Source organism: Amborella trichopoda, chromosome 3, assembly GCF_054954075.1.
Source record: "Amborella trichopoda isolate Santa Cruz 75 chromosome 3, AtrichopodaSantaCruz75HAP2 v2.0, whole genome shotgun sequence".
Classification (NCBI taxonomy): Eukaryota; Viridiplantae; Streptophyta; class Magnoliopsida; order Amborellales; family Amborellaceae; genus Amborella; species Amborella trichopoda.
Genome location: NC_142338.1, coordinates 26,654,445 through 26,726,533, shown reverse-complemented (window position 1 = coordinate 26,726,533; position 72,089 = coordinate 26,654,445). Strand labels below are relative to the sequence as shown.

At 36.4% G+C, this 72,089-nt stretch overlaps 2 protein-coding genes across 2 annotated transcripts; one reads left to right on the top strand and one right to left on the bottom strand.

Annotated features, from left to right (window-relative positions):
- The first annotated feature begins 25,926 nt into the window (after positions 1 to 25,926).
- Positions 25,927 to 28,034, top strand: LOC18437341 (aspartyl protease family protein 2). Its single transcript, XM_006847551.4, has 2 exons — positions 25,927 to 26,006; positions 26,205 to 28,034. Exons 1-2 carry the CDS (start codon positions 25,969 to 25,971, stop codon positions 27,886 to 27,888), a joined length of 1,722 nt encoding a protein of 573 aa, XP_006847614.3. The 5' UTR covers positions 25,927 to 25,968; the 3' UTR covers positions 27,889 to 28,034.
- A 1,189-nt stretch (positions 28,035 to 29,223) lies between these two features.
- GLY3 (glyoxalase II 3) lies at positions 29,224 to 52,744 on the bottom strand. Its single transcript, XM_006847550.4, has 9 exons — positions 52,440 to 52,744; positions 48,814 to 48,942; positions 48,525 to 48,632; positions 36,978 to 37,112; positions 33,038 to 33,079; positions 32,802 to 32,861; positions 32,551 to 32,604; positions 29,669 to 29,693; positions 29,224 to 29,583 (listed from the first exon to the last, which is right to left on the bottom strand). Exons 1-9 carry the CDS (start codon positions 52,671 to 52,673, stop codon positions 29,480 to 29,482), a joined length of 891 nt encoding a protein of 296 aa, XP_006847613.1. The 5' UTR covers positions 52,674 to 52,744; the 3' UTR covers positions 29,224 to 29,479.
- Positions 52,745 to 72,089: the final 19,345 nt, after the last annotated feature.

Below are 72,089 nucleotides of genomic sequence, written 5' to 3'. Positions count from 1 at the left end.
CTAAATTTGAATCACTGTCTTCTGATTCAATTTCTACTTCAAATATGATTGCATTATTGGATATTTTTTCTCCGAAACCAATGTCAACCCTTTTTAGGATTATTGCATTTTCTCTTAACAACAAATCATTTTTTATGATTAAAATGGTTTCTTTTATTCCATTTTCTCCATTTGAATTTTTTCTTTTTGAAAAATTTCTTTTCGCACCCAAATTCGAAATTATTTTTAAGAATTTGGTTACAGTCATTCAACCCAAGTCCTTTCTTGACTTATTTTGACACGCTTTTAGATTTAGATAATGTTTTTCGAAATTTTTAAAAACAAATCTTATTCTATTTTCAAGAGTGTCCTTTGAGGTAGTTTCACTAATATATTTTTCATAGTCAGCTCCAAAAATTCCATCCCAAGGAATTGGTAATTTATGGAAAAATTATTTTTTCCAAAAATCCCTTTTAACATCGTCTAATATTCGATACCACTTTTGGTATTCTTTGGAAAAAGACTCGAATTCTTGAATTTTGCAGAGTTTTAATTTTGACAATGTATAATCTGCATAAGTTTGCAAGCTATACTCATCGACATGTCCATAAAATTCCTCTTTTAGGATTTTTTTGAAATATTTTAGGATATCTTCCATATGTTTATCTATATCTAAGAGTAAGGTAGCTTTTCTACTTGTCCTCTAGTTGAATTCTCCCACTTTTTAAGAAATTGCAGGGTGTCTCCTTGCATCGTTCAAGCTAAATAATCCAATAATTTTGCTTCAGACCTAACGCTTTTATAATTAGCTATAACCAGGGACATTGATTGAGCCCAATCGTTAATAGCTTGATTATATTTTCCAAATGGTACATTCTTTAAATCAAGATACATACCATTCATTATTACATTCTGTTTATTTAAATCATCCCTTTTAATGTTAATATCTGGGATAGGATTCGAAAATAAAAGAGAAGCATTTTCTTCTTCATTTTGAAGAAATTCTTCTTGCTTCATATTTTGAAGATATTCTTCAAATTCTTTAAGTGTCTAGGATTTTTTTTCTAGATCTAATTCAAAATGATCTAGTTCTTCTATTTTTCGTTTTTCCTTTTTTCTTAGACAAGGGTTTCAATCTCTTTTTCCAATTTTGATTCTTTATCAGAATCTTATTTTACTTCACTTGTGGCGATTTGTTCATCACAATCATCGAGGCTGATGATAAGAAGATAATTATTCTTTATCGTGAGTTTTTTATGATTGGAAAATAATTGCTGCATATTTGAAATAAGATTGGTTCTTATTTCTGTCTTTTGCTTTTATCTATCGAGACTTCTGATATTCAATTATTTCTTTGATGGCTTCAATGTTTTTTGAGTCTTCATCTAAGGGTAATATTTCAGTTCCATAAAATAACCTTTTTCTAAGTTCAATGGATTTTTGGAATCAGATATTTTATCTTGTAGTGAGGAATTCACATTTGATAAAAGCATCTTTGACTCTTGATTTAGATCAATATTTTTTATTATTCCTAAGTTTTCCTATTTTTCTTCTATTTTTTGTTAATTTGCTCATTTGTTTATGATTATCTGTTTGATTTTTATTTTTTATTCGAAACCAACTATTACATATGTCCATCAAACCATTTAGACCTCCACTAACAATTGTAATGTCTTTTTATGAAGATATATCAATGTGATAATTATTCTCGTAATTACTTTCTTCCATATTATATCTTTAGACAAACAAGTTACTTTAGCCACAAAAGGTTTCTTTCAGGTACCTAAGACCTCCTGTGAAATTATTTCTCTTCTTTGTCTTGGCCTAACACGCTCTCTTGGCTAAAAATGGCTTGGACTACAAGGTACTGTTCACAGGTATGTGGGTTTTAAAAGAATCTTTAAAAAGTACTGAATAACAAGCAAATAAAGAGCTTAAAATGAAAAGAAAATTACTGACAAGGTATAATTCTTAGGATGGACTATCTTCAAATTCTTTTATTATCGAACACGTAACAGCTCTGATACTAATTACAGTAAAACCCAATGTCTTTTATTATCAAACACAAAACACCTCTAAGGACTCTGCCCCTAAAACTCTAAGACTCTAAGTGCGAAAAAAAATTCCAAAGGACTTTTAGATTAAAAAATAGTCTTCATGATGAATGAGGAAAATACATCTGAAGACTCTAATGATGAAGAACAATATGTTCTCAAACTAGAACATGTAATTCATGAAGAATTCACTATTGATGAAAATCTAAATTAGAAAAATTAAAGGTTCTCAAAAAAGAAGAAATATATAAACTGTCTAAATTCCAATTATGGAATACAAGACATTTCAAGCACTTTAGTGGTAATATATCTACTAAAGCCTTAGAAAATGGCTTTGTTGAAATAGTTATTTTTGACAAAGCTAAAGTTGCAATGATGATAAAACAATATCCAAAGCTCAGATATATGCATATTGATATAATCCTAATCGAAATAACTGCCTTATTTCGACAAAGAATACATACCCCAATATTAATTGTTACCTTGGATAAAAGATTTAATGATTCTATTAAAGCAATAATATGAGGACTACAATCTAATCTAGTTACTGGAAAAGTCTAGTCTAAAATAAAACCTATCTATTTTATTTCAATACAAGATAAAAATATCCCAGACACAGTTAAGATCATCATTCAAACGAAAAATGTTGGAATGAAAGAAGATGGATTTGATCTTGCAATTGAATGAAAAGCAATCCATGAATTGACAAGGACTACAAAAACATCTACAAAAGACATAGACAATCGATTTGTAGAAGTGATTGAACTGCGTAATTTTGATGATCAAAGACTTTTAAATAGAAGGTTGAGTCTTGATAAACCTACAAATATTTTTGAAGAAATGAGACTAAGCTTTGATCAAATGGATCAAAAGCAAAAATCTCTAATGATCCCAAAACTATTAAGCTTTAAAACTATTCAAATACATGTTTTTACCAGATCCTCTTCAGAAAATCTGAAATAAAAAAAGAATGAATAGGAAGAGGAAATTCAACAATCTTTAACTTTTCTAGAATACAACTTGGGAAAGATAAAGAAATTATTTTTTCCCATAACCAAAATCTAAAAAGATATTTATTTATTTTAGGGGAATTTAATTTTTCAGAATATAAACCATATTATCTAAATATTATGGTAGACACCGGAGCAACAACTTATACACGTAGTTCACCTGCGTTTCCATTAGAAAAATGGGAAAAAATGAATACCCCTATACATGCAACTGGAATTGATGGAAATAATACTCAGATAGAGTATAAAGCCAAAAATGTTTTAGTTTGTTTAGGAAATAAAAAAATTTCTTATGATAAATTGGTCCTTACTCAAAAAGGAGAAAATATATCAATTTCTATCTTTGTAGAACATAAGTATCGTTTGTCAAATAGGATTTTCACCACAAAGCGTGGCGATTCTATCAAAAAAAACAATGAATAAAAGAACTCAATGAAAATCACTAGGTATATAAAACCCTTGCACCAAATTTTAGAGATATTTTAGTTTAAAACTCTGTGACCTAACCATGAATATTAGAGATAAGCTCATGGTCTATACCAAAAAAGATATAGACGAATTTTCTATCCAAATAAAAGAACTATAAGAAAAAAGACTTATAGAACCAACTATAAGTCTACATTCGAGTCTTGCATTTATGTTAAGAACCATAATGAAGAAAAAAGTGGAAAAGCCAGAATGATCATAAACTATCAAAGACTAAATCAGAATCTGGAATTTGACAAATATTTTATACCAAGAAAAGATGTAGTAATCGATCAAACACAAAACTCAAAATATTACAATAAATTTAAATGTAAATAAGGTTTTTGACAATAATGCTAGTAGAAGAGTCAAATAAATTGACTGCTTTTAATGAACTCTACAGCCATTATCAATGGAAAATAATGCCTTTTGGATTATATAATGCTCCTCAAATATTTCAGAGATGAATAGACAAGATAATTTCAAACCTAAAAGATTTTTGTGTAGTATTCATTAATGATGTTCTAGTATTTTCTAAAACATTAGAAGATCATAAAAAACATCCACAAATAGTATGTGATAAATTCCTACACAATGGAATTATCCTAAGTCCTAAAAAAATTGAAAAAGAAAAAACATCAATTGAATTTTTAGGAATAATCTTAGACCAACAATGAACAAGATTACAAGAGTATATTATTGTAAAAATTAAAAATTTAACTGATAGACTTGTAGATAAAAAACATCTGCAAAGTTTCTTAGGAATTCTCAATTATGGAAGAAATTTTATCCCAAATCTCTCTAAAAAGGAAAAAATTTATTAAAAAAACTCAAAAAAGGATAAAGAATTCACTTGGGATAATAAAGACTCAGAAACGATCAGAAAAATTAAGGCAAATCGTGATAAAGTACCAACTGTTTACTTCTCTAAAGAAGGGCATAAACTTATTCTTAAAACTGATGCTTCAAATGAAAATTGGGACACAGTTTTGAAAGTGGCGGTAAACAAAGAAGAACTCATTGGTGGTGATTATTTAGAAAAATTCAAACCAAATGAGAAAAACTATATTACATATGAAAAAAAACTTATGTCAGTCTTAAAAAGATTTCATATTTATCTGGCATTAGATGAATTTATTATCAGAACAGATAATGAAGCAGTAAAAGATTTTCTTACAAATAAAAACGGGAAAGATAATCTTAGAAGAATTCAATGGTCCAATCAAATTCACCATTATAATTTTCTGGTTGAATTTATCAAAGATACTAATCATGTTCTTGCAGATTTTCTCAGCATGAATACAGATTGATCAGATGGACAAAGGGAAGAGGCCACTCCTAAAAAAGGAAAAAAAGGAGGATTTCCCTAAACAAGGGAAAGAAATCAATTTGCAATACAGGCGAATAGAGAAGACTAGAGAAATCCCTCTATATTCTCAATTTGCTCAATCTTATAATTTTGAACCGATCTCTTACAAAGACATTGCAAATATGCAAAAATTTATTAAGCAATCTCTTCCAGTTGATACTAAACAAGTTACCATCTTTTACTGAAATCCCAAAATACTCAATGAAATCTATGATGAACTGAACGAGGTATGGAAAAACCATATTCTCGAAAATAAGTCAAAATTTCGAAAACATATGGGAAAATTATCGGATCTGATAGCAAATCAGAGTCAAAAGTTTTAAAATTAAAAGAAAAAGTATTCGAGTCCTTTAAACAAATGGACTGGAATGATGAATTATCTTTTGATAAAATTAATTAATTTTTAGAAGTGGCTCATCTAATTGATAGTCAATCTAATGAGCCAATGTTTGAAAAGATAAAAGAATATGTTTATATGAAAAGGCAAAAACTATGAAAAGATTAAAAGAATACGTTTATATGAAAAGGAAAAAACTATTTACAGTTTGAAATATTGGAAAAAAATTTCTAAAATTGTTGACTCTGAACAAGTTTTTAAAATCCCGGATTTACTAAAACAATATTATCTTAGACTATATAAAGACTCCAGAAATAATATTAAAACCGTAATTTACATTGACCATGAAGAATGGTGTTTTGACGCCATTGATTGGGGAATTACAGGAAGATTGGTCTTCGAGCATCTAGACTGGATGCGAATAAGACACTTTTCGAAATTTTATAAAAAGTATGCTTTATAAAGTCTCCAAGTCATTGAAATTTAGTAAATATCATGCTTTCTATATTACAAGAACAATTGGTTGGAGATCTAGGAAAAGATTTCATCAGCCGTATCGAATTGGTATTTAAAAGAAACCACTAACAATGATTTCACTTTTGCCGAAGAAACTTCTATAACAGAAGAATAAATTTCCTGATTGGATATCAAAAAATATTATCTCATTCAGCCAGGAAATTTTTTCTGAAAAATAATCATTCATTCAAAATAAGTGATGAGAGAAGATTGTTTGTAACATCTTTACAAACAAGTCATTGTCTTATAACTAGCTAAGGCAAAGAGACAAAAGAGTTTATAGCCTAATGTGAAAGACCAGAAAAGTTAGATCGGCCATTCGAATTTATTATGGAAGCAGAAGATATTTTGAAAAATAAGCTAAAAGTGCCTATCGTGACTAGGAAGCACAAGGCAATCTAAGCGACTACAGTTTTAACACTATTGGAGAAGTCAATATACAAAACATGATGGAAAACTAGAGACGTTGTGGGATCACAACAGCAAACTTACTAAACAAGTAAGAAAAACTTAAAAAAAAAGTAATTGGACGGATTGACTGCAAACCTATCTAGCACACTTGTCCAAAAAAGTGGTGCAAGAATCTACTTTTCTAGTACGAAAAACTTACCGACAGTACTTTTACTATTAAAGCTGCCCACTTTTACTATTGATGATACAATTATTGTCGACGTGAATCTACTTTTACTGTTGATGGTACAATCATTGATGACAGGATTTGTCCATTTGTTGCCTTTAAGACTTGATTATGAGGGTCCAATATTTTTCTGGGAGGATATCATGGTTCAATATTGTTACTGCTGCTCCCATATCAAAAAAGACTATGATTGTTATTGGTTCTTATTGTTCTTTGGAGATTATTTGAACAGGTGCTAAGCGTGCAGTAATTGATACGGAATTCATTTCTAATATTTGTTCTATTTTGTAAACTTCTGATTTGAAGGATCTGAGTCAATATCTGAGTCATTTTTCATTAATAGAATAGATTCAGGGTTCATCTCATCATCTAATTAAAATACCGATTCTATATCATAATCATCATCTGTCAGGTATTTATAGATTTGATGCATAAGGTCTTCACTTTTCTTTTTTTTGGGGCATTTTTTGGCGAAATGACGTTTTTTATTGCAAATGAAACATCTATTAATGGATTTTTTGCGATATATTTTCTTTCTATAGAAGTTCCATTTTTTTTTTTTCTTGTTGAAGTGTTTGAATTTCGATTTTTTCTTACGACTTTTATGGTTGGGCTCTTTTACATATTTAAGATGACAATCACATCTATTTCCGAGTGGACATTTGATTTTAAGATTTAGTAAATTGCAAGATGTTACAAGGTTTGAGGCTGTTTTGTCAAATTTTTCTATGAATTGTTTGTGAGCACTTGGTTTAGAGCCTCGATGGCTGATTGGTATAGATTTCTTATTTTAGTGTTTTTTAGGGTAGAGTTATGGGATTTTATTATGTTAGGTACAGCTATGAGTCTTATAAATGTTTGTTCAACATTTGTATTGTCAAATTCACCTATTTTGGAGAAATTTTTTAAGCATTCGTTTGAAATGGATTTTAATATCATTTTTATTAAATGAGCAATATTTTGAAGCATTATATTCTTTTCTGGCTTGTTCAACCTGATGTTTTGGTCCTAAAATTGAGAGTGAATATTTCCTGTAAATGTTTCAAGATCTTGGGCTTGGTATAGAATTTGTTGTCTGAATGGCCCAAATGCTACGATCCAATCTTTTAATAAACCACTACATCTTGCTAGGTATTTTTTTATAACAATTTCAAGGGGTTGGCACCAAGCATACATATCATCAAAGCGTTCTTTATATTGGATTAGGAGAATATCATCGATTGTACATATTTTCTTTTTATCTGAGATAGGATGCACTCTCTCATCAAAAAAAATTTATTTGTCCTGGTTTTAGGGATTTTGTCGTTGTTGCTGGTTTGGAATTGGGAATTTTGGATTTGGATCTACAAATTGAGGATTTGGTTGTTGTTTGTCCATTAGGAAAATGTTGCTTGTTGGTGATTCTGTTGGTGATTCTGTTGATGATTCTGTTATAACATTATCTATCGATTCTCTTGAATAGCTATCTAAAGATACTTCCACATCTGATTCATCATAAATGGGTTAATCAACAATTTTTATTTCTGGTTGGTTTTCTTGGGTGACTTGGCTTTTTGGAAAGACTGAAATGGGATTTGCATATTCCATTGTGTTGACTACAGATTTATTTGGGTTACTAAATGATGGGAGTTGTTCTTCTTTTATTTCTTGCTTTTGTTTGCTGTCACTTTTTTGTGTTTTAGATCGGGTTCTTAGTCTTCTAGGTGGTGATAACGTTTTGTAAAATGAAGGATCAGAACGAGTATATGATGATGAGGGTTTTAAAGGTTTTAAGGGTTGCATATAATTGGTTTTAAGACTATTTAGTGTTAGCAATACAGGTGTGAGACCATTAAAGAAGGTTTTATAGCAGCTTAATTCCTCTTGTGGCAGAGGGATAAGACATTTTTCTATTGTTCTTAGTTGAGCTTCTTAGTTTCTTTTTTTTCTTCTTTTTGCACTAGTAGTCTGTTTACTCTCTGGAGGTCTTCATGATATTTAGCAGGTGATATTTCAAGTAATTGTTTATGAAGATTTTGGATTCTTATTTTTAATTTGAGGACAAGTTTTTGTACTAAATCTATCTTTGTAGTTTGTGAATTTTGATTCTTTAGGATCTATGCTAATGCTTGGTTTTGGACATAGACGTTTTTATATTGCGAATTTAAAGCTGCTTCAGCTGCTAAAGGTTATTTTTGACCTTGGACATTGACATTGGGATTGTTCCTAATTTTCCAAGTATGGTTATACACTCCTACTGCGTTTTCAAGGGTTATTAATGGAGAGAATTGCTCAACGTAGTTTGAAGAAGAGGGGTCAAACATTCTACGAGCTTCTGAGCTTCAAATTTTTGTTGGGGCTCTATAAATTTTAATGTCTTTTGATAGTATGATATTAAAGGTGGGATAGGTGGTGATGGCGGTCTTGGTGGTTCGTAGGGTGGGAGGTATTTTTTTATAGTGGGATTTGGTTGAACTAGAATGGGGTTTCCATATTCAACTAAAAACTCATAACTTCCTAGTGGTTCACCAAGGGTTCCTACTGTGGGATCTCCATTTTCATATCTCCCTCAAAGTTTTTGTTCTCAATATTTCTTTTTGCTATTTTTATTTAGCGGATTGTTCATATCTTCATCCATTAAGTCAAATTGATCTTGAATACAACCAAGGCATTCGCAAAAGGGGTCAAAAGTTTTGTGACCGTCTTTTGTTTTTCTTCATAGATGGGCGTTCCATCATTTTTGAAGGCTATGATCAGTAGTATCATCATTTGAGTTTGGAATAGGGGTTGTGCAGGGTTTATTGGAAGATTGGTTGGGAATCTGATTTCTATAGTTCCATCTTACATAGCAACGTAAACGGGGTATTTTGCTTGAATAGGTTTTTCAGCTAGTTCTCTCAATTTTTCAAAACAAGTAATCCACTTGTTAGGGAGAAGCTGTATCAGTTCCTCTCTAGGAATTTGTTTTGGATCATAAGTGTGACAGGGTGCTCCTGTTTCACTAACATTGATAAATAGAGCTCTGTCTGGATTTGGTTGTGAGGCATGATTTTGGACCCTATTGGTCATCTGGTAGTAAAAGGTCACAATATGTGAGTCTAAGACCATTGGGGTTCTAGCCATCTATATTTGGACTCTTAAGGCTTAGCATATTTAGATTTCTAAGGGTCATTGTGAAGTTTGGGAAAAGGGTTATAAAAATTATTCCACAATTAAGGTGATTGAAATAGCGACAATGCAAGCATGCTCATATTTCAAAAACCTTGTGTCTTATAGTAATGCTATTTTGGATGAGGCTAGGAGGCCATCTCTTCCATAAAATGTTAATGCAAGTCATACTGCTCCAAAATGGATAGAGGCATAAATTTCCTTTTTAAGGCTTAGGAGATGTTCGGGTAAGGCTAAGGTAAAAAGTTGTTCTTCACCTGTTGCAGGTATTAGATATTGGTCAAAAGTAGAGGTTTGGAAAAGTTGTTTTATAGATTTTGGGGTTTGTTCTTTGGAATAATTTATGTAGTGTATTAGTGACTGATGGTGACAATTCCCTAAAACTATGGTAGGGATTTAAAAGGAGTAGCTCTAGACGGGTATTGGTTGAGGCTTCAGGGATATAATCTAGTTAGTATAAACTTTGCTTCAGGGATATAATCTAGTTAGTATAAACTTTCTAATTCAAAGACTAAGCTAATTCTTATGAATGAACATGAGATTAGGGAATCAAAAGAATTGGATAATCTAAGCCTTTTAGATTCCCGGCGTACTCTCTCACGGCATATGGGATTTAAACTTATTTGACTCTGATACCAAGAAGAAGAAGAGGAAGAAGAAGAAGAGGAAGCCACTAGTTGATTCGACAGCCTTTTGTCGCCACTTCCCCTACGAGGTATCAATGGTGGCACAAAAAAAGTATCAGACCGATATCAGAATGCCTGGAGGATTCTAAAAATGCCATGTTAAAGGACGAACCCATTGGACCATGCACCTCAGAAGAGCCTTCTAAAGAACAGTAAAATAAGAATGATATGAAGAAAAAAGGAAGAAAGACAAAAGAAAAGAACAGAAGAAGGAAGAAAGAAGAAGAGGAAGAGGAACGGGTTGAGAGAGAAAGAGGAGGTTGTTAAGAAGAGGAAAGGAGAGAAGAAGAAGTAGAAGAAAGAAAAGAAGTACAAGAGGAAGAAGGAGAAGGAGAAGGAGCCACCTGTTAATTCAGCAGCCTTTCGTTGCCACCTCCCATAGGAGGTATCAACGGTAGTACAGAAAAGGTATTAGACCAAAGTCTAAATTCCTCGGAGGATTCTTAAGATGCTATGTTAGGGGACGAACCCATTGCACCATGCACCTCAAAGAGCAGTAGAGTGAGAACGATATGAAGAGGAAAGGAAGAAAGATAATAGAAAGAAGAGAAGAAGAAAGGGTAAGGAGAAAAGAAGTGGAAATGAGAAAAGAAGAAGTAGAAGAAAGAAAAGAAGAACAAGAATAGGAGGAAGGAGAAGGAGCCACCCGTTAATCCGGCAGCCTTTCGGCTACCTTCCCTAGGAGGCATCAATGGTAGCACGGAAAAAGTACTCTTTCCCATTTATCGAAAAGATCATTAAAAGAGATTACCAGAAAGGATTTGTATAGTGCGACGTCAAATCCATGAAGAAAAATGAAACACAATAGTAGAGGAGTCTCGCCTGTAGTTAAAAGGGGGGTGAGCGACATCCATAAACAGATGTCTTTAGGGTTGCTCTTGAGTGAGCATATATACTAGAAAACATAATGGTACAAACTTTGGGACAAGAATATTCTGGATAATGCCTAATGTTATTGGCAATAAATCATTAGTAGGATATGCCAAAATGAAGAAATAGACATGTCATATGAAACTAATCATGGAAAATGAATTTCCGACAACTTTTTCTCTCTAAGTTCATATTACCTATCAAGTTCATATTCTTTCTGAAGTTCGTGTTATCTAGCAAGTTTTGGACCATTATAGGCATGTGTCATGCTATTAAGAAGTCAAAAAGTTCAACTAGCATAATATATAAAGACAACTATCCTCAATAAAAAACATATATAAAGACAATCACTATTTCATTCAATATATGCCAGACATAATGACATACCTCACGAACGCCTGAACTGGAAATGTTTTCTTATCCCCCCAGGTCCACAAGATCAAGCTTTCCATATTTAATAAGCTCCTCCTCCATTCACGAGGCTTCTTTTACATTGTAAGTTCTAGAAAACATGGAATGGGAACAGCTGCATTAAAAATCAAGCGTATTTAATCATGCATCTTTTCTTAAAGGGATTGAAAACCAGAAGTCAACATACAACAATATATTCCTTGTATTTATAATGCTCTGTATTTATAATGAAATATGTTATTATAAATACTATACCACTACCTGTTGTGTTTGATTAGTAACATTTCAGCAATATGACTTTTTACTGACCCTCCTCCTAGAGGTTATAGATCTCATTGGCACTATAGACAAACTCTTCCTCCAAACCTCTCACTACAATGCCGCCATGTCCATCCTCTATAAGAGAAATTAATTTCCTTGATTTATATTTGAGAGATCTAGGATACTTCTTGGGTGTTAATAAATAAGTTATTTCTCCAAGAAGGTTATTATCATACTGTAATGTGCCTTCTGTTCTTTAAAAGTGTCGAAAATCTGGTGAACTGCTCTTGGAATCACATCAGACAGGTAATTCACCTCAATATAATGAACGAAATCAACTTATAATGTGCATATGATTGATAATGCAAGAAATTCTTTTGATGTAAGTCTGAGCTTTAGATCCCCCTTCCATGGGGTATGTTTTTCCTGTGCCAATTTTCCAGTATGCAAATATAGTGCAGTTAAAACCTTCAAGGACTACATTGCGTTATTGGCATGATCATATATTGCTCTTGAGATTTGTTGCCAAAAACCTGCCATTAATTTTGTAAAATGAGATCAATAAAACTCTGATTCTTAGGGTAACTGTGTGATCAGAAACTCAGAATTCAAGGACAGACAAATTAAAAGTCATTATAATAGAAAGAAGCCCCTGTATCTTGTAGTGTACCTTATAGAAGGTGAAGGTCCTATCGATACTATTACTTTACATAATAATCACTTGCCTTCTTTGCTCATTGCAAGAAAGAACTTTAGGTATGTTTGGTCTAAGTTCATCATCACTTAAAGATCTACACAAGATCAACAAAAAGTAATTTTAGTATCCATAATCACTTTCTACAATAGCCCAATTAAGAATATTTGAATTAAAGTCAAAATTCGCACCATTATAGGAAATAAACTTGCAGACTAATTTCTTAAAACCATAGACAAATCTAAACCGTAATAAAACAATCAGATCATTAATATTTATTTTACAAACAGGACCAACCACAAGAAAAAAATGATAAAAGATTGAGAAAGCAAGTGTGGATTACAGTCCACAGTAGAAGGTAGAGTACTTCAACAAATTCATACTTCTTATACCTTGTCAGATTCCCATCAAAATTATTAAGATTTAATTATTTTGATATTATATGATTTTAAAATTAATTATTTGAAGGTGGCATGAATCATGTTAGTGTATACACAAGGTGCAAGATGCTCATTCACTTTCCTTAATTGGATCGTAGATTTGGGAGCATCAGATCATAACAAGGTAAGAAGACATAGTCATTTAGTTTCCCTTGTTCCAGTGGGAGGCCTAAGCATTAGATGAGGAACAATATTGCTAAGGGTGATGTGTATATAGGGTGGTCATCTGGATCATCGCATGTTATAGATTGGACCATGTCGCTTCATTGTATACTCCACGATCTTGGGATGAGGAGTAGGCCACTTTTTAGTGTCTAGACCCTCTACAAGACAATTAGTTTCTTTTTTAAGGGAATTATGTTAGAAACCGTGTGGTTGATTACTTATTTCTATTAGGTTTTCTCACAAATCAATTGTCAACAAATTTGAACCTTCCCATTCCAGAACCTTGTTTAATGGTAGTATCTACTAGAAAATCCATTTTCCAAGGTATACAGATCTATGAATATTGCTTAATCTCACTTGAATCAGATGGCACTTATTGCTTCTGTTGATTTAAGTTGGAAGATAAGAATTAGTCAAGTAGGAGCAATGATACTCAGAACTGAAAGGGAAACAAGTTCATAGTTGAATTGTCTGGGACAGTTCTCTCTAGATCATAGGATTAGTCAACATGAAACGATGTCGTGGGTTGTGAATCTAAAGACATTGAGGACAGTGGGAAGGAATACATTGTTTCTTGAGCCTTATAGGAGTTTATGCAGTAGAGTTCATCAGAGATTCAATATTGAAGAGGAAAGGTTTGGCTTGCATCTCCATTGATGAGAATGAACCAGTTCATATCAAGAAACACTTGCAAGTGGATTACCACAATGGACTAAGAGATAAGAGTTCCATGGAGCAGAATCAAGTATAGAAACTCATGGATGTTCCACCTGATAGAAAGGTTGATGGGACCATAAACAAAGCACAAAACCTTAAAAGTGGCAAAAAGGATTCACCCAATTGAGTGTGTGGACTACATTAACACTTTCTCTTTGGTGGTGAGAATAATACTAGTTCGCCTCACAATTGTTGTTATAGTGAGTTAGGTTATGGAACTTGATTACATGGTTATTCATATGATATTTCTTGGAAGGATCCATCGTTGAGAATAAAGGGAGTTACATATCTCGTTATTATGGTTTGATGAGGTCCTAATGGTAATGAATGACAAGGAGAAGTTTGATACCACTGAAGAGAAGTTGTCCTCCAATTTTGATGTGTAAGACATGAGCAACGTGCATCACATGCCCGATGTTGAGATCAAGTGCAATTATTCTAAAAGGATCCTTTAGTTTGTCTTAATTGACTTGTATTAGAAAAATCTCATAAAGATTTAGGATGCATAATGGAGGGTCCAACAATACTCTAGCCAGGAAAGGTCTTGTGCTTTGTCTGAATCTCTGTGAACTTCACACCATGATATTTCCAGGGAACTATAGACTACTACTCATGGATCTTTCTGGAAAATTAGCCCCATTATAAGGATAGAAATAGTCTAATTAGATAGTTGCCATTAGAAAATATCTCCACTCTGGAAGTGGGATACAGCAAGTCAGAGGACGTATGTGACAACCCAAACTTTTACCGACCAGTTAGAAGGCATGACGGGATAAGGAGGAAGGTAGGATAGAGCGACGACTGAGTTGGCTATGAAGAGAAGAAGTACCAACGCTGGCTAAGTTGTGACCAACACCGGCTGTGAAGAGAAGAAGTGTCAGCGTCGGCTGAGTTGTGACCTGCGCCTGCTGTGAAGAGAAGAAGTGTCAGCGCCAGCTGAGTTGTGACCAGCGCCGGCTGTGAAAAGAAGAAGTGCCAGTGCCGGCTGAGTTGTGACCGGCACCGGCTGTGTTGTGAGACCATCGCCTACTATGTGGGAGAAGGAGACCAGCACCGGCTGTGTTGTGAGACCATCTCCAGCTGTGTAGGAGAAGGGGACCAGTGCCGGCTGCGTTACTGATATGCATGAATTTTGAGTGCCATTTGTTAAATTCTTGCTGATGTGAGTGCCACTTGTCCAAATTTTAAGTCTTTTGATGACACTTGGACCGCCACCACAAACATAAGAGTACTTAAGCCTCTCCTCTCACCCATGCCCCTTACTCTTCCCTCATTTTCTCCTCACTCTAAGACTCAAGGTGTGAAGAAGGGACTGTTGGAGGACAGCCATCGGTAGGCGAGTGAGAGTTGTGAGCAGAGGATTGAAGAAGGCGCCATTGTTGTTTAGGTAAGTAGATCCATTACCATTACATTGTAGCTATAAGGATGCATGGGAACTTATGCATGTGAAATGAACAATGAAAATGTATGTGATGTAGAAAATCCTTATGCCTTATTCGCTGAAATTGGGGCTTTTGTTCTATGGAAATGGTGGATGTTAAGAATGAATGTATGATTCTTAGTTTGTGTAAGAAATGCATGTTATATGTGAGAATGGTTGTTATCATGTTTCTCGCCACTAAATGAGGGCTATGGAATGTATTCTTGAGACATGTTATATGCCACTGTGAAATTCCAAAAATATGTGTGTTCTTGATAGACACTTTTGAACAGCCAAATGGGGTCCGATTGACCTCAAATTTCCACCATTTGAAAGATATACAAGTCTAGTAAAATGTTCCCACTATTGAAATTCTTTATGAAAATGAAGTTATGTTTCAAAATGAGAGAGTATATCATTGTTGATTGTTTTCCTGGATTTTGCACTAATAATGTTGTGGCCACTAATTTTAACTAACCAAACGAAGTCCATTTTTAGCCAAACCATAGCCATTTGAAAGATCTTTGAATGAGATAAAATTTGCATGCATAAATTATTTTGAAAAATTATTTTGAAATTCTTTGTAGATTGAAAGTTATACTTCAGCCCATGAAGGTATGTCACTATGGGCAGTATTGATAAAATTCAAAACTATCACCTTGTTTGGCATGAATCTTTGAATCACCAAATGGAATCCAAATGCTTTCAAATGTACCTTGTTGGAAAGATATATGTCTTGGCTTAAACTTTGATTTTGAAACCGTCAGAAGTTACTTCACAATTTGAAACTTATAGTGATATGAAGCAGGGTACGCCGCTGTCCACTGTACACAGCAAGGTGCAGCTAGTTAACCCTCACCTCTTAGAACCTTTAAAGGGTCAAACGGGGCCCAATTCTCTTCTACCACTCTCATTTAAAGAGTAGGGGTGCCTAGCGTAAAATTTGTTTTGGAACCGTCTTTAACTTCCAAAGGAATTGGGAAACCCTATTTTGATTAGATCTCACTGCCTAAGATTGCAGGAAATGTGACATCGACACTAAGATTCTGTGATTCTGATAATGTGATCATATCTTGTTGATACTGTTATAATATGAATCTGATATTGTTAACTATGTGACACTAATACTGTTTGATTCTATTATATGAATTCTGCTTTCCGGCCACTACGCAATGGGTCCTCTATTGATAGTGGATATTCTGATTCTGTGACCACTACGCAATGGATCCTCCATTGGTAGTGGATACTGTGATTTCTGTCATATTAATACTATTATACATGCCATGATCGCTACGTAATGGATCCTCCATTAGTAGTGAATATCCTAACTTTGTTATATGGAAAGTGATATTTTGGCCACTACACAATGCGTCCTCTATTGGTAATGGATATTCTGGTTCTGTTATATGAACTCTGATATATGTGATTTCTGGCCACTACGCAATGGGTCTTCCATTGGTAGTGGATATTCAGATTCTGTGACCGCTACGCAATGGGTCCTACATTGGTAGTTGGGTATTCTATACCTCAACTCCTATGATAGGACTGGAGTCGAGATGTAACTATAAATAACTGGGAGGTTGGCACCCCCTGAATTGTCATGGGCACTATGCATTGGGTCCTCCAATAGTAGTGTAACGCCCTCTTGCCTAGGCACAAGTGAGGGTCGTGTCTTGCAAGGCCTCAGCCTATCGAAAACCCTAAAGCACACTGGGGATGTGTGTGAGAGTTAGGATATTGTGAAGTGGGGCACCCACTTGTCATTATCCTCCCTCTTGAATGAAGGTAGAAGTGCCAAGTTACAGAATTGGCTTAGGTTGATCGATGTAGCTTCTACTTAGGGAGTAAACTAATATGTTCTGCTTATTTGAATTCTGTATTCTTTAAGAATATTTGACTGTAACTGTGATATGCATAAAGGCAAATGTTATCTTGAGAACAAGTAATGCTCCGTTAATTGATTCTTACCCTCTTTTTATAGCATTCATGTGTATTCTGATATGTGACCATAATCTATAAGACAATGAGATTCCTAATGAACTATGAGCATGTTATCATGTATATATGCTTACTAGGCTTTTAACTCATTTCATCTTAATATCATAACTGTAGAGTGAAGGGTGATGGCAGCTGTACCAAAGGTGGGTGGTAATTTGAGGGCTTGAAGCCTGAAATTAAGAAGTCTAAGTAGTCGTCTTTCGAAGACTTTCGTAGTATGTTTTGGTGATTTCTGCATTCTGATGTATACTTCATTTTGGGTGTTTTGGGCAAGTAGTGCCTTAAAGAAATGGTAAAGACTTTTGATATTGAATGAATGAAATGGTTGTACTTTTGGTTTGATTCTTGTTTGATGAATGAATTTATTCTAATTTTCTTTCGTGGTTTGCTCTCGATTCCATGTTTTTATGCGTTAAGCCACTCCCACCTGAGTGACGTTCGCGACCTCCGATCGCACTCTGTTGCCCTCCAGCAGGGGTCAGGGAGCCAGGTCGTGACAACATAGTTGGCATGTCCCATATGGATATATAGTATATGGATTGAAGTGCAACATTGTAGGAGAGTGAATGGCTCTTAAAGAACCTGCAAAGCTAGAGATAATAATGAGTGTTGGAGTCTGTGATTGTATTTTGGTCATAACACGACAGTGTAAGCTTTCACAAAGGATCCCAAGTATCACAGTAAGACATAGCATGTAGAGCCTGGATATCACCATGTGCGAGGTGTCACTGAGAGGAGAGAGGCAGTCATGATATGTTATCCCACTAGTAGATTTCATGACTAAGCATATAGCTTTAGAGAACTATAGGGCTCGTATCATGGGATCGGGACCTAGGAGTACCTAATTGGGTTTTTACACTATCTTCATTGTCTGACTCTTCCCATTCATGGATGTTATTTTTTATTCATCATTTGTGTGAGTGATTTATGATATTATAGTTTATTCATGACACACACATGATTTGATTGCACATTCACACTAGTGCACTAGGACGCCTGTTCAGTGTCAGATAATATCGTCGGTAGGCTTGATCCGCTCTCTTGTAAAGCATTGATCACCTTCAATGTTTGAAACATTGGAGCATGAGACACAAATGAGGTGTGTGAATATTGCCTCAATATGAAATCGAGATGATATTCCATAGTTAGGAATCGCCAAAATCTATTTGAGCATGTCTTCCCACTAGATCATATGGCTCAGGTGTGAGCATCGAAGATGCTCAGGTTTGTTGCTTGGGTGTAACCCATAGGCGTATTAGATGTTAACAAAATGCATAATTGCAACTGTACTAAGACCTGCATGGTGTAAATTCAACACAGATCCTAGTAGTATTTATCATTTACATCATGACAAGGGACTCATACCAAATGTGTTTAGCAATATCACAACTCCATACAGGTAAATGTGCACAGGATGATGTCTATTCCCTATTACACTATGCGAGATATAGTTGGTCACTTGGTGATCTTGAGTGCATGACCATATTAGAAAGTGAAGATTTTTTGTTCCTACTTTAGCATGCTCTCCTATAGTCATGTATGATTCAACCGGGTTAGGGGCAGAGCTAGAAATATAGTCAGGTCAAAACAAAATAATAGTAAGGATAGGGGATGACCATTGGCATCACACTCCGATTAGCACTTAGAGAGATATTTGTACTCTAATAAAACCCTCATCCACTGATCATCGACTTGAGGTTTTATATTGGGTGTTCTTTTGCAAAATGTTTCCAAAAAACTATTGCAAAATACTACAATATTTTTGCAATTGAATTTCTCATCTTGCATGAGAACGATGTTTTTATTATGAGCAAAAAGGGGTTGAGTAGGGATTAGTAGAAATACTCAATCCGGTGTGGTCAATTGACTCTAGAGTATGTTGGAGCGTTTTTTAATAAGAGAGAAGAGATGTTTCATTTTGATTTTATGGAGACTTAATGTGGTTCTATCTGTAAAGATGCATTGCTCCTTAAGGTCTCACGGCCCATTTCTCGATGGAGTATGAGAGCGCTCTTGTGTTGTGATGTTTCGCTAAATGATGACTATATGATCTGGCCTCTTTTAGTACACCAATTGTGGGAAGAGTGGAAGATATTGGATTTGAAATTCGTCCCTTTGTGGGTGTAGAGACATCCATGATATTTTCAGTATTCTTAGTAGCTAATTAAATAATAGGATGTTCATGAAATTCTTGACTTGTTAGTGGTGGATAGAGAAATAAAGAATCCCATATATTATGGGATTTTCAATTGGGGATAAGCTTGACTTGATAGAACATTACCCAAAAGAGGTAAGATAACTCATTTTTTGGATAAAATTCCCTCGATGTTTTTTATAAAGGTGTTAAAGAGAGAGAGGAAAAAATAAAAAATTTCACATTGGAATGTGCATATCTCTCCAAAAGGGTTTCTCTCTCTACAACAAAAAACGTTCTCATCTCTTTCTTGGTTTTCTCTCTCTGCCAATTCTAGTAATTTCTACTCGGCTTAAGGATACGGGCATCGAACTCTCAAACAGGGGCACGCTTGTAAAAGAAGATGGTAAGAACACATCGGCTGCACAGGAAGAATCAGATCTGAAGAAAGGTATGTGATTTTTATCTAATCTATTTATTTTTGTGTTTTCGCTGAGTTTGGGATTCCCTAAAACAGTGATTATCTTTTTTGAAATCAGTTACTATGAATGTTATTCACCTATGAACGATTACAAGGAGATTCAATAAGGAAAGGACGTAACCACCAACGATTGTTGCACCATTTGCTAAAGCATCGGCTTCCTTATTAACCTCTCTAAAACAATGAGACAATTCAAACGAACCACTACTTAAAGATTAAATAAACAAAAAAAAAGGTCAAACAAACTACATAATCTCTAAGGTCCTTCATTTCTCCTTTTGCCCAAGCAATGACATTGCATAAGTCTCTTTGGGCCCTTGAGATTCCTTATTATCTTTAAACCTTCCAAGAGAGCTCTAGCCTCAGCTTCGTTTATTGTTGTCTGTCCACATAGCCCCGAGTAGGTGAACTTGTAGGAACCGATATGACTTCAATAGTGCTACCATAACCTACAAGGCCTAGGTTTCCAATCAAGCTTCTGTCAAAGTTGAGTTCAAAACAATTTTCGTGAGAAAGCATCCAAATAGCACTTCATACCTGCCTGCCATTGTTAAGCGTAGCAACTTCTGATGGGTTCTCAAAAATATGTGATATTTGTATAAACTTACAAACCTTGTGAGTTGAACCACTCAATTGCTGTTGCTAAGTTGTTGGACGTCAAAATTTCTATCTCACGTTGTGTCCCTTCAAAATTTCTTGTATTCTCTTTCTCCAAAAATTGCAAATAGTGCTCACCCATAGATATCTCCATAGTACAATGTCAATCTTCAAAAGTCTAGGGTTCATCCATTGAGAAATGATCAACTCTGAACTTTGTGGGATTCAAATATTTAGGTTTAACAACTTTCTAACCAATCCCATAAACTTAGAGTAAAAGGACATTGTAAAATAATGTGATCCACATTTGTGTTATCCTTAAAGCAAAGCCTACAAACACTAACAATTCCGAAACCTCTTTTACGAAGGTTATCCACCATAGGCAATTTTTTTTTTAAATGCTGCCCACATAAATAATTGAACCTTCAGGGGTACCTGAAAATTTTATATTATTGCTAAACTATGATCAGTTACTCTGAAAGCCTCCTCAGATAGCTGATGATATACAAATTTAACTGAAAATTTCATCGAAACTGTGAGTTCTCACACCAATCAATTATCTTTCGTGGGAGTATAGAAAAAATTAGACAACAAATTCATCAGTAATTGGAACTCATGAATGAAAGAGTCTGTGACCCTCTTGTATCATATTGTCGATGGTTATCTGAAGTGGATTTTTTTTCTTTTGGGAGTAGATGACGAACTTGCTGCTCAGTGGGTGGGTAGCTAGATGGACTCCCTTCGTTTCTGTTGTACCCAACAATTTCCGTGGCCGAGCCAAATTTCTTAGAATAGCAAGGGTTTTGAGACAGTCAAAACTAAATCGACCATGGGGGGTCAAACTGGTTGGATTGATTTTCAAAATGAAAAATAAGAATCGTCTTTTAAAAATATGAAGTATATTAAACATAGCTAATTTTGTTTAAGCAGACAGATCATTCAAATCTACCCCATCTGATTGGTTCAGTGTAGGAAAAATTGAACCAGAACCGTACATGGGGCTGGAAGCGGTTCAACCAGCCTTACCGGTAAACCGGCCAGTTCAATCGGGCCAATTAGGCAAGTCTTGGGAGGTCAAAAAAGTGTTAAAAAAATACAATAAAATCTAATAAAATATGAAAAAAAATGTTTACAATATGATGAAACAAAGAACATCAAAATTTATGAAAAATTTGGATTTTAAAGGATCGATTTTTGACGAAGGATATTTTTTAAATTTTTGAAAAAAAGATAAGAAAATGTAAAAATAAGTATTAATGGCCGAAACAATTTTTAATTTTTACCAAAATGATGAAAAGTATTAAAAAATACATTACAAATAAAATCCTCTATTTTTTTTGAGATTTTATATAATTTGATATGAATTTTTTTTTAAATATTAGGCAGGTTCACCAAAACCAATTAAAACTAAAACCGGCTAGCGGCTAGTTTTGATCTGGGCGGTTAGAATTTAAAGATTTTTCCAACCGTGATCGGTCAAATATTGATTCTACCTTTTTTTTTTTTTTTTTTTTGCTAAACTCGATTTTAATTTTGTGAATTGGTTTCCTTATCGTCCATCCTCAATTTTTTTGCACCAATCTCTCAAAAAGTCAATGCAACCTTTCCGTGGAAGGGACCCACCTCCAAAAAAAATAAAAAAGAAAGTAATAACTTCCACGATATAATAGGGAATAATCTGGTTTGAGTTAAACCAAAGGTTTTGACAACGACCCTTTGAAGTTGTGGATTGGTAAGTTGGAATTTGAGCAGTAGACATCTTTAACCAATGTGATACCCAAGTCATGTAACATAAAACACATATGTAAATGGATGGCTATGATATGTTGAATCAAATGTGCCTAATTAAATATCAACCGTTCATTTGTTTGAAGAACAGTGGACCTGCCGGCCATCAACTCGTCGGCCACATGTGTGGTCAGGTCGTTTGGGCATTATTATTATATATTTATAACAATATCACAAAATTCATTTTATAATAAGAGGAGTTTAGAATGGAACACTTTATTTAGGATATTGAAAATAAATATTGACACCCACCAAACGATTTTGACTCTTGGAGGCTTATTCAAACATGTGGCGTGAAACAATAGCTCATAAAGCGTGGAAATCTCTCCATTGCTTTTATGAAAAGTATTTTGTGAGTCCGCCGACTCACAGTATTCTTGTGCAGTTTCCCTACAAAATATATCTCAAAGGTGTATTTTTAGGGTTTGATAATTTCAACCAGAAAATGATCTAAATTTAAAATTATTTATTTTCAAAATACATAAATATTTTGTTTTGAATTCCTTTCTTCATCATCTATCTTAACTTTTACAGAATGTAACATTTTATGACATCCATCTTAGTGATGAACGTTACATAGACAAGGAACCACATGGTAACATGTGAATCGGCCGACTCACCAAACCCGTGTCCTTGTTTTTAGGAGTCAACAATTCATGCCATGACTTTTAGGAGTACCAGATGGCTTTCATGAATAGAACGCTAAAGAAGAGAGCTTTTTTTCTTTTTCTTTTCTTAAGAAAAATTTATATAGAGCCCAGGCTCTAACAATCACATTAGACCCCACCTCAAAAACTTCATTAGAAGACGTTCTTTTGATACTCAAATATCTACAAATTGATCATCTCGACATCAATATGCATGGACATGAGAACAAAAAATGGATTTTAAGTTTTGGAAATAATACATCTTGTAATGTATTTTTGGACCATCTATTTTCAAGATGTATACGTTTTCATAGATCTATTCGATCTATATTATTTTTGAATATTTAAATTTTATAATTAAAGATAAAAAATATTTTGAGGCTATCACAAAATTTTTCAACATTAAAACCATATTTTTCAATACTATTTTGAAGGTGCGCTCTACTTTGATTGTTTAGAGTGTGGGCTCTATACAAACCGCACCTTTTTCTTCTTCTTCTTTTTTTTTTTTTTTTTTTTTTAGCATAAATCTCAATTAGGAGAAAGAGATGTACAAGTCAAAGGGGCCCGACTCCAAGATTTTCAAGGGAATTGGAGCCGTATTAATTTGAGATAATGGGTTTTGTGGGTCAATAATCAAGACCTTTTTCCCTTTCATGAGTGCAAACCTGGAAATTAAGAGATAGAGAGAGAGAGAGAGAGAGAGAGAGAGAGAAAATGAGAGGTTTATGGTGCATTGCGTGGGGTGGCCGGGATCCAACATTCCAATTTGAAATTAGGCAATGGCATTAGTTGGTCAGTAATCAAAGCAATTCCATTTTCCAGTTTTCCATAACTTTGTATCTTGAAAATGGAAGTGTTTTTGTGATGAGTGGGGATTAGAGACGCCGTAAGCGGGAGATGAGTTTAATGGCCGACAAGAAGGAATGTTTGCCGGAAATTTGTTTTTAACAAGAAGCGGGCCTGGGCATTGCCTTGACGCAAGAGCTCCGTTTCTTTATTTCAATTTTTTTTTCTTTCCTTCTTTTTTGGGGTTGGCAGCTATCCGAGCCGGGCTGACCCAATGCGGACCAGGACCTGGCTCTTCTCTCTCTCTCTCTCTCTCTCTGTAAGAGCGACCAAATCCTGGCCTGGTCCTTATTAGGTTGACCGGGCTGGCCCAGGCAAGAAAAAATTAAAAAGTTCAAATAAAAATAAAGAAAATTGACGGATAAGGCCGGCCTTGTCATGGCCCTGACCCAGGCAGCCCCATCCTCGGGCAACATTTTGTGGCCCGAGCCCTAGGTTTTCTGGGCGGGGCCTGGCCCATTTCCAGCCTTGTTAACTCTCTGTAGCCCATCAACAAGAACCGATTTATAGACGTTTTTTTGCCGATGTTTACCAAGCGTTCACAGTTATCTTTTTGTGGTTTGACCATATAAGCACGACGTCCACTGTTTGCATTACACATTTGAGCCGTCTCTTTTGTTCTATTGACTGGAATATCCCTTGAGGAAAGTCTAACACTATTTTTGAAATTTGGTTACTCGACCGTTGCACATGATTTGCATCTGATTTTTAAGGGTCTTCAAATATCGTCTAGAAATATGGTTTTAATACTGAAAATTTTTGTAACAGCCTTAAAATATATTTTTATTTTTATTTATAAAATTTTAAAAATAGTATATATCGAGCAGATATATGAAAATTTGAAAATTTTGATCAAAAAATGCATTACCAGATGTACTATTTCTAAAACTTGAAATCTATTTTTTTTTTCTCATGTCCATGCATCTTGATGTCGAGATAATCAATTTGATGATATTTGGGCATCAACACAACCTCTTCTAATGAACTTTTTGAGGTGGGCTCTAAATTGATTGTTTAGTGTCCAACCTCTATATAAACTTTTACCCGATTTTTAATAGATGAATACTTTGATTATAAATTAAAGGAAAAGACTACGCTATGTTTATGGGCGAAAATAAACAGTATTTTCGTCCATAAACTTTGCACCATCCGATTTTTTTTAGACGGCGTGGATTAAAAGACCACCACAAACATAGCATGTCTATTGTGGTTTTTTAGCATATCTATTGTGGTTTTTAAAGAAAAATCACTACGGACATAGCATGTCCATTGTGGTTTTTTTAGCATATCTATTGCGGTTTTTAGAAAAAAGTTACTACGATCATAGCATGTCCGTTGAAAGACAAAACACTTAAATTTCACCTATAGGCATTTTTAAGTGTTTTCCCAAATTAAAGTATTACAAATTCTATATGCTCTTAGAACTATTTATGGAGAAAGGGATCCGTGTAATGAAAAATTCATTACTGTCAATAAAGAGGGTACACCTGGGAGGTTTGGTGCTCATCTCGTCAAACTCAAAATGAGTGTTTCATAACCCTGACCGATGGGGCAGATCATTTACCCACGTATCTATATCAGATCATTGAAATAGTGATCCAAAATAGGTTTGAATATGTAATCTAAAAAATATTAAAAATAAATAAAATAATAATAATTAGTAGGGAACTTATGGGATGGGGATTTGAGGGGAATATGGTCAAAACTATCATGGACAATACGAAAAGTATTTCGTCTTAGAGTAATGTCTCTGTAAGACCCTCTCTTACCCATATGGGTAAAACTTCAAAAGATCAGTGTTAAAATTGATATGGACATCTAAAAAAAATTATAACATGAATATGAAATTTTTAAATATTTATGTCAACTTTAATAATGATTTTTCGAACGTCCAATACACTTGGGTTGGGTGGGAGATGGTTTTATATAATCATCTCCCCTTGTCTTTTTACGTCTATCTTTTTTGCGTGTTTACCTGTGAAAATGAAAGTGACCGCTATTTATTGGGGGAGGGGGGTATATTGGTCTTTCACTGCACCATCCGATGTTTTGCCGAGGAGTTGGTGAAGCAATAAATGCAGTCTTTCTTTTTACAAGAAGAAAAAAAAGCAAAAAACTGTAGGCAGTGGCCGATGGAAAACAGAAGAAGACCGATGACCCAAGAACCCAGTAACTTCTTGTTCACAAAGTTTTCCACTGATCTCTCTACATTACTCTCTCTTTCTCTCTCCACATGTTCTCTCTCAAGAGAGATACAAACTCGAGCTTTGTGGGGTCAAAAGAAAGAAATTCTCACATGGAGGAAACATGGAAGAAACCACTATTTCTGACCAGGTAAACCCACCAACTCTCTCTAAAACCGCGTTTTCCTCTCTCTACGCTCCACAACCCAGTTAATTCACTTCTGTTTTGGGTGCTCCCAACACCACCGTCTCTGTTGGTACTACTGATTCCATTGTTCTTTATCCGGACCTGCAACTACTGATTCTCTTCTGATTCATCTATTTCGGTTTTCTGGTTTTCCAAGTTCAGGGAAATAGAGATCATGGGTTTCTCTGTGATTGTGCTAGTGGTTTTGATCCTCTCCCTCTTCTACATAAGAAATGCTTCTGCAATATTTAACCAAAGCGATGGAGGTTCCCATCTCCATGGCATCGCTCTCCCGGAACATTTCCAACAACCTTCTCTCACAGAGGACTGTGAACTCAATCCTTCAGGAAAAGAGCTAGAGAAAGAAAAGAAGAAGAATTCAGCAGCGGATGAGGTAAGAAAGCCGACCTTAAAAGTTCAGCTCAATCACATAGATAAAAAAGTTCAGAAAACCAGGACTCAAGCTCTACTAGATTCATGTTACAGAGACATGACCAGAATAGAGAAACTCCACAAAAAGACCAGTATTCAACAGAGAGAAACAACCCAAAATCCCAAAACCCATTATGAACCGACACCCCCATCTTCTCTCTCTAGAAAACCACCAGGAACTGTTATTGCCACACTTGAATCTGGTGTGACCTTAGGATCAGGGGAATACTTCATGGATGTGTTCATAGGGACACCCCCAAAACACTATTCCCTAATTTTAGACACTGGAAGTGACCTCAATTGGCTGCAATGCCTGCCATGCCATCACTGTTTTGAACAGCATGGCCCATTCTATGACCCTCATGCATCATCATCATACACACCCATCTCTTGCCATGACTCAAGGTGTAGCTTGGTCCAGCCCCCCGAACCCATAAGACCATGCATGTCAAATAACCAGACATGTGAGTACTTCTACTGGTATGGTGATCAATCAAATACAACAGGGGACTTTGCCATGGAAACCTTCACTCTAAACATCACGTCCCCCATTGATCATGAGGAAAACCCATCTTTTTTTGGAGAGAGCCAAGCTCTTTCTGGTGAGAGAAACATGAGTTCTAGAGAGAGGAACAAATTTTCTGGGGAGAGGAGCCTGGAGGTGAAGGACATCATGTTTGGATGTGGGCATTGGAACAGGGGTCTCTTCCATGGAGCCGCCGGCCTTCTCGGATTAGGCCGAGGCCCTCTCTCCTTCTCTTCGCAATTACAATCAAAGTATGGGAGCTCATTCTCTTACTGTTTAGTCGATCGCAATAGTGAATTCACAGTTACGAGCAAGCTAATTTTCGGCGAAGATCCCAACCTCCTAAAACACCCCAACGTGCAATTCACTTCTCTGATTGTCTCTGCGAAAAATAGTACATCAGAGACCTTCTACTACGTAGAGATCGATCGAGTGAAAATCGGAGGGAAATTCGTGGAAATTCCTCCTGAAAGTTTCAAAATCACAGCCGAGGGCACCGGAGGAACAATTGTGGATTCAGGCACAACACTCAGCTACTTTGCCAAGCCCGCATATAAGAAGATCAAAGATGCTTTTGAGAAGTGGATTAAGTTTCCAAGAGTTGAGAATTATCCAGTGCTTGATCCCTGTTATAATGTCTCTGGTTTAGAGAGAGTGGAGCTGCCTGTGTTTGAGATTATTTTCAGGGATGGGGCAGTTTGGAGCTTTCCAGTGGAAAATTACTTTATTAGGTTTGAGCCTGAGGGGGTAGTTTGCTTGGCAATACTTGAAACTCCAAGGTCATACATGTCAATTTTGGGAAATTATCAGCAACAAAACTTTCATGTTTTGTATGATGTGGGGGGTTCCCGCCTTGGGTTTGCGCCAATGAAGTGTGCCGAGGTGTAAGAAAATAGACGTTGGTTGTTGAGGTGGTAGAGAGAATTGTATAGATTGTATGCCTTTTTTTTTGTCCCCCCTCCCCTTTTTTTTATATTGTAATATCCTTATTACTTTTTTGAAAGAGGAAATGAAAAATTGAATTGATTGGATTCTTTATTGGCTCATTTTTCTTTTTCTCCGTGTTAGTTTTGTGTTTTGGCAAAGGTGTGCAAACATATTTGCTTGAGATAATCAATAAGTTAGTAGTTGTATTTTGCAGAACAGAAATGCGCATACCTCGATTTGAAATAAGCAATATGACTATGTATGTTTTTCTTTGGATATTTGCAAAGAAGTAAATTTACTCTTAGCCCGAGTAACTGCTCGGTGAGAAATAATCCTATACTTCTCAAATAAGAAACGGGGTCAAGGCTTGGTGGTTCTGGTAGCGGAGCTCACATCTCGAATTCCATTCTTATTAAGAATTCTTATTAAGAGTAGGGGATCACTACTGAACAACCCAAAAAAAAAAAAAAAAAATCAGATTAAAAAAAAAAAAGAAAAAGAGCTCTCTCTCTCTCTCTCTCAAAGTGCCATTAGTACATACTACAGACAACAGAATCATGTATAATACAATATCCCCTCGCCACCCTTTCTCTACAGTACACTAAACACTTACGCGAATCTAAAACAAAGCAGCCGGCGGTCTGACAAAACTGCTTTTTCTTTGAAGGGAAATTTACCAAATCAAATCCGAAGCATAGCTATTGTTTGATAAATCTTAAAAACCATATTATTTGAAATTAGACAAAAGAATGATACGTTATCCGAAATTAGATTTCAAAAAGATATACACGAGATGTCAAACAATCTAAAGTTTGATTTCATAAATTTCATTCTTTTAGTTCTAAGTTTCTATCGAAGGGCTTGTCAAAAAGACATAGATGACATGTTAATAGTTTAACTATTATGTTTGATTTGATAAATTTCTTTCTTTGAGTTCTAAAGTTTGTCAAAAGGGTTGGGCTTATTGATCAGATCACAAATGTAAATTGATAAAAATAACGTCAAAAAATAAAATTTGCCATCCAATATTCTAAAAAAGTCGTTCCTTATTGAATTATTCATTTTGTGAGCCACCCCATAAAATTGTGTTGCTGAATGATCAAAATTGATAGCTGTCGTTAAATAAATATATTCTAAAAAGGGCCTCCCCTACTTTGTCCCATAAAAAATTTGTATGCGTGAACTACAATAATAGTATCCCAATAGATTATCACAAGGCAGATCAGATTTGGGATGGACGGTCCTTATCTTCTGGTAGCATCCATAACTCAAATTAGAACCGTCTGATCCTTCAAATGAACCAAACCCAAAGACACCATATATAATTGTTAAAGCATGACAGTGAAATCATATTAGATGACAAGCAATTAGGCAACAAATGGCATAAAACGCTATTATTCAATCAGAATAATAATGAGCTGAGATCTCTATACATTATTTCCCTTGCTTGTCACCTAAGAATATAGCCAACTTGAATGTTCCACAAGTTCCAAATGTGCATTGAGCGTGCACATTGATATTGGTAATTTTATATGACACAATTTCAACAGCCTTAGATATTAGAAGCCACCACTTTTGCTGTGGTATCTTGAAACCCACATACCATATTTGCAGGTACTGCAACATCCATCATCTTTGGATATGACAAACCTAAATCTGCATTGCATAATCTGGTATAAGCAGGCTACCGCAGTAAAAGTTCAATCAAAGAAATTCAATTTAAGCACTGAGCAATACTCACTTTCCATGATGCTGGTGAATGTCTCCTGAAACATGACAACAAGTTAGCGCAGTTCAATGATATGATGGAAAACGTTAAAATTTAAAATTAAAAATACTTTAATATTAGAGATAAGAAGGGTTAGTGTCCATTCAGTCTGGCAAGAAAATAAGAAAAAGTTTACAAAACCGATAAAGGGAAATAATCAAATAGCTGGCAATTTCCAAGAGGGCCCAAATGTCCTTGAATTCATGGAAGTTCACTTGATTTCAAATGTACCAAATTAGAATGGTTTTTTCAACAGTTCAAATTTGTATCATCAGAATGGAGTTGCTCCCTCTTCACCATTCAGCCCATTGAAATGGTAGTGACCCATATGACCGACCATGTTGTTACCAAGATCATATGAATCAATAACACTTTGCCATGTTGGCATTCATGAGATCTTACCAAGTAGTTTAGACTAATAGAACCATCAATTATTGTCATGCGAAATAGAAGACTTTTTCTAACTAAATGGCCATACAGTGCATTCACATTCAAGACAGTTAAAAACTAGGAGCTTGGATAAGCCAACGCCACTTGGATCACTGTCTAGTATCTGACAAGCAATAGGACTCCACCAAGTCTAGCTATTTGATAATATTTTCTGTTCTCACTCTGTGGAGCCTAAAAAAGATTCAGTTGAGTCTAAACAAGTCAATTCAGGACAATGTCGAGTCCTGAACAAGTGTGGTATTCTTCACTTTTAAGAGGGTGTAGAATTCCAGCTAACAATCTAAAATTTCTTAAAGTTTGAACTTCTCCATTTTGGCGAAATAGAATGTCGAAAGGGAACTCTCAAGGTTTCAGAAACTTAGGTGCCAGAAAATGATAAATGCCACCTAATCAATTAAACAACTTTAGCTTTCCCTAAATCACAGAGCCCTCATTCTTCAAAGCTCCATTGTGTTTCTCTTGTGGCATTTACCATGCACTTGTTTCAATATCCAACTAATACTATGGGCTCAGGTATTGAGCAGATATCAAACTCTCTCTAGGCAGGAAGACACAAATTTTGAGTAAGTACCGATACTAGAAATTTACATAATGATTAATTCTACTGCCAGCTCCTGAAAACAAGGAATGTGCCGATTGTAAACTAAAATATAGCATGGCTGCATCGAATTTATATCATATAAAATTTAACCATATTTCCAGAAATGGTGGTGTTTTCTCTTTTGTGCCATGAGAGGTGTGAGACTGAGAGTTCCATACTCCACAGCCTTCAATTCAAACAAACAACGATCATTTTCTACGTGCCTAATTTTCTATAGGCAAGCATGTTGAAACTAGTTATCTAGATAAAAAATTATCATAAAAACTTAAATAATCCCACATATGGTAAATGAAATAAGTTGATCTCCATGAACTTGTTTTTGTGGGAACCCTTCAAACCATAGAAAGTTAAGCTTCTGCCAGCAATGTTGCTTCATTATCTTGATAGAATCAACCTACCTACATGCATGCCATGTGAGGAACAGATCAATCCCAGAGTTTGAAGTAGACAGATTTAAGGATAAAACACCATAACTAATGTTTAAAAACTCGCGAAACTCACTCAGGAATAGCCCAATTCGGCTCAACTCGGGACCCTGGCGAGCCCTAAGCTAGTAACTCAGGACTTCTGGCCCTCCTTTGTTGAGTTTTAATGGACTTGGCTGAGTCTACTTGAAAGTCACCTGAGTCGAACGGGCTGACTCAGACAATGGACAATGGTGAATCCAGACGCAAGCCTGGCCAAGGCTGGCAATGGGTCAGAGCTGGCCCGAGCCCTGTCCAGGACCCGAGAGGGTCCCCTGGCCCTGTTAATAGGGCTGGCTGGGCCTTGCCAGGCTGGGACAGTAGATATTATTCTTTTCTAAATTCATGACAAAAAAAAGGCATCGGCCTGGCCAAGCCAAGTCATGGCCCCTGGCCTAATCCCAGCCCTTGCATCAGTACCCAGGTCTGGGCTGGGCCAACCAGCCCATTGCCACCCTAAGCCCGGTTTCTTAATCATTAATCGTAACAATTGAACATGACATTGAAGATGGACTAAGAGCAGGGTACTGAACAAATTATGGCAAGTTTAAAGTCGCAAGTGGATCACAAACAAGTTTCCCATCTGAAAATGACACTCATGAGCTTTCCCTCATCCTTAAAAGTAGGGATTTCAGAAAGGTGGACCAGCATCCAACTTATGGTGGTGCTAGTCCAGAGTTTGATTCTAGAAGCCAAGAAGGATCACAACTTACATGCGCTCAGTTTCAAATTTGTTCTGAAAGGCAAAATGATGACGCAGCGTATACTTTAAAACATTGCAGAAAACATAATTTGACATGATTCGAAATAGCAAAAAATTGTAGTGGATTGTGACTTTCAAGAATATGATCACCGGGTAGTTAATTATAGTAAGTTAGTAACTAATCTTGACACAATTAATTGAGAAGAAGTTTTACATAACACAGGAGTACAGGACCTTTGTTTTTACAATTAACACTTGACATGGAAGATTCTAAAACCACCAGTACTCTAATATGACTGGGTTTGAATATATAATGGGAGCGAATTGGCTTCAAATTCCTTCAAAGTCCATCTCATTAAGAATCTATGGTTACCAGTATCAAAGGCCAAACACTCCAATTATTAGAGACTGCATTTTATGAAAGACTCTAAGGCAAAGTATATAGAACAAAGGCTTGTCCAACTACCAATAGTAATGTTAATTCAAAGAACAGTTCTAAAATTAATACATGCTTCATTTTCAACCATGAATAAAAAATTTAGATTTAAATTTTTCAAAATTAAGAAAAAAAAAATTCACACTTTCTTCCTCCAATTGTTTCCATAGAAGAAAGTTCAAAGGTGGCTAACAGGTTCACCTCATCTTTCGTCAAACGTGTGTTATACAACATCTCTTCCCCTACTGTGCTGACCTGAAACATTAAAGATGTTTAATCAAATATTTCAAGAACTCTTGGATCGTATGATGATACCGAACATTTTACAAAGCTTTTACTTTGGTAGGTAATAGAATGAATAAACTGCATAATCAATAAAGTGCATGTTCTAATAGTAAATAAATGAATACATAAATAAAGGGATGAATTTCATATCATCGTGAGTTCCTTACAGTGAAGCCTTTGTAGTCATGCGCAGGGTACACCAATGTGTCTTTTGGCAATGCGAAAATCTGAATACATGCATGAACACAGAAAATATGAGAACTCCTCAAATTTTATCTCCTTAAAATTAGTGGCTGTTAGTCTTTGGGATTATTTTGGTGAAAACAAAGATGCGAAGGGACATTTATATAAATTTGGTAAATAACAGAGGTGCTTTATTCCAAGCTATGGATAATTGACTTGCCTGTGAATGCACCGACTTGTACAGTTGATGTGAATTTCCTCCCTGCGCAATAAAGAGATGAACATCATTAACTAAATATCTAACTATACGAGGTCACCAAATTTAGCTGACCCTGAATATGTGACTGGATCAGTCAAAGAATGAGGTCAAAAGTAATAAGTCAAAATATTTTTAGCAAATAAATTGACTTTCTGATAAACAAGAACAAAAATAGTAAGACTTGAGTTGACACCACAAGACTCTGATTCTTAAGTAGTAAAACGAATTTCACACAGAAAGAAGATCAAATAATCCAATCACCAGAGAATTAAAGAGGAAGCCTACAACTGGCTGGCCTCACTTGAAAAAGTGTTGAAAGTGGATCACCTTCAGAGAAGAGGTATGTCTTTCCCCAATCGATGCATCATGTGCCTTTGCAAAGAGGAAACGAACGCCCACCTTTTTCTCCACTGCAAACTAGCTACTGAGATTTGGGGAGCCACTATACAGCTCTTTTGGGCTCTTTTGGGCTACCCCACCCTCCCTCCCTTGCCTCTTCAACATGCTTCAGTTTCTGCCATGGCCTAAGGCAGGCGTCTTCCTATGGAAGGCAACCATATCTGCTACCCTTGGGTAATATGGACCAAGTGTAACAGCCACATTTTCAGAGGAACTAGAGCCACCTCGGAAGGGCTCAAGGAGCGCATCAGATCCTTAATGACCTTCTAGGGAAGAAATCACAAATGGTTTAAGTACTTTTCATCAGTGGATGTTTCAATTAATTGGCAGGCGCTGTGCCATCTTACCACACCCAGGGTGAGTTCTGCTGTTAGATGGCAGCCACCTGAACCAGGCTAACTTAAGCTTAATTTCAATGGTTCCTCCCTTGGCAACCCTGGGCCAGCTGGAATAGGGGCATATTCAGAGACCATGCGGGCAATTCTTTCCTTTCCTTCTCTAAAGCGATTGGCTTTGCTGATAGCACCATGCCAGAAGCTTTGGCTTTGCTTGAGGGATTAAGGGCATTCAATCCCAGCTGGTGTAAAAGTGTCATCTCCCGGGCCTCAGGAAAGGCAGCCCACCCGTGGAGACTAGCCCATATCTTCGACGAGATTTTTGGGATCATCAGGTCAGTCACAACTTCGTGGACCCTTGCTAAGGAAGGTGCATCAAGTCCTAATGTTGGTGGACCCACCTGATTTAGGGTCTCACTCAATTTCCACCTTCATTCTTTTGGAAGCCATGGATGTATACAATTTTCGCATTTCCCTCACTCTTCGGGTGAATTTATGTATAGTGCTCCCCTGTGTGGGAGAACATTTTTGTACTTGTACTTTTCATTTTATTAAAGTTAACCTTCTCTTAAAAAAAGAGGAAGCCGACAATCCAGGCTTTAATGGCTCTGGAATGGTTAAACCATAAATACAATAAAATCTGCAGCTATAAAAGGAAAAAAACTTTAAAAATCTCCCCATTGAACTTCTTATCTATAAACTAAACCCCTCTTTACTCTCAGCCATGCACTCCCTCTTTAATTCTTAAAAAATTTGGACTCCTCTCTCTTGATAGTCATGCAACTCCCTAAGAGCCCCAACCTGTTAGATCTCTTACATGAAATACCCTAATTCTTTTACTTTCTCTACAAAATCCCATCAAAATAGGAAATCCCATAAAATTAGGACTCTAAAAAAATCCTAAAATTAAGGAAATAAAGATTTCACTAGCCTATCCCATTATAATAAATTAAAATCCAATTTGATCCTCATATAACCAATAAAAGTAATAAAAAACAGGTGCCTAAAATTAAATAATTAAAAATACAAGCCAATTGTTCATGTATCAGATAGAGAAAACTCGTCCTCAAATTTTGAAGTGGCCTAAGATGAGTCTTGCACCAAATCCACCATCTTCTTTAATCTTCTTCTTCTTTTCTGGTATCGTAAGTCTTCAAGAAGGGGATCTAGATTTGTATATTGAAGAATTTATATGAACTTATCAAACAATACCCTTTATTTTAGGCACTAAAAACTTCAAAAAACTTCAGAGGCCCTTTCGGAACTTTAATGGTTTTTTTCGACAAAATCAGTGGGGCAAAACAAGTGCTTAGGAACTTTAGATGTCTTACAGCTTTGGATAAGCTTTCCAACAAGTACAAATAATTAACGATTCTAAGTTTCAAATGGAAAGTTATGGCCTATCAAAGGTACAATGCTCAAATCAGCTCATCTACTATCTAAATCTTCCCAACTTCAAGACCTAGGTTTCCTCCTGGTTTTTCAAATTCTTCTTCCTAGCTGTCTTCAACATCCCCAACAGCTACTTCCTATCTCAAATCAAGGGCCACGAATAGTGGGTTAACGATCTACTATGCTTCCTCTACGCCACCCTGATTCCAATGTTCTAAACCCATAAAATTCTTCTCCTCTACAACTTGAAGAACCCTAACCCAACTCAAAAACCCATCAAGCTTGTCCTCATCATGATCTGCAGCATGTTCTTCATCATAGATAGAATCTCCAACTTCTTTATCATCATCCAAGGTTTCTTCATCAAAAATCGGTTGACAATAAAAAATACCAGCTTCTTCTTTATGAGTCAGATCATCTCTAGGATCCTCATCAACATAGGACCATCCATGGGACTAAAGGAGGATGATTCAAATTGAAAATATAAACTTACCTTGATCCTCACACACAGTGAAATTGGCTCTCCCCTGGTTGTGAGATGGATCAATTTGCACTAAATCTGCTTCATCATTGTGATTGAATTTTGATTCGCTTCATTGACTTTGCGCTAGTTAAACTAGAAATACAATAAAATCTCTCAACTAAAGTTAGAAACTAAAAACCCCCTCTTTATTTTACCTCTATACTCCCTCTTTGATTCCTAAAATTTTCTGACTCCTCGCCCTTGATATTAACCTCTGTAAGACCTCCCTTTTTAGGACTCCCACATGAAAATCCTGGTTCTCCTAATTTCTCTATACATTTAATCCCTAAATTAACCAATAGAAATGAATGAAAATCACCCATGTCCTTAAAATTAAATAAATAGAAATAATAAAACGTACGGGCCATGTCCTCCTGCATCAGAATCTATTCTTTGTAATCTCATTTAGATGCGTTTCTAAGTTACAGCTGCCTATAGAAGTTTGTCAATATCATCAATTATTGTCCCTCATTGTCTACGTCAACAAAGTTGAGTCTGAGGGGTGGCTGTTTGCGCATTTATATGCTAGTGTACATGTCTTTGGGATATATATATGTTGAGAATCTTTATCCTTTCTGTTGTCTAATTCATTTAGTATATTAACAGCAGTTCGATTACATCCTACTCTAGATTACACACGCATAGGTCAACTTTAGTACAATTTGATGGTACCTGTATAACCAGGCATTTTCTTTAATTAATAAAAAGCATGTTGATTTGCATTTCATGAAGTGGAGAACGACATTCATGTAGATGTAGAACACCAAACAACAACACATATCGGATACACATTGGTTCCTGAAACCATAAAATTAGATTGTAATAGGACAAATTAGTTGTTTCAAGTATGGTGCAAATGTAGAACACAGTAAACTCCAACTAAAGCACGGATTGAAGAGTCATAGATTTTGGAGAAAACACTGGCAAAAATGATCTGACCGCAGCAACACAATGATGTTGGAGTGAGGCATATCTATATTGCTCTCACAACTTTCTGATGATCTGTGCAATCACTTCAAAGCAATTGTTAACCTCATAATACACAAAACATTGATGTAAAAAGCCAAAATCTACAAGCCCTAAAGAATTTTAAAGTTCCGTTTTTTTTGGGTAAATAGTTTTAAAGTTCCGTGAAGGTATTTAAACAACATTTATTTTAAAGTTTCTAGATATTAACCTGGAAACCTGGAAGAGCTTTAAAATTCCACAAACATATTTAACAACATTTATTTTGAAGTTTCTAGATATTAACCTGGAAATCTGTCCTACCACAGCCTCTTATTAAAAGAGCATCCCCAGTGAAGGCCATTCTAGGGTAAGGGTGATCAGGGCCTTCTCCTGTAATGTAGGTAACACAACCCAATGTATGGCCAGGAGTGGCACGAACCTGAAAACATAAGCGTTGTGTGCATTAATTGTCACATGCCAAATATATTAAACCCGAAATAATCAAAATCCCAAAAACTTACATTCATAGGTTAAATTGCTTGAAGCAGATTAACGATTGTTTCAAGAGGCCCAAAATTTGTGATAAAAAAAGAAAGGGTAATTGATGAACAAAGAGTATGCACAAGCATGACAGTATCTAATCATAAAGAAAGTCAACACCTATGCTATAAAATATGGAGAGGTTTCTGCATTATGAACAATCAGATGATGGGAAAAAATCAGAAGTGTCACTCTCAAGTCAATAAGGAGCTAGCTCCGGTTAATCAGTCCTTACTATTTCAACATTAAATATACTATAAGCTACCCAATAAGCACTCCACAATACTGAAGTTTCGGTGCACACATCTAAGCATGAGCTGTATGGGCTCATCATGGACCGAGGAAGTTCAAAAATATTCACAGAAAGAAAGCAATCAGATAGGCTGGGTGTTACCCAGTGAAACATCGAGACTCATCAAATGAGACATCACACCCAGATAAAAATTACTATATAGAGAAGCATCATCCCCATTATAAGCATTATAATAGAACTGACCATCATGTTTGGAAGGTACCTCATCAACATGTTTGTACACGGATAATGAAAAAGATCTCCAAGACATTCTTGTTTCAGATTATAACTGTAGTTATATGATCTGTACATAGCCACCAGCTGAAATTTGCTGAGCTATTTAAATCAATGGCAATCTACAGAGAGAAATTAACATAATGTGCTATACATGGCCATGTACACATAAGAGTTGAACGTGTTGAGTTTCTACATCCCAAGGCATTAATATCTACTGGACAGGCAAATCTACATGTCCATGGCCCAACTAAGGTGATCATAACAGTCAGAAACATTATCTAGGTAAAAAGTCAATAAAAATCAACCAATTTGGTATTCAGAAGTAATTCAATAATTTTCAAACCACAGGGAATATGGTAATAATCAGTCTTAGGCACTCCACAAATTCTTTACACAATGGGTACTGTCATAAAATTTTAGTGAGGCGCAAAATCGTTCATATTAACAAATTTCATGACTCTGATCAGGAATCACCAAACTAGAGCAGGGCTCTAGAAACTGAATGTTTCCTCATATGATAGCTCCTACCAATGGTGTAAGCAATAAGTACTAGACAAGTTTTGCCAGTTTGACTGGTTTGGACTGGAACCAGGGATATTGTCACTCCTTTCCTAAATAAAAAGAAAAATTTTTTACAAACCAGTCAGAATTACTGGACCACCTGTCCCATGGATTTGATCAACAGATCAGAACCCTATTTCAAATTCTTTTCTGGGTATGTGTGATTTTACTTTTTATAAGTCGCAATCCCATTTGGGTTATTTTGTCCTCTCCGCTTTTTCTTTAGGAAAATGACCAGCGCCACCCCCTCCAAAACTATCTGGTCAAATACCCCTCTTTCACCCGTGCCCAGACATATCCTTTAGCAGTGGCAGATCTCCCATAGAACTCCGTTTCAATACCAATGGATGACCTTGTCCATCTCAATACTATAGTATATGATAAGAACGGCATTTCCCTTCTATGGTTTGCTCTCTTTTCCTCTCTCTCTGAACATACAGTATCTTCTCCCCCTCTCTAACCATTACCTCTCTCCCTCTCTTCCTCTCTCTAACCATCACTCTTCTCTCCATCAATATCTCTTCTCTCTTTATAACCATAAGCCCCTCACTCTCTCTCTTCCTCCTTTTTCAGTCGAGAATTGAATCAATGACTCTTAATTTTAAGAAAATCCGGCCATTTGGCTTTCAAAGGTTGTCAATCTGCAATTTCCACTTGACTATAATATTTCTCAAGAAATGAAAAAAAAGGCAATACTTTCTATTCACCATTTTACACTTATCTAGTCCCTTTCCCCTCACCATTCTTCTCTCATCACATTGTCTTTCTCATCCTTTTTTCTCCAAGCCTAAACACCACCATCTAATGAGCAAAGTGAGAAATCCTAGTCCTTTACATCATGGTCCCTCAAGTACACCACATTAATAAACCTCAAAACTCATTATAGTGAAAGTCAGCAATAAGAGAGAAGCATCAGGTTTCTTTTCATCTTTAACTGCTCCATCTTCGGTTCCACCAGATTTGACTTCTTCCTTCTCAGCAAGACTAAACGAAATTTTCAACCAACTTTTTCTTTTTTTATGCGGGGTAAAAATTATCCAATATTTATGGTCCCTCCCCTTTAGTGGTACAAAAGGCGCTCCATGGGCAGATGTTTAATGGTAAAAGGGGGTGAAATGTCCAGGAGCCGATCAAGGATGGCTGTTTGGCCTGAGAGTTTTGGAGTAGGGCCACTGGCTGTATTTCCTTTTCTTAAATATTGCTTTGCAGTCAAATAACTTGAATTGTATGAACCCCTGAAGCATTCTTGAGAAAGAGAGGACATTTCATTATCTAGAAAATCTAAACTTTGGCAATCAAAAACCCTTGCTAACCATTTTGAATGATGCAGTTCTTTGGAAAAGCTTAATACCTCATTGCCATGGATGGCAAAAGGTTCCTACTGCCCATCAATGGGCATTTCTTAAAGCGTTTCTCTGCATAAATTTTGTAATGCTCCATTGACTACATAAGGATATACTGTGTAAGCCCCTCCCAGAAAGAGGTTAAACTACTTGGTAAATCCTAAATGTTCTCGTAAAAACCCACCCCAGAACCTTTAGTGGCATGACTTGATAATGATCCATCAGTCACATGAGGATAAACTGTTAAGCCCCTTCCTGCAAGAGGTTAAAACTGCCAAATTAATGGTGTTACACATTAGAGTCTTAAGTTTTTCTATTTTCTTGCCATTGTCTTTGGTACATCATAAGAGCTCACGGCAGCCACTTTGTAGCACTCCATTGGCTACACGAGGATAAACTGTTAATCCCTCCTTGCAAGAGGTTAAACTACTTTGTAAAGTTATGGTGCTACAGGAAGACATCCTATTGGCTGTATTGTTTCATGACTGCATGAGGATTACTTGGTTAGGCATGTGATAGGCTAGACTATTCATTTAATCAGACCAACTCAACCATATTTCAGTGACAAAGCAAAAAGAACAAAATGATCACTATTATTGCTTTTGATTTGATTCATTCCCTCTACAAAAAGGGCAGAAAGGAAAAATATACATGATGAGAAGAAGGGAAGGAGAGGAGGCAAGAAGAACCTGATGGTAACTCTGACAAAAAGGAACAAGATGAAGATTAGCACTGATGCTGCGGTATAGCAGATCGCTAGATCTGGGCCTGTTGACAGGCTACCAAAAGCCTGGTTGTGGCAGTGTCTCGCTCTGCCGCTATGGCAGCAGCCCTACCATATTTTGCATAATGCCTGAATAGCCTCTTGGAATCTCTGGGCCATGCCATCTGCAACTGCTAGGAGGGAAGGCTTTTGAAGCTTGATATTGCTAATTAGCCTATGCAAAGTCATCAAATAAACCACCATGTCCCGTCCCGTCCTCTAAATCTTGGCCAATTCTGTACCCACAGTGCTCAACTTACTGTTTGCAGTTCATCAGTCTCCTCCCTATACGCAAAGCATCAAGTTCAACTGCTCTCCTCCACTTTAAGATCCTTTCTCTGTCGCACCATGAATGTTACAGATGCATGTCCTTGCTTGAATTGTTCAAGTCTCTTGCTGAAATAAATATCCATTTCATAGTTATGGAATAATTTCAGAACTGACAGCTTTATCTGATAGGGTCCCAAGCGAGGCTACATTTCAGCTATACACATCGGCAGCCTTATTTTGACTTCCCAACTTATGCTGGAGCACAGAACTTACCCCTTGCAAATTCGCAAGTTGGTTATTCAACTTCTTTTAGGCATTCAAGAATTTCAATGCATCATGATCGGAGAAGAGAATAGATTCCCTTTGTATGAGATGATGGTTCCAATGCCAAAATGCCTACCACAGAATAAAACTCAATATCCTGCACTGATAGTTGGCCTTTGACTACCTCAATTTCTCGCTAAAATAGTTTATACATATATTAAGCCACAGTTAAGGGTGGGACAAGACTCGTGTCGTTATAATGAAGGGGAACCCTTTTACTAGAGAAAACATACAGTAGACAGCCTTAAGAGAAAGGGGTTTAAGACCTATTGAGAGAGTTTGAAGGTATGTTATAAACTTCTTCTTTTGTTTACTTGTTGATTTTTTCATCCTACAACACAGGAGAGATGATGCTTATTATTGAGATGGTATAGAGTGGGTAATAGTTTTTATCCCCTTGTTTTTATTGGCATTAGATTGCTTTATTAGAATTGGATAGATCTCTGCCTGTTTCCAAGGTATGTACACATTATACTTGAATTTCAAAATCTTGTATTCTATTATTCATAATTTTAGATTTAGATGGTTTTTAAATGTTTTTATGCTTAATACATTCGCGTGCAAATCACACATGTTCCATTAGTTAGGTGTAAGTCACTTTAATATGACCTTGACCTTCTCTTGGTCCACCCTGCAATACTTGATGTAAATGATTTAAACGCTCTGAAATTCCGGCACTATAGATATGGATATCATCAAAGTAAACTACAAACAACCTTAAGAGTTGATTTATAATACACACAAATGTAATCGGGCTATTTAACAAACAAAAACAGAATGACACAATAAGCCACTCATATTACCTCTCTTTGGTCTCGGTTTCCGTCAATGATCAAAAAGTTGTCCGCCCGACCGCCTTGGCAGCTTTTTGGAGAAAACGCCTAGGCGTTCTCAAGATGGACACTATTAGGCAGCCAAAACTAGGCGGCCGCCCAGGTGGTCGAAAAGGCGACCGCCTAGGGGGCCTGCACAAGTTTGGCGGAAAAAAATTTCAGGGGGGGGTGGGGGCCAAAAAATGTCATTTTACCCCCTCAAAAAATAATAGTAATCCATAATTACTAATTTATCAAAAATTCCTTTTGCATGTAATAGTAATTAATTTATTGGGAACCAAAAATAATGACTACGAATATGATTTTTGCATGTAACAATAATTATTAATTTATTGAGAAACCAAAAAATTCGTATTCATTCGTAATTTCTAATTTATCGAAAATGCCTTTTGCATGTAATAGTAATTAATTATTGGGAACCAAAAAATAATAACTACGAAATTACTTTTTGCATGTAACATTAATTATTAATTTATTGGGAAACCAAAAAATAGAAATAATTCGTAATACTAATTAATCGAAAAAACATTTTGCATGTGATATTAATTAATTTATTGGGAACCCAAAAATAATAACTATCAAAATGGTTTTTGCATGTAACATTAATTATTAATTTATTAAGAAACCAAAAAAACAGTATTAATTCGTAGATATTAATTTATCGAAAACACCTTTTGCATGTAATAGTAATTAATTTATTGAGAAGCCAAAAATAATAACTACGAAAATGCTTTTTGCATGTAATATTAATTATTAATTTATTCGTAAACCAAAAAATTTATTCATAAACCAAAAAATCGTATTAATGCGCAATTATTATTATATAGTATATACAATAAATGGGGGGAGGTTTGGGGGATCCAACTTTAAAAAAAAAAAAGAAATCACCTACTATTTTGGGTCTGAGCGCCCTCCTAAGCGGATCAGCCCCCCCTAGGCAGGCCTCCGACTTATTGAACATTGGTTTCCATTCATTGCTGGGCCAGATCGGAAGTCACTGGCAGCTGCTCCATAGGTCTATCTTCGAGAAGATTCATTTAGACAACGACAACATGTCCAACATGCCATCAAGTCTTGTTACGGGGAACTGGTAGCTAGTACTCAATGGTTAGATTGTCTATTGCTTAGTTGTTCACACACATCCACCAAGACCATGTCTTTTATGAAGTAAGTAGTGTTGCAAAAGCATATAAGCTCATGCCTTCCCTAATCTCCCTTTCTTAAGAAACCAAAAACTTGCGCACGTAATTCCTCATGCTCCTAGATACTCATATGGTTGTCAGCTGTGGTAGGCATGCTTGCTCCAAGCACCGTTGGATACTTCTCATGTGTAGTAAACCACCTAGAAATTCATCTGGCATCAAATCTTCACACTCCTTTAACAAGGGTTCTTTGGTATGGGGGTGGGTGTCACCTGATCTTTAGCCACCAATGCATAGATCACCCTGACATGACTAAGGAGTTTATAATAGAGAAAGGATTTTCACCACCTTTGGGTTGATCATGTTCTTTTAAGGCCCAAAGTGTAACCTTCATACCATTTTCCCAAAATGTGTATGTACTCTTTTTTCCAATATGAATAGACTCTCAATCATATTGCCAAGGATGACCAAGTACAATGTTCCATCTATCCGAAGCACATCACACCAATTGTTTCCTCATAAATTTTTCCAATACCAATATTGACAAAATATCGTGATTCAACTTGTATTTTCATTACCTCTTTTAAACCATTATATCTTTTAAGGTTCATGTGCTTTTCACACTGGAAATTTAATTTGGTCATCATCTCCTTCCAAAAACCAAATTCTGACAACTCACATTACTAGCAAGATGGTCCAAATTTTGCCCTTGGCTGTGCATCTCATAGGAAACATATCAGTACAAACCCAATGATCCTCATAATTTGCTTTGGGTGAAATCCTAAGCCAGCAAAGTACAAGAGACTCACACACATTGCAGTACAAATCCTCCACCCTATAGTTGTTCTCCCAGGCCATCATCATATATTGGTCCCCCTTCAACATCACCTTTTTATTCTTCATCTTCCAGTTCTACAAGGTTAACCGGCTCATCATTATTCTTCCTTGGGTACTCGAACAACTGATGTCCAGTTTCATAACACTTGAAACAATTAAAGGATTTTTCATGGCACTGAGATTGATGTGTTGGGACAGCTCCTGTTGCTCTTTTGCCTCTCCCTTTAAGAGAATCTGGCTGGTTTCAGTCTCAAGTCCTGTGCTCAACAGTAATGCATGTCCTTTTGCAGAAGCCTTTCCACAGGAAAAAATCTATCTATGCTCATAAGCAATAACCAAAAGAGGTCTGCTTGTGCTTCCCTTTCTGCTTTCAAGGCTAATGAAGAATCCCCCTCTAACCTCCATAAATGTTGAACGGCTAACTCATCTTGTAGACATGGTCGCAAACTCGCAATACACTAACATAGGATGCCAAGATGCACCTTATTGTGGGTCATGAGTCCGTAAAATCCCCTTTATCATTTTGAACACTCCTACTTTGTTAACAATGATGGGATCATTGAAAGAGAGTTTGGGCATAATCGATGGGTAAAATTTCTCTTTCAAGCAAGATTTCATCTTCCTCCAAGTAGAGATCTTTTCTTTTCTCCTCTTGTGTCACTTGAATTTATTGCCACCACACGAGAGCATGTTCCTTAAACCTCATGGCCACAAACTTTACTCCCTTGGCATCTGACAACTCCTATTCATATTATGATTCCACAGTCACAAACCAATCAAGGGAATCATTTCGTTGGGTCTTCAAGGGATTTTGGCAACATCAATGTGAATTCCTTTATCCACTCTTGTGGAAGCTTCAACAATCCTATCCTCAAAGTTCAATTCCTAACCTACCCACATACCATTGAAGGGATTTTCATCCGACTATATAGATTCATTGCCCTCACTACTATCAAAATCAAGCACAAACTGTCCTTGATGCATGAGGACTTGCATCTTCCTCTATCTGTCTCCTTAGCTCGTGAAATTCTTCCCTTTGCTAGTTCACACCATGCCACAGGCAACATGGCCTCTTCCTAACGCCACTTTAAGTAACTCAAAGAGTTCAACATCCCAAGGTCCACTCAAATACCACATGATCCAAACAAGGAATAGAGAGGAACAGAACGCGAAGTGCAAGCAACAAATTCAATTTTATCTTATATTGAAATCAAATTCGTCACTGCCCTTTTCAGACAACATACAAGGCTCCCATAGAATCGAATCCTAGGTCTAGATGCTTCTGAAGACTCCCCACCAAGTTGTCATACATTGGAAAGTTCAAAACCACCTAAAGCCACACAAATAGACAATATATGGGAAACAAATCAAGAAGAACCAAACCCCAAAAAGACTAATATTATCTTCCTCTAGTCCTACATATTAAATTAGATTTACTTCTTTTTTGGACATACCCATGGATTTCCAGCAAATAGACTTTATTTATATAATTTCAGACCCATCAGATAACCAGGCTGGAGTTAATTGAATTTAACTTCCAAATAAGTAAGGTAACTCACAGGTGCATTCATTTGCTTTGTGTCATATACTAGAAAATGAATAACTGGATCCTAAACAAAAATCTATTATTTATTATCTTTATCTGTTTAGTTGAACAAGAAGAAATTCTAGACTCACAACAAATTTAGAACTAGAAGCCTGTCTGAAGAATGGAGAATAGAATAACAAACCTGCACTAATTAAGTCTTTGTTTGCCAAGAGCATCTGTCAATAGAATTAATGCTGTAGGTGGGCCCCTCATTGTCAAAAGAATGTTAAAAACAAAAAAGCTCATGAGGTCTTTTTGTACCTATTGCAAAACAATGGTAGGTAGCGGCAATTTGGGTAACAGCTCCATTGTAAAAGGCATTTGCAAATAAGACCCTGTTGACCACTAGAGCAACTTTAGCAATTTAGGGAACTGCAATAAGATCCATGCCCAACACAACGTAATATAAAGCCTAAATGTATAAGCTTTAAAAGTATTGGGTGCTTATCCTACAAAGGAACCAAGGAAGCATTCAAAACAATAGATGAAGCTTGGTTGGGGACTGCAGTCCCCCAACCAAACCTCCCTCCACAATCCTAGAGTCAGAGCTTAAGCGGAGCTTGCACCCTCATCTGAGGGACGTTGATACTCCTCACCAAGGGATCTCGGTTCCTAATTAGCAAGAATCTTGATCCACAACAAAAAGGGATCTTGATCCCTATAGAAGGGGAATCTCGACCCACAAAAAATGGGAGTGTAATCACGGTTTGAAAGGATCTCAATTTCAGGGGTTTAGTTTCAAAAGTTATTTAAATTTGAGCCTGAGGTTTTTGATTTTGTGTTAATTTCGTGCTTTTTAATGATTTTCTAGCTTTGATTTCTATTTTCAAGGCCGTGGTTTGCATCTGCGATTGGAAACAAATGAGCCCACTCAGAATCACCCGAGTCGGCTTGAACCCCTCAAACTAGGACGTTCTCAATCCCAATGGTCTCCACCCAGGGGAATTTCCCCATTTGTCCAGAACCAGGTAGTTAACTACAGTTAATTCACTTGGTTCACTATAGGGACTCGAGGGATACCTAAGTCAGGTGGTGAAATTTTTTTCTTTCTCTTATTTTGCTTTAATTCCCATTGTTTAGGCCAAACACTTGGAGTTGGCAGGGTGATGCAAGAATCAGCAAGGCTCCTCAGATAAATGAGTGCTGAAATCGGCATCTGATTCCTAACCTTTTTTTTTTTTAAATAACATTGTCGAGTTTTTATACGTCGATAATTCAGGAAAATGGTGAGATTTGAAGAAGATGTCATACATAGAATTAGAGCTAGGTGGGTGAACTGGAAATATGTAACTGTAGTTTTACATGATAGTGACATTCCATTAAAGCTACAGGAGAAGTTTTATTGGCAGTTGTGAGACCAGCTTTGCTGTGTGGGGTGTTGGGCAGTCAAGACACAACCATAAGAAGAGTGTAGCGGAGATGAAGATGTTAAGAAGGATGAATGGCAAGATAAGAAGGGATAGAACTCGAAATCAATACATTCAAGAGAACTTAGGTGTGGCTTCAATACGCGATAAGATTAAAAACTATAGATTAAGGTGGGTTGGACACGTACATCACAGGCCCAGCACAACACCTGTTAGGAGGTACAAGTTGGTTCAAGTAGAAAGCTCAAAAAGGACAAGGCACTGGCCCAAAAAGACATGGATGGAAGTAGTGAGAAAAGATATGGGGACTTATGGCCTTACTGAGGGTATGGCCCTTGATAGAACAGAATGGTGGACCAAGATTTGTGTAGCCGACCCCAAATAGTTGAGAAACAGCTTTGATGATGATGATGATGATGTCAAGTATTATATCTAGTTTTTTCATGACTGTACAATCTCATTTTTCTCAAACTTCTTTGGGACTTTCTGATTGTGAATTTATCATTGTGCATGTGTGTAGAATATGCTAAAAAATGAATTATATTTTTTCAATTATTTTAAAACATCACTAAATATATGTGTGTGTGTGTGTGTGTGTGTGTGTGGGTGTGCGCATGTATGTGTGAGTGTGTGTAAAAGGCACACACACATATATATGAAGGGCACTCCCATAGTGTAGCTAAGATGAAGATGTTGAGATGGATGAGTGGCAAGACAAGAAGGGATAGAATTCGAAATGAATACATTCGAGAGAACTTAAGTGCGGCTCCAATAGGCAATAAGATGAGAAAATATAGACTAAGGTGGGTTGGACATGTGCAACGCAGACCGAGTACAGCACCTGTTAGGAGGTGTATCTTAGTTCAAGTAAAAGGCTCAAAAAGGGCAAGAGGTAGACCCAAAAAGACAAAGTTGGAAATAGTGAGAAAAGATATGGGGACTTATGCCTTCACTGAGAGTATGGCCTTTGGTAGAGCAAAATGGCCGACCAGATTCATGTAGCCGACCCCAATTAGTTGGGAAAAGGCTATGATGACGATGATGATGATGATGTTGAGTATTTATACTTAGTTTTTTCATGACTGTACAATCTCCTTTTTCTCAAACTCCTTAGGGACTTTCTAACTGTGAAGTTGTAATTGTGCACTTATTGTGCATGTGTGAAAGATAATGTTAAAAAATGGATTATAGTTTTTTCATTATTTTAAAACATCACTTAAACTTAATATATGTGTGTGTGCGTGTGTGCGCGTGCGAGAGCAGGCGTATGGTGAGTGTGTGTAAAAGGCACTCACACACACATATATATGAAGGCATCTCCCATAGTTGGAATTTTCAGATCCCAAGTTCCATTCTCACTACCAACAACTAAGATTCAAACATATGAACCGTACAAGATATCAAAATCAAGTAACAAATATGTAAAAAGCACATACTTGAAACAAAAGAATAAATAATGATATAAAGAAGAGTAGGTACATAATCTGGACAGACAACTGGCACACTTGTGGAATTTGAAGCTATAATGCAACAAATTATTCTCAACGTTTGAAGCATTAAAATTGTAAGTATTGAAGAACTATAGTTTGTGAAACCTATTATCCATTTTTACTGGTAGTCTATATAAAGGAACTGTTCTAATGCCCATAAAACACAAACTGTCCAACATTAATATGGTTCAAAGAAACCTCAAAAAACCAAACAGAAAATGGTCTGAACAGCTGCTGAAGTTGTTCACAAGTTGAGGGCCTAACCTCCAAAAACATATTACCAAATTGTATTTTATCACCAGCATTGACCAGGACATCTGCTTTGGCATTGCTTGCTTCAGAAATAACAGATTGCACGCCTGGCAATTTACCCTAAAAGAGAGTCTTAATCAGTCCAACTGAAATAACTAACTATCTGCAAGCACACACACATGCACATAGAGCAATTAAGAGATGATAGGCTTCGAAAATATGCCAGCAATCAGGTCATACATTCTCATACAGATCATTCCAAGGATTAAGCAAGAAGTAACCAACTAGACCAGATACTTACCTTTATGAGGCCAGTTCCTGTGACATGATCAGCATGTACATGGGTATTCATAGCATATATGAGTTTCAACCCTAGATCCTTTGTAAGCGCCAGGTCTCTGTCCACTGTTTTGTCCACTGGATCAATCAACTGGGCATTGAAAATGAAATTTAGTCCAATGGAGAGGTATGCATGAAATAATTAAGTATAGAATAGAAAGTTGAGCATTTGTTGGCAGGAATGAAAGACAACAGTTTGCTGCCAATAAACTTGTGCTATAGATGAACAATTTGACAAGAATGACCATCTAATATCTGTACCGAATCAAGGTTAAATTTAAGCTTTAACCAATATTTCAAGCTTTAACTAATAATACTTTAAGCTTTAACCAATATTTCAGTTTCGCACAACAATATACACAAGTTGGCATCTTTAGCAAAGACTATAGGCCAGAAACAGGCAGAGATCTGGTGATTTTCCAGGGATATATAATTAAAAATCGCTAATTTCTTGGGCACATCTCAATAAAGGTATGATTTTAATAAAGGAGTGCAATTTAAGCCCATAAAAGTAGTGATGTTTATGCATCCATTACTTGCACATCAGATAAAAAGCAGAGTATGTTATCCAAGAAATCAGTCAAAGTTCGACATCACTCCTGCAAGCTCCAACTTCAACCTCAAGCAATCATCTCATAGCAATAAATCAATCAACAGAAACGGAAAATGTTGCAAACACTGCTAGATTAATGCATGCTGATAAAGCTTTGGCTTCTAATGCAGAAGCATGACATCCTTGAAGGAGCTTCTGTAACTAAGGCATGAGCATGACATCCTTGAAGGAGCTTCTGTAACTGACGCATGACTAATCATTGTGAAGATTGCTCTGGATAATCTCCCAAAGCACACTAAGTTTCTCTTGACCCAAAGAAAAGCATTTGAAATTTCATCATTATGCTTAGATTAAGAGTATTTATACAATCAAAGCCAAGAACCGGTTACGTTTTGCTCAATCTATTTGAATAAGGTACGAGTAATAGCCTCGTACTTGAGAATCATGGAGCCAGGGTTGCGAGTATCATGAATATTAGACAATTCAATGATGTTGTTCAGCTTAAGTGGCATATGAAACAAGACAGAACCTAACAAAAGTTCAATTATCGTTTGTGCTCACCACATATAGGCTGGACCATCACGCCCTCCTTTCAAGCAATCATACAAGTTTTTCTATGATACTTGATCATATCTAAGTATGAAATTCAATGCAGCATTTGGTTCCACAGAAATCTCTCTACAAAATATGCAAAGAAAGCCACTTTCACATGAAACAGTGTTAGTTTGTGAAGTGGTGTGAACATTTCCGCTTTCTTGAGAGTCGCCCATGAGACAAACATGGGAGAATGGTCTAGTCAACAGAATTCTCCCTCCGGAAAGAGATATCCCAAGTACCAAACCCTAAGAGGTTAGTTACGGACAATTCAGTTTTCTATATTCCATTTAGTTAAAGAAATCTCCCAGCAGTGTAAATTCAATCAAAGCAAAACTCCATGGTTTAAAATATTAGAAAATTCCATTTGAATAAATATGCAAATGCAAAAAGCAACTTGGATGTATGCGAAGAATACACATTGTGGTCCATTTCATGTATGCCATTTTCTCCATAATGTGAAGAAACAAAGGCACAAAACAAATAATAAACAAACAATGCAAAAACAAAATAACACTTGTACTTAATTTCTACCTAAAAAGAGTAGTTACAAGTATTCCAAAATACTAAAATCAAGGGAAACAAAAGATTTATAAAGGTGATGTGTGCTTTAGATGGGAAGTCGACCAATATACTCTCCTGTATGAGTTTCGGTCTCATGGTATCGAGAGGTTGAACATCCTACGCTTCAGATGCAAGTCGCATTGAACACCTCTATTTGAATATTGAAGCAATCCAGGAACTAGGATTAGGATATCGAAAGTGAAAGAAGCTTTAAAGAGGATGAAGATAGAAAAGGCTTTAGGACCAGATGATAACCCAATGGACGTTTAGAAGTGCATGGGGGAGACCAGTATTGACTGGCTGACCGAGCAGTTCAACAAGATGTTGAAAATAAAGACAATGCCGGATGCATGGAGGAAAGGTATAGTGGTACCTATTTACAAAAACAAATGAGATATACAAAATTGTGCAAACTATTGAGGGATCAAACTTATGAGTCATATTGTAGCTGTAGAAGAGGGTAATTGAGCAACGACTAAAGCATGAAATGAGTGTATCAAAAAACTACTTCGGTTTTATGCCAAGATGGTCAACAATTTGAGGCTATTTTCCTGATAGGCAACTGATAGAGAAGTTTAGGGCAAAAGGAAAAGACCTCCACATGAATGCCAGATGCATGGAGGAAAAGTATAGTGGTACCTATTTACAAAAACAAATGAGATATACAGAATTGTGCAAACTATTGAGGGATCAAACTTATGAGCCATATTGTAGTTGTGGAAGAGGGTAATTGACCAACGACTAAAGCATGAAATGAGTGTATCAAAAAACTACTTCGGTTTTATGCCAAGGAGGTCAACAATTTGAGGCTATTTTCCTAATAGGCAACTGATAGAGAAGTTTAGGGGAAAAGGAAAAGACCTCCACATGTTCTTTAATGATCTAGAGAAAGCTTATGATAGAAGACATCAAGATTTAATTTGGTGGGTGTTGGAAGAAAGGAGTTTCTAGATACTATATCAACTTGGTGAGAGATATGTACAAGGGAGTGCTAACTAATGTGCACACAATTAGTGGAGAGATGAGCAAATTTTCAGTGACAATAGGTCTACATTTGGATCAATATTAAGCTCATACCCCTTTGTCTTAGTTATGGACAACTTAACTTGACACCTACAACATGACGTACCGTGGTGTATATTATTCGTGGACGACATAGTTTTGATCAATGAGATCCAAAGCGGTGTCAACACAAAGTTAGAACTTTGGAGGGATGCTCTAGAATATAAACACTTTAAAATTAGCTGGACTAAAACAGGATATATAGAATGCAAGTTTAGTAATAGAAGTAATTAGGTTAGACGGCCACGAAATACCAAAAAAACCGCACTTTCGATAAAAAATAATTTTCGTATACTAAAGCAAACCACAAGTCTCCCACAGCTATAAACACATGACAATTTCCTTATCTTCCTTTTTCTCCATTTTTGTGATCAATAACTGATGAATTGAAAAAGAAAAAAGAAAAAAAAAGAATGAGGTACAAATAAGAGAAACCAAAATCCGATCATTTCAAAAAATTTCAGTAACATGCATTATCAAGAGGAATTCTCAAATTATTAAGAGATCAATCCAGAAATTTGCCATTACTGACAAATTCATCTGAAGGGATTCAGAATTCATCTGAAGGGATTCAGAATTCATCTGAAAGACGAATCCATCACTTAACAAAACTTCAGATGATTCGAAGTATATGCCCCAAAAAAAAAAAACTCATAATCACACTGAACAGCTTGGAGAACTCAAAGACCGTCAAAGTCTACAAACCACAGAAGATCAAGACATCACAATCAAACCTTTTCAGAGGAAAAACAAAACTCCGCGCGGATTAACAAAATCTATCAGAAACCCTAACCAAAACAGGCTACAGGTCTCACCAGAGCGGGCCTCTGAGGGTGGCTAATATCAGCGAGAAGGTAAGTGTAAGTCGACGATTCCTTTTCAAAGAGTTGTCGGAAGAGAAGCTTCGAACTTTCCCCTCTGAAAGTACTGTAACCTTCCATTCCAGAATAAGCCTTGTTCTCGAACCTGTTGAAGAGTTTAGGCTTTAAGAGAAGAGGAAGGAAAGGCTTTGCAGAGGAGAGAGCAGGAGAGAGGAGAGAGAAGCACATTGCTGTGGAGAAGGGCAGGGGCTTTATTATATTCTAGAGAGAGAAAGAGAGAGTTTGATCGATTAAGAGAGAGAGAGAGAGCATCGAGCACGTCGTCAGGTGAGGAGGAAGATGATGCTGGCAGTTGGTGCGGCAGGTTGCAGTTTTTTTTAAATGCCAAACGAAACCTTGTTCTATTCGAAAAATGCGTCTTTTTATCGATGTTTCGTTTTCCCTCCTCATCTCCTTGTTTGCAGGCACGGGACGAAATATTTTCTGGCGAGGTAGCGGTTAATTTACGTGTAAATTGTTTTTAGCGGGTTTTAAAAAATGGCAATTTGGATCGGAACGAGTGGATCCAGATCAGAAACACAAGGGGTTGGCCCGGTTACCTCAAAATATGGAGCGGCTCATTTCCGCTATGAGCCAGCCCCTCGTGGTCGGTTATTAGAGATTTGGCTAAAAACAGCTATGCATTTTTTATTTTTTTGAATTTTCTTTACTTTTTGAATTTTTCATTGGCTGGTTCACTCAACTGGATCACTCATGCAGGCCGTCAATTTGCTTAATCAAGCAATTTTTTTGAATGGGCGAGATCTGGGTCACCGATCCATGCTTTTAAACCTTGATTTGTAGAAACTTTAACACTATTTCACAAATTTTTATCTCTAGATTTCTTTGCAAATTTATTCGATATTTAAATATTTAAATATTAAGAGAGGCATTTCTAAGAATCTACATTAGCATAAATATATAAACCATGCAAATGGCTTTTCACCATTTATTTGTATTATACTCACATTCAAAAACATGGGAGGTTAGTTCTTACAGGGTTATCGGGAATCCCTAGCATGCAGAATTGGGAATCTCAAATATCAGGATCCCATCCAAGATCGTGTACATAATTGGCTAAATGCATAGTCATAAATTGAAGTGCAAGAATAAAGCAAACATAAAAAGCACACCACAACAATGTTTATAAAATATCATTATAATATCCAACACTTTAAAACTCATAGTTGGTGTGGATCATCTTCCTCATATATCCGTGCCGGGTTTAAATCAAATGATTTGGATTCGTTTGGATTAGTACAAATCCTTAATCTAGAAAAATATGAAAAATAAGGAAGAAAAATATGAAAAATAACGAATAAAAATAAAATAAAATACAATAAAATGGGGGTTTATGGAGTGGGGATTTGGGGAGAACCTAAAAATATATGATAAGCTTAAAAAGAAAAAGGAAAAAATTATGAAATAGGGTGTTTTAAGGGGGAACCGTTGCAGGACTAATACTGCCCAAAACCAATTTAGTCTCAATTGATTTTCAATATGGATCTACAATTCCCAATCTAGATAATTGCGTTTTAAAAGTATTGAATGAAAGTTGAAAATGAATGTTCCGCGCATTATTAGATCTTTTTTCGCTCCCATCAGTATACAAGACTACACTCCAAGACGCTTCTACTTCATATTTTCTCTTTTCATTTATTTTTTTCTTGGTTAGGTTCCCAAAGTAAAATTTGCGTTTCTATAACTATGATTCATTCGTCATAATTATATAAGACAAAATATAAAATAAAACCGTTTACTTTTTTATATGCAGTGAAATGAGCATATGCAAAAATAAGCGAGTACCATTAACCACATCCATTGCTCTCAAACTCCACCATATCAAAAGGCTATAGATATGATCATGTCCTCCTCGTGTCAAAAATAAATGGCCTTTATTCTATACAATCCCATCATACAAAGGGTCCATAACCTTGTCATGGTAGTTACAATCAAGTGAAGTTATACAACTGCATAAAGCAGTTATCACGTTCTTTTGATGTGATTAGATTATTAGGCAAATTGTTAAAGAATTATGTTAAAAGACCAAAATATCTATTACACAATTCATACAATTACTAAGGCTGACATGTTGGCCCCGCCCTAAAAATGTAGGGCCTAGGCCACAAACTATGGCTCGAATGCTAGGTTAGGGCAAGTGCGAGCCTGGTTCAAGCTGGCCCGACTCACTTTTTTTTATTGTTTTTATTGATTTGTTTGCGACCCTGCTCGGACTAGCAAGACCGGGGTCGAGCTTGGGTTGACCATATGGGTACAAAGGTAGAGCCGGGGCAAGACTGGCCTCGTCCTGTGCAACCCCCAACACAAACAAGCAACTTGGTGGATTTTCCTATTGAATATCTGTTCACAAAGAGGTTTCTAATGTTGGTTTGGAAACAAGATGCCATCGTCACTCCCCATCTGAGTCGTAATGGTAATGGTAATGGTAGACATGCACTTATCCGTAAGAAATGTGGATTGTGAGTCACAATACAACAACCAACAAAGAGAACATTTGGAATGTGCCAAATTGAAAAGCACAAGAAACTATTATTCACCTCAATAGGGGAAAGAAAATAATCTCCAGTCATTTTCTTTAAGGAGATCATATTCTATGATAAGTTTCTTTTTTGCCTCTCTCCCCTAACCTGCATTTGATCTCACCTTCTTCCCTTTGATTCTCTCTTTGAGGAGATCTATCTCACTCTCTCTCTTATTCTCTCTTTTTTTTTTTCTTTTCTTTTAATCGCTTCTTGCTCAATGTTACAGGCTAAAAATGTGTTTTTTCATCGCCTTTAAAAGGTGATTGGGGTAATTTTGGTAGGGTCTCATACAAAATTTGCTAAAGAGTATTTTAATGTTTGATGGTAAATATTAAACCAAATAGCTATTTTCAAAGGTATCCAGATATTTTTGAAATCAGTATTTTTTGACTGTTTTTCAAATAGAAAAAGTTTATATAAGATGCAATCTTATAACGTAGAACTACGGATGCACCTTAAAAATCCATCGGAAAGCGTAGTTTTAATGTTGAAAAACCCTTTGATTGATGATCTCGATATCGAGATGTATGACCATGAAAAATAAAAAGATTTTAATTCTCAGAAATAGTGCATTTTATAACATATTATCTACACCGTCCATTTTCAAGATTTTCAAATGTTTATAGATCTACTGTATTTTAACTGTTTTTAAAATTTAAAATTTTATAATTAGATATAAAAATAGATTTTGAGATAATCCTAAGAACATTTTATATCAAAATTATATACCATGATAAAATTTGAAGGTGCACCTTACCTCTACAGCTACGGATGCATCTGTATGCCAACTGCACCCTTTTCAAATAGAGGTGACTCAAAAGGAAATCAAGTGTTGCAAGAAATTGTGCCTAATATGTCTCTAGCTCTTCAGTGCTTTTGTTGAGACAATGACGTCCCATTTGTTATAGGACGAAGCTAGGGGGGTTATGGACTTCATGACCTTAGATTAGGGGAGTGCAAGTGGGGCCATACCCGGCTCGATATCGGTTGGGTTAGGGCCCTTCATGGGCTTCATCAGGCTTTTTTTTTAAAGCCCTTAAGAGTAAGGGTCTAGACCCAATTTCAAGTAAGGCCCGACCTGGCCCTTTATACATGAGCTTCGTATATATGAAGGTTAGAGCTAGGAATGAGTCAAGTTACATCTAGGTCGATCTAGGAAGGGACGCATCAACCGGTACCCAACCCGACTTGGTTTAGGTTAGACCTGCTCCTAGCATCGTGTCTGGTCTAGGTCCAGAAATAAAAACAAATATATAAAAAAAAATATCTTGCATTTTTTAAAATACATAGTTACCATATATTTATATATTCCTTACACATAAATACCAGACCCCGACACGACCCAATAGGATCAAAGTTGGACCAGGACCAAACCCTTTGGTACATTGTCTGGATCCAGAACTAGTCTTGGTCAGGTTGATCCATCAGGTTTATTACTCAACCCCACCCGTTTCCTACTCATAATGAATGTTAGTCATATCTTACTAATATCGGAAGATTATACACACCTATGGGAGATTATCAGAGATTCACTCACAAAGATAAAATCCTACCTAAGCGTATTTTTAGGAAGCCAAGAAAAAATATGACCTGGAAGCTTATCGACGCACAATAGTTGTTGGGTTTATGTGGCCATTAAAGACCTTATGATAGTATGTAATCAATATCTGATATAGTAGAATATAAACCTAGTGGGAGTATGGTCCTTCGTGGACCATAATAAGCAAATGTTATTTGCCGATACTTGGACTTGACTTGACAAGTTAGGTCAGTCGAGTTGGAAAACCCCTAAATAACTAAACATAGAATAAAAGCGAGGAAGTTTCATGGGGTTATCCCTTGATGAAGTCGAACTTACCTAGGGGAGTGAGCTAAGGGACTATGTTACCATTGTGTGTGATGGATGGCTTCTAGTATAATGACTATTGGAAATATGGTCTATCAAGGTTTAAATTCTAGTAGCCTCACATTCAGTAGGAGCGATTGAGAGATTGAAATCTTGGCGTCTTGCAAAATGGAGCCCAGATTATTCTACTCTGAGTACGTATGAGGCATCGAGAGTTCACGTGTTGATAAAGCAATTTCTCAAGGAGATGTGAGGGTCACCTCCTAGTCAGGATTTTATAGGTTAGCCTCATGTTTAACTGCAATAGGTCAGGCCTTGGAGAATCCAAACGAGAAAAATAGAACCCGAGTACTTATTGAGTATTCGCCCTATATGGAATGGTCAAGACTTATGGGACATATGTCCGTATCCTGATACGAGACCATTACATAGCATGTGCATTTTTATTTCGTATGGGAAGCCACTCTTCCAAATGCATTATCTGAGTTTGAAAGCTAGTGCATATGTGCTTTGAGAGGACCCCTGTAATTGAGTTAGATCATATCTCACATGGGTACACCTGTAATCCATTGAGAGCCAGATTATTGAAAGTTCTGGCTCAGCGGCTTTGATATGGCCAATTATGTGTCTCTGTTTTAGACTGTAGAACATAGGTCTATTGGGTCGATCTGAGACTCGGAGGAAGGACTAGTCCAATGGAGTACTCTGATACTTATAGTTATTAGCATGAGATCTCACTATACCTTTTGTCTGATTTTATAATGGTGAGAAAAACCTAATAATTGCTCAAAAATATTTTAAATATGTATTGTGAATTTTAGAGAATTTTTCATAATTTTATTTGCTAAAAAAGTGAGGTTTTTAAAATTGTTTGACTCAAATTCCACTTTAGTCATGATTTAGTAGTGCCATTAGCGTCCGAGTGGCCATAGGGCTGCCACGTGGCAACCCACGCCTCACTCTAGGATCACCGCCCAGTTGAGCGCTGATCCTTAAGGGACCAAATTGGCAAATTGGTTACTTGTTTTATGAGGGGTTGTGTTATGATGTCATATTATATACTGTTATATTTTGTTATATAATATTATAACTTAAGGCTCTATTTTTATCACATGTCTTAATTAACTCACACATGGGTCATGCATGGCATGTGTGAATATTTATTTGATATTAAAGAGAAAATGCATTTGAATATCTTAACACACATATGTGAAGGGGACATTATCTTTAAATTGATTGGTTTGAAATTTTAGATATACAAAGTAGAATATCTCCATATGTGTGAGCCTTGCCAGTTACTTCTTTACCCTTTAGCCTTTGTGGTTATTTACTCTAATACATTATTAAAAAAAACTAAAGGTATTTTTGTAAGGCCATATTGGATACAATTGGAGAAAAAACATGAACCAAGGACAAAATGGTAAAGTGGCATAGCTTAGGGTTAGGGTGAGTGATAATAGTATGAAATCCAATCCCCTCATCCTAGTGGTTGGATGGAGATGGGTGATTAGGTACATTAGCCTCTCATGTGCCTTTGGATTAGTGCATCAAAGGTGTTAATTGAGTCCAAGGTTACACCCATGTTATAAAAGAGATGTCAAACCCGAACTATCTCAACTCTTGAACTATTTTCGAAAATTGTTGCCCCCTTATCTTTTTCTAAGGCTTTGTAAGATAATATTGAAGAGAGAGAGCTTTTAGAGTTCTATTAATGGTGATCTTAATGATGGTCCTCCTTTCTCATGCTTAAATCCATAGTGTGCATTTATCAAGGTAAATTCCATTGAATTTTCTTTTATCATAATATCATATTCTTGGCATCTATAGTTTCTGGAGTCTTGAATTTACAAAAATGTTCATTGATCTTAGAATCCTCATTTGTTCATCTTTTTCATCATGCTTATTCATAATGTGGTCCTTCATGAGTTATAGCCTATATGCATGAGAATCTATGATCATGCATAGTATCTATTGATTACTTTGCTTCAAATCCACCAAATAATTTAGTCTCAAAGTTTCACTCAATTTACAAAACTTTTTCATCACGTTTTACCTATGGGGGTTCATAATCTTTCCATACAAAACTGTTATGGTGGTTCGAGGGACCACCGTATGTAGCTTGGTCATAACTCTCTTGTTTTTTATCCAATTCGATTCAAACTTTTTGCATTCTGCTTTGGATGATAATACCAGTGTGTTGAGATCTTAAGAAGTCATTTTAAAGTGTGTAATTTCTTTCCATTTGGATTAGATACTATTGTGAGATTGAACCACTTTTGTACAATCCGAAGGGACAAAATTAATTATATGGCCCGATTGCGTGGCCCCGGTACAAGGGGTTCAAAACTTGGATTTCCTATTTTAATTTGGTATTCTATTTCTCTGTTTAGTAGTTTTATTTCTTATAAATTTTTTTAGATTAGTTGCACGTTGTTTTTAAATTTTGGGACATAATTAATGTAATTTGTGCTATGAAAGTGTAATTCATAAGCTAGTCTTGCTTTCTATGTAATTGCCCCATAAGGGGTTGGTGTTTGAGTTTATTTACAGTGGTTTTACAAGGTTAAAAATGGTTTTAATTGTTATTTAAAGGAGTGTAACTTATTTACTTAGCTTGGTTTTTAGTAAGTGACTTGTTGAAGGTGTCCATTTTGCCTTGTTTTTAGGCTTGGAAATTTGCTCTAATATTTGTATCCACTATCAATTGGTATTAGAGCTAGGCTCATTTACAGTCCCTTTTAGGGTCTTTAGATGGATTATAGAGTGTCTGATAGGAACCCATGGTAGCCCGTTCGATACTCACCGAATTACTGAAGGAGGAGAGGTTCAATGGAACCAACTTCTCCAAATGGAGAAGGAAAATTGGTTGTGTTTCATGAAGATGGTCTATTGCCATTATTGACTTCTAGACCACCTAATCCGCTTGTAATCAATGCTCCTCAAGTTGTTAAGGATGCATATGAGACATGACATAACAAAAAACCGAAGTGCCATGAACATTATTTTTGCAACCATGAGTGATTCATTTGTTAAGGAGTATGAAAATTTCGTATGTGTCAAAGATAATATGAAGAGTATAAAAAAGAAATACGACACACCGAATGAAGCTCAAAAGATCATTAGAATGAGGAATCTCATGTGTTGCAAAATGGATGATCACACTAAAGTGGGTGATCATCTAAGAGAGTTCAAGAGTTGTATAAGACAGAGTGAGAGAGTCGGTCACTCATATGATGAGGTGACACAAAAGACGATGTTTGTGCTTTCGATCTCACCCTCATGGGAGACCTTTGTGGCAAATTTGATGGTCAAAGACACACCTACAACAGTGGAGGAGACTGCATTTTTCATGGAAGGGGAAGAGCAAAGAAAGATGACAATGGATAGACCATATTCCATGGTCCATATGGTAAATCTCACCAACCCTCATCTTCTTCTACTCCCTTACTCATTACTCCTATCTCTTCTTCTCTTCCTAACTCTTCTATGGTGAATACATATAATGTGGGAGTGAGTAGGAGTGATAATGCTAAGAACAAGAAAAGAAAGGGAAAAGACAAATGGAAAGGGAAGGGGAAACAAAAGGGAAAATCTTACTTCCCTTATCCATTTATCCCTTACCCTCCTAAAACCCATGCCTACCTACCAAACCATGCTCGCCCCATGCCTTTTAGGTCTAAACCACGACCCACACCCATGATGGTAGGTAGGAGGTCGGTTTGGCCCTCAAACCAATATTACTTGAAGGTGCAATACTATAGATGCAAGAAATACAAGTATACCCAAAAGTTTTGTAGGTATCCCCCTCCCCCACAAAATCCTCATTTTACACCTAAGCCCAATACCGGTAAGCCTCAAGCTAATAACGGGGGATGACCAAGGATATAGAGAGTTTTCGTGGTCCATAAGACTTTGATTGCCAATGGGGAGGCAGATGTATGGGTTCTTGACTTAGGGGCTACTATCCATGTGACAAATTCTATGAAGGGCTTTAGAAGGTTTTATGATGTCAAACCCGGTACCCATAATCTTTATATGGGTGGAAATCAAATGGAAAGGGTCTTAGAAAAATGGGACTTTGTGTTGGAGCTCACTAATGGTGAGACTCTCATGCTTAAGGACACCCTCTATATACTCGGGATGAGAAAAAATATCATCTCTATTTCCAAGATGAGTAAAATCGGGTTTGTGTTCTTGTTCAATGAAGAAAAGGTCTATGTTTATGATGGCTCTATTAATAGAGACCTTGTTTTTGTAGCCCACTTAGTTCAAGGGCTCTTTGAAATTAAAATGAAAAAAAAGTATGCTTACTTGGGTGATGATTTACAAAATTTTACTTTATGGCATTTAAGGTTAGCTCATATTAATCCATCTAGAATGCATATCATGATGAAAGAATGATTGGTTGATAAAATGAATATCGATTCTCATAATAGATGCGTGGTTTGCCTTAAAGGAAAGAAAGTAAAGAAGTCTTTCTAGTCTTTTAGAACTAATCCAATGGGATGTGTGTGGACCTATGAGTGTGTCTACCATGGGGCACATGAGGTACTTCATAACATTCATTGATGAGCGCTCCCGTTTTAGTCACACCTATCTCAAGAGAAACAAAAGTAAGATCATAACCAAATTCGAACAATATAAAGTGGAAGTTGAAAACCAACTAAGTCTAACCATCAAAAACCTTAGATCGGATAGAGGTAGGGAATATACCTCCCAAACCTTCCAAGATCTTTGTGTCTTATATGGGATTGTCTACCAAACTACCATGCCTAACTCACCTGAACAAAATGGGGTTGCCAAGAGAAGGAATAGGACCCTAGTTGAGATTATTTAAAGTATGATGAGTATTGTTAATCTTAGATCAGAGTTTTAGGAGGAGGCAATTCTAACCGCCACATATGTCCTTAATCGGACTCCCACCAAAGTAGTTCAATCAACTCCTTACCAACTCTTCATGGGCCGATCTCCCTCAGCACCTCAAGGTTTGGGGATGTTCAGCCCATGTTCTCATAGCATCTCAAAATAGGTCCAAACTTGATCCTAAAACCATAAAATGTATTTTCATATGATACCCAAGTCATGGGAAGGGATTTAGGTTTTATAACCTCTTGAATCGTAATATGATTGAAAGCCTTGATGCCCATTTCCTTGAAGATGAATTCCTTGAGAGAGAATCAACCCAAAAGAGAGTAGACTTCCATGAGTGTCAGCCTAACAAAGAAATTCAAACCATCCCACTTAGGCGAAGTGAGAGAATACGGAGACCACCTACCTTTTTCACTTACCCTGGGGAGGACTATGAAAGGATTAGTGAAGAAATCGATGATGAACCTTATTCTTACCTACATGCTATGTCTTGTCTAGATCTTAAGTTATGGAAGGAAGTCATGCAAGATGAGATAAATTCAATCATAAAGAACCATGTATGTGAGTTAGTCTGATTGCCATCTAACCTTGGATCCATTGAATGTAAGTAGATATTAAACAAGAAACTTAACTCTGAAGGACGTATTGAAAAATACAAAGCAAGACTTGTCGCAAAAGGTTTTACTCAAAAGGACGGGATAAGTTATTTTGGCACTTATTCACCTGTTGCCAAAATGCCTTCAATTAAGATGATCATATCCATAGTAGCCTACCTTGACCTAGAATTGCATCAAATTGCGTAAAAGCCGCCTTCTTAAATGGTGACATAGAAGAGGATATATACATGAACCAACCTGAGGGTTTTGTTGTAAAATGAAAGGAAAAGTTAGTGTACAAACTTAACAAATCACTTTATGATCTCAAACAAGTTTCAAGAAGATGGTTTCTCAAGTTCCACCAAACCTTAATTAGATAAGGATTCAAACCTAATGAGGATGACCATTGTGTGTACCATAACACTAGTGGGACTAGCATTACTTTCATGACTTTATATGTGGATGACATTCTAATAGCTAGTAGCACCCTAGACCATATAAGGGACACAAAGGCAATGCTATCAAGTAATTTTGATATGAAAGATATGGGAGAGGCTTCGTATGTGTTAGGGATTCATATTATAAGAGATAGAGCAGCTCGAACTATTCAATTATCTCAATCTACATATTACAAGAAAGTTCTTTAGAGATTTGGTATGAGTGAATCCCAGTCTATAGATACACCTGTGGAAAGGAGAGGAAAATTAAATGTCAATATGAAACCAAACAATGATCTTGAGAGAAATGAGATGGAAAGGATCCCGTATCGGAGTGTCGTAGGATCATTAATGTATTTAACCATGAGAAATAGACCCGATCTAGCTTTTGCTCAAAGCTTAATTGATCGATTCCAAAGTGATCCTGGATTAGAACATTGGAAAGCCGTGAAAAAAAATCATGAGGTATTTGAAAGGAACATTTGATTATGGATTAACCTATAACAATGCGAGTGAGCTTAAAGTTTTGGGATACACAGACTCCGACTATCAAGGAGACTCGGATGACTCGATATCCATTTCAAGTTATCTATTTCTTTATGGGGGTGGTGCTATTTCTTGACACACCAAGAAGCAATACACTGTAGCCATATTTATCATGGAAACCAAGTATATGGCTTTAAGTTCCGCAACTTTAGAAGCCATTTGGATGAAGAAGTTCTTGAATCATCTTAACTTCAACCCTCTAAAACATGGAAATATTAGAATTATGTGTGACAATCAAGCTGGAATAGCAGTGGTAGTTGAACTAAAGTTCCACATCAAGTCAAAGCACATTAAAGCTCAATACCATAGAGTAAGAGAAGATATAGCAGGTGGTGAAGTAGAAGTTTGTTACATTTCATCAGAGGCTATGCATGTAGATCCATTAACCAAAGGCTTGGGGGCAAATGATTTTTTGAGGCATGTGCATGGGATGGATTTAAGGAGGTTGACATAGTTGTTATTACTTTGTCTATTTCTTGTGAATGATAAATCCATGGATGAGTATGCATGTTTTGATTTATTGTGAACTATAATGAGAGAGAGATATACGAATTCATGCCTCAAAAGATCAAGTGGGATAACCTAAATTCTAGTAGTCTCATATTCAATGGGAGCGATTGAGAGATTGAAATCTTGATGTCTTGTGAAATGGAGCCCAAATTTTTTTACCCCAAGTACGCATGAGGCTTCTAGAGTTTACATGTTGAGAAAGCAATTTCTCAAGGAGGTGTGAGGGTCACCTTCTAGTTAGGATTTTATAGTTTAGCCTCATGTTTAACTGCAATCGGCCAAGGCTTGGAGAATCCAAATGAGAAAAATAAAACCCGAGTACTTATTGACTATTCGCCCTGTATAAAATGGTCAAGACTTATGGAACATAAGTTCGTATCACATGGAATGTGCATTTTCATTTCGTACGGGAAGCCAATTTTTCAAATGCATTATCCGAGTTTGGAAGAGCCAGTGCACATGTGCTTTAAGAGGCCCCCTGTAATTGAGTTAGATCATGTCCTATAGGGGTACACTTGCAATCTATTGAGAGCCGAATGATTGGAAGTTCTGGCTCACGGCTTTGATATGGCCAATTATGTGTCTATGGTTTAAATTGTAGAACATAGGTCTATTGGTTCGATCTGAGACTCGACAGAACATCATTCGGGACTAGCCCAATGGAGTACTCCAATACCTACAGTTATTAGCCTAAGATCTCACTATACCTTTTGTCCAATTTTATAATGATGAGAAAAATCTAATAATTTTCTAAAATACTTTAAATATTTATTGTGAATTTTAGAGAATTTTTTGAAATTTTATTTGCTAAAAAAATGATGTTTTTAAAATTGTTTGACTCAAATTCCACTTTAATCCTGATCTAGTAGTGCCATGTGGCGTCCGAGTGGCCATAGGGCTACCACGTGGCACCCCACGCCTCACTCTAGGATCACCGCCTAGTTGGGCGCTGATCCTAGGCGTGGGACCAAATTGGCAATTGGTTGCTTGTTTTATAAAGGGTTGTGTTATAGTGTCTTATTATATATTGTTATATAACTTAAGGCCCCATTTTTATCACATGTCTTAATTAACTCACACATGAGTCATGCATAGCATGTGTGAAGTTTAATTAATTAATTTATTTGATATTAAAGAGAAAATACATTTTCAACTTTGAGTTGAAAAATATCTTCACACACATGTGTGAAGGGGACATTATCTTTAAATTGATTTGTTTGAAATTTTAGATATACAAAGTGATTGGCTTTGATAAAGTAAAATATCTCCACATGAGCCTTGCCAATTACTTCTTTTCTCTTTAGCCTTTATGGTTATCTACTCTAATACATTATTAAAAAAATTAAGGGTATTTTTATAAGGCCATATTGGATACAAATGAAACAAAAACATGGGCCAAAGACAAAATGGTAAAGTGACATAACTTAGGGTTATGGTGAGTAATAATGGTGTGAAATCCCATCCCTTCATCCTAGTGGTAGGATGGGGATGGGTGGTTAGGTACATTAGCCTCTCATGTGCCTTTGGATTAGCATATCAAGGGTGTTGATTGAGTCAAAAGTTACACCCATGTTATAAAAGCACATCATGAGATCTCAAACTCAATCTATCTCAACTCTTGAACCATTTTGGAAAATTGCTGCCCCCCTCCCTTCTTCTAAGGTTTTGTGAGACAAATTGAAGAGAGAGGGCTTTTAGAGTTCCATTAATGGTGATCTTGATGGTGGTTCCCCTTTCTTATGCTTAAGTCCATAGTGTGCATTTATCAAGGTAAACTCCATTGAATTTTCTTTTCTCATAATATCATATTCTTGACATCTATAGTTGCTGCAATCTTGAATTTACAAAAAGTTTCATTGATCTTAGAATCCCCATTTGATCGTCTTTTTAATCATGCTTATTCATAATATGGTCCTTCATGAGTTATAGCTTATATGCATGAGAATCCATGATCATGCATAGTATCTATTGATTACTTTTTCATCACGTTTTTACTTATGGGGGTTATTAATCTTTTCATACAAAACTATTTTGCTGGTCCGAGGGACCACTGTATGTAGTTTGGTCATAACTCTCTTGTTCTTTATCCAAATCGATTCAAACCTTTTGCATTCTATTTTGGATGATAATGCTTGTGTGTTAGATCTTAAGAAGTGATATTTAGGTGTATAATTGCTTCCCATTTGGATTAGACACTACTGTGAGATTGAACTACTTTTGTACAATCCGAATAGATAAAATTAAGTCCTTTTATGGCCCGATTGCGTGGCCCAGGCACAAGGGGTTCGAAACATGGCTTCCCTATTTTAATTTGGCATTCTAATTCCTTGTTTAGTTGTTTTATTCTTTAGAATTTTGTTTAGATTAGCTGCATGTCATATTTAAGTTTTCGGACATAGTTTATGTAATTTGTGCATGAAAATGTAATTCATAAGCTAGTCTTGCTTTATATATAATTCCCCCATAAGGGGTTGGTATTTGAGTTTATTTATAATGGTTTTAAAAGGTTAGAAATGGTTATAATTGTTATTTAATGCATTGTAACTTATTTACTTAGCTTGGTTTTTAACAAGTGGCTTGTTGAAGGTGTCTATTTTGCCTTGTTTTTCAGCTTGGAAATTTGCTTTAGTTTTTGTATCCACTATCAACGACCCAGACTTTCCCTGCCAAATGGTGTGCAAGGCGAGATAAGAAGGAAAGAAGGAGAGAAGAGCGTGCGGCTGTGGAGCACGTGGTGGTGTGCATGCGGTGATAAGAGAGAGAAGAAGAGAGAGACACGTGCGACAGAGTGCACCCGACCATAAGAGAAAGAAGAAGAGAGAGATGCGTGTGGTGGAGTGCACGCAGTGGTAAGAGAAAGTAGAAGAGAGAGTGTGTGCGATGGAGGAGCATAATGATAAGAGAGAGACACGTGGCAGAGTGTGCACGGTGGTAAGAAAAAGAAGAAGAGAGAGATGCGTGCGGTGGAGTGCGCGCGACGACAAGAGAAAGTAGAAGAGAGAGTGCATGTGGTGATAAGAGAGAGTAGAAGAGAGAGTGCACACGACGACAAGAGAGAGAATAAGAGAGAGTGCACGCGATAATACGAAAAAGAAGAAGAGAGAGACGTGCACGACAGTAAGAAGAAGCAGAAAAGAGTGTCGTCGTGCGTGATGCCGCTGTGCGTGATGCTGTCGAGCCTGTGCATGGCTCATGGTTGCCACCTGCCTACCGCATGCTGCCACCCTGCCACTTGTCAAGCTGCATGACACTAAGGTTGCCACATGGCATGCCTAGGATGCCACCTCCCATGTGACAGAGTACTAAAGCCCCTTCTCTCCCTTTTGCCTCACATTTTGAACCCACTCTTCCCTCTTGAAACACCAAACTCCAGCCCCCTTTGAGCCTTATGGGAGAACTTAAAGTGAAGATGAAGTGACTGTGTGAGGGGTTGTGAGAGCACCATTGCACACACAAAGTAAGTGGGTCACTACCTTGGAGGTCCTTAGTCATGAAAGCAGGAAGTTGAGCATGAGCATATGCATAAACTATGGCTGCATGTGTAACCTGTTATGCCATGTTTTCCAGAAATTTAGCCTACCATTGCATGTCAAAATGAGCATTGGAATCCCACTTCATTGCCATGAGAATTTGTAAAAGGATGTTCTTATGCATCTAATGTAAAAAAGGTTTTATACTAAAATCTAGCATGACTTGGGGGATTATTAACTGATTTTTGGGTCATGTTGTGACCACACTGTGAAATTCCAAGTAGGTTTCATATTTTTGCAATATACTTTTGACAAAGAAAATGTCATCTAAATGACTTCGAATTACCCCTATTTGAAAGATACATGTGTCTACCATGATTTTTGTGTTCAAACTCAGTTCAAATTATTTATAAATGGGGAGCTGTGCTTCAATTTGTTAAAGCATGTCACTGTTAGCAAATTTAGCTGAAATTCAGAATTGTTATCTCTATTGCTAGGAGCTTTTGACTAACCAAATGAAGTCTAAAACTTTCAAACCACTGCCATTTGAAATATCTGTGTGTTTACTTAAAGTTTCATGTTAAAATCATCTCGAAATACCCTCTAGATTGAAAATTATGCCCCTGGTAAGAGGGACACATCACTGTTAGCAGAATTCGAAAATTCACTTATGTTGCTATGAGCTTTTGATCGACTATATGGAGTCCAAATGCTTTCAAATGGCCTTTGTTGGAAAGATATGTGTTTCTACTTGAACTTTGGCTTTGAAACTATCCCAGAATTCCCTAAAATTTGGGAGTTATGCTCCTATTTGTGTAACATGCCACTGTCATAGATTGCTGCAATTTCCAGAAATTGTTGCTCTTGTTGTGTTGGGCTTTTAACTTATCAAATGATGCACAAACAGTTTCACATTCTCTTTGATTGAAAGATACATGTGTCTATTTGAAGTGACGATTGAAATTGAGTTGAAATTCCTCATGAATTGAATGCCATGTCTCATTTTATGTATGCATATTTTTTATGGAAATGACAATGAATCCCAAACTTTTATCCAAATCATGCACACGTTATGCACTGATATTTTTTTAATATAGCTTGATTTCTTCATAAGGAGATTGAAATTATATGTTATTAAATATTGAAAATGCATGCTTATGATACTATGAATATCCTTGAACCCTTGAAAATAGAAAAGCATGAGCATATGAATGCTTGGGCATACATGTACACAGTGCAATTAAATGTGAAATGACCAGTACACAATGGGCCCTCCATTGGCAGTTGGATATTGTGATTATGTTATATTGAGACTGACATATGTAATACTCACTACTACGCAATGGGTCCTCCATTGGTAGTTGGATATTGTGATTCTGTTATATTTAGACTGATATATTTGATACTGACCACTATGCAATGGGTCCTCCTTTGGTAGTTGGATATTGTGATTCTGTTATATTGAGACTGATATATGTGATACTGACCACTACGCAATGGGTCCTCCATTGGTAGTTGGATATTGTGATTCTGTTATATTGAGGGTGATATATGTGATGTCATTAGGTCCTCCATTGGTAGTTGGATATTGTGATTTTGTTATATTGAGACTGATATATGTTATACTGACCGCTACGTAATGGGCCCTCCATTGGTAATTGGATATTGTGATTATGTTATATTGAGACTGATATAAGTGACAAGACCACTATGTAATAGGTCCTCCATTGGTAGTTGGATAGACTGTGCCTCGACTCCAATGATAGGAATGGAGTCGGCAAGTGACTGTAAATAACAGGGAGGGTCGTGCCCCCCCTACATTGTGCGCTATGCATTGGACCCTCCAATGGTAGTGTAACGCCCTCTCACCATAAGGCATAAAGAGAAAGTCGTAGCTTGCAAGGCCACCGCATATCGAAAACCCCAAAGCGCTCTGGGGATTATGTGTGTGAGTGAGGACATTACGAAATGAGACATCTATTTATCATTGTCCTCCCTTGTGAATGAGGGTAAAAGTTCCAAGCTCAGGATTGGCTTGTCTTGATCGATGTAACTTCTACTTCAAGAGTAGACAACTCTAGACTTTGCTTGTGTGTTCTTTCTGGGTACTGACCTGTTACTATGATAAAAGGTGAAATACCTATTAGCTCATACAATATGTACTGCTTTGATATCTAAATCATAATCTGTTTTACACTGCTAATGAATTGTGATGCATGAATTTACTCTGTGACTCGCATGAACTGTGATGATCTGCGGACCATATTATCTTACATGTGTGCATGTATGCGGGAATGCAAGGGCATTGATCTACTGAATGGGATTTTAGCTCATTCTTCTTATCTTTCCATCTGTGTAGAGTGATAACCAACTATTCTTGTGGGGGGCAGCTGGACAATGGTGGTAGGAGGTTGAAGTTCAAGATCTGACAAGGAACGTTTTGATAGTAGGTGTTAGGTGGCGGTGCCACAATGTTGTTTTGATGTAATATTGAAATTTTGTTGTCAAGCTAGTAGTGCCTTGGACATAATTGTAAAGAACCTTTGGAGATTGTATATATACATATTGGTTTTAATTTGTGCAGTTTTATGATGCATGATGAATGAGTTTTTATTTTCTTTCGTGGTTTGCTTGGATTTTGCATTTCTAAACGTATAGAGCCACTCTCACCTGAGTGATGTTCGCGACTTCTGGTCATGATCCCGCACTCTCTCGCCCTTCGACAAGTACGGTAGGGCTCCCGGGGCGGGGTCGTGACATCTAGAGACGAGGGTCAAAGCCTCAACACTTAACCATCATACGACATGTGCATACGATAGTCGTATCGGAAAAGCAAGAAACCATTGAGGGGGCAGCATGCATATGTATGACAGATTACCCCTATGTACCATAGAACTGTGGTTGCGTTCGGTTTTGGTGACCATGGGTTCGTCTCTAGGCGAAAACTTGTAATCCATAGACTTGGATTATATCCCTTTGCCTATTAGAAAACTTTGATAGCCCAATCATGAACCCCTATAGTGCTTTGTGGGTCATTGTAGTGCTCTGTGGGTCCAGAGAACTGCTAGGTGAATTTGAGAAAGCAAGTGTAGATTATAGTCCACAGTAGAATATGAAGTGCTTCAGAAATATTAATTCTTAAACCTTGAAGTATCATCTTCCCATCAAATTTATTTGGTTTGATTTATTTTGATGTTAATTGATCTTTATATTAATTATCTAAATTTTTGTGAGTCTCTTGATATTTTATTTATTAAAAATATTCAATATTCAATATTTAAATAATCATAAAAAAATAAAATTTATTTATCAAATACTAAATATCAATTTTTTATTTTAAAAATTAATATAATAAATGAGGGCTTAATCGGGCCCATTAAGACCCCATTGGGATGTGCATTGGGCCCACTATGGGAGCCCTAGTTAGCACGCTCCACTTAAAATGGGGAACTCTCTACAATTTTGAGATCCTTTTATATAGAATCTATCAATTTGAAGCATGTCTTATTGACCAAGTCAATTAAGAACAATATATGCCTCATGGAATCCTAAAGATATTAGGACTTCTAAAATGAATATAAATAAACATGATATGCTTTATGGAATCCTAAAGAGATTATGACTTTTAAGATGAATAGGTATAAATAAAAGATATTTATACAAAGTTAGATATTTTCCATATTTTATTTTGATGGGATAAAGATTTAGGAAATTGAAAGATAAAGTTCAGCATCATCATTTGAATCATAATGGCTGATCTAAAGATTTAATGACTCAGATCTCTCACCTCATAGGCCTCCTATGATCAATTGGTTATGATCAATCTACAAGAATGACTATACCTATGGAACCATATCCCCCTGAAAAGTCTATAAATAGGGGCCGCCTCATCTCTCATTCTTTACACCAAAAATCTCACTCTTTTTAAACTCTCTAGGATGGCATGCCACCCACTGAGAAATTCTTCTCTCCCTCTCTTAAAGGTCTTATCTCTCTAAAGAGAGATAGGGGGCATGCCCCCATAAGAGACTATAGAGGTGAGTACACCCAACTCATAAAATTGCCTAAGGCATTGAGGCCTTATCTTGATTAAATAGTTCTTGCTCTCATATTTTATGAAGGGATTTAGTCAGGAGTTTCCCATATTTGGAAGATCCGAGATTGACCATTGATCCCGCATGCCATTGGAGGAGGAAACTCGGTGTGAGGGTATATTTAGTCTAATCGAGGTAATCTTCTAGTATCTTGCTTTATGGTTTGCAGTACTTTACTTTTTATTCCCATAAAGTATTGTGTTGGCTTTATTCAATAAAAGAAAGTAGTAATTAGTGGTAATAAGTGAGAACCGATTTTCTTATATATTTGTTTCTTTTTAGTTGAATTTATTATAATTGAACCATTATAAGTATTCTTGTCAATAAGAAAAAAAAATTAAAAATTGTATACACCGTGCTAGATCACCTTTGCCCAACTATCATTGATATTATTTAACTATTTTTTGTAAGTTGAAAGTAAAATTTTTGAAAGACAATGGCTTTACAGTCATATGGCAAATCTCCAAAAAGATTATTGGCATGATTCCTACATCGAAAAAGCACTCTGTAGAATATAATATTATATGTTGTATAGGAGCACTACTCTGAACAAGAGGATGAGGTATTTCTCTAATGTATAATTCAATGATTTTTTGTGTTTTTGAGAGTAAGATCGTCCTGTTAAATTTTAGTGAGAGATCATGGGGGAATTGAGAGTTATAGATTCATCATTAAGAGTTGTCGGTTTTGTGAT

Excerpts from the sequence above, each read along its gene's own strand:
- LOC18437341 (XM_006847551.4), top strand. The coding sequence starts at position 25,969 with ATGGAGGAAACATGGAAGAAACCACTATTTCTGACCAG. Across the intron at positions 26,007-26,204 it reads AAACCACTATTTCTGACCAG|GGAAATAGAGATCATGGGTT; the intron begins GTAAACCCACCA and ends TTCCAAGTTCAG.
- GLY3 (XM_006847550.4), bottom strand. The coding sequence starts at position 52,673 with ATGTGCTTCTCTCTCCTCTCTCCTGCTCTCTCCTCTGCAAAGCCTTTC. Across the intron at positions 32,862-33,037 it reads ACAAGTCGGTGCATTCACAG|ATTTTCGCATTGCCAAAAGA; the intron begins GCAAGTCAATTA and ends GCATGTATTCAG. Across the intron at positions 29,694-32,550 it reads CACGTTTGACGAAAGATGAG|GAGACATTCACCAGCATCAT; the intron begins GTGAACCTGTTA and ends GTCATGTTTCAG.